This window comes from Labeo rohita, unplaced genomic scaffold (genome assembly GCF_022985175.1).
Source record: "Labeo rohita strain BAU-BD-2019 unplaced genomic scaffold, IGBB_LRoh.1.0 scaffold_153, whole genome shotgun sequence".
In the NCBI taxonomy this organism is placed as follows: Eukaryota; Metazoa; Chordata; class Actinopteri; order Cypriniformes; family Cyprinidae; genus Labeo; species Labeo rohita.
The window spans coordinates 8542-80630 of NW_026127703.1; the positions used below are offsets into that span (position 1 = coordinate 8542).

General features: G+C 37.4%; 2 protein-coding genes across 2 annotated transcripts in view; both read right to left on the minus strand.

The window, feature by feature from the left end:
- Positions 1-11174: 11174 nt before the first annotated feature.
- LOC127158510 (NACHT, LRR and PYD domains-containing protein 3-like) lies at positions 11175-53316 on the minus strand. The gene is given in 11 exon segments (XM_051101598.1): positions 11175-15973; positions 16356-16402; positions 24343-24513; positions 33249-33280; positions 33282-33423; positions 38326-40206; positions 40805-40918; positions 41270-41383; positions 41746-41859; positions 52691-52869; positions 53180-53316. Coding segments are annotated over 10 exon segments (3285 nt in total). The 5' UTR covers positions 52822-52869; positions 53180-53316; the 3' UTR covers positions 11175-15434.
- A 4516-nt stretch (positions 53317-57832) lies between these two features.
- LOC127158511 (NLR family CARD domain-containing protein 3) overlaps positions 57833-72089 on the minus strand; it is a 21290-nt gene continuing 7033 nt past the window's right edge. Inside the window, exons 4-8 of the mRNA XM_051101599.1 lie at positions 71592-72089; positions 71105-71278; positions 67579-67752; positions 61800-61846; positions 57833-61720 (exon numbers count right to left, since the gene is read on the minus strand). The exon at positions 71592-72089 is cut by the window's right edge and continues 1383 nt beyond it. Coding sequence (XP_050957556.1) covers positions 61194-61720; positions 61800-61846; positions 67579-67752; positions 71105-71278; positions 71592-72089 — 1420 coding nt within the window. The 3' untranslated portion in view covers positions 57833-61193. The remainder of the gene's footprint in view (positions 61721-61799; positions 61847-67578; positions 67753-71104; positions 71279-71591) is intronic.

The following is a 72089-nucleotide window of genomic DNA, read 5'->3' on the forward strand; positions in this document are numbered from 1 at the left end:
CTCTAAATTTACGTCCACACCATGTGGTGCTCTCTAGCGCCCCACTCAATATTTAGTTTAACAATGTTATAAAGGGTTAGGTTTCTCTTTCCAATTAACCTTACATTGGGTTAGTCAATTAATTCTCTTGTGCTTTGTTCCCACCTTCTGAATTATGTTGCATTGATAAGGAGTTCTCACAAACTAAGACTGCTTTGTTGTGTTATCTTACAATCGACATATAGTAAATGTAAATTGAAGTGTTGCCTATGCAACCAGTTAAAACTTGAAGTGGCTATGAGGTCTTAAAATGTATGGAAATGGTCAAATAAACACACCAATCCAGTAATACAGACCCTGTTTTTTTTCCACTCTCTTCTCTCTGGATCGCTTCCAACTCCTCCTGAGGGCCCTCCAATTTGCTGACAATGCTACAGCAACCTTAGAGATTCTTTGAATAAAATTATAAGTGTTTTCAACTCTCTGATGGCTACTTTTGGGCAGATGTGTGTTCCTCACAGGGACTTGCCTCATTAGCCTCATTAGGGAACCCATGGCAGGAGCTGACAGCCCAAACCAGTTGACTAACTCAACTGTTTTGACATTGTATAATGACTGCGGCAGATACTTCCGCAAGAACTCCAGGCATGCATCGCCATCACCAACATCAGGAGGATGTGAACAAGGAAAGGATTGTACTCCAGGTAAAATGACTTAACTGGAATGCTCTGGAAGACGAGCTGCTGCTTGAGACAGCTGACAAGGAATGGTGAGATGACATACTAAAGAAAGATCACTTGAAAGTATTACATCTATCCTTGCCCCATTAATCATCTGATGCCCTGAAGAAACATCTTCAGTTAATCCACTGGAAGCTGCTGCAAGCCACAGCATCATCAGGATGCTATGTCCTCTCAGAATCTCCTGTTCAACATCTACCTGGAGAATCCCCTTCAGAATGTGTAACGCGTTCCAAAAGAATGACAACTTTAGTCTCACACTTCAGCACCTGCTAAACTGAAAGCCAAGATCTGGAGAAGGGAAGAAGATGAACAACATCAGAGTCATAAAGAACAACAACAACTTCAGAGTCACACTTCTAGCCCTGTTAAGCCAAAAACCAATTGAGCTGGACAAGAGGAGAAGATGAAATCCTTCTACAGGAGGCCAATCAGATCTGGATCCCTGAGATGCTTGAAAAAGATCTAGCCAAGATACTCTGTGATCGGAGAAGTGGCTGTACAGCAGAAGTCTGCAGAAACTTGGATGGACTCATTTAAACCTATTACTGATTCCATCAGGGACCAAGTACCCAGGTACTGGGTGAAGGTCTATGCGACACAGATGGGAATTAGCGAAGGGTGACCTGAAATGGGGGATAATTGCCCTATTAACTCCAATGGAGGTCACAGAGACACTGCACATGATGCGTCAATCAGCCACTTATGTGGACAACTGGTACACCAGTCCTTCTCTTTTCCATTACCTGCTGAGAGCCAAACCTGGGGCTTGTGAAACCATGAGGGCCAACAGGAAGGGCATGCCATGCTTTTGTGTCCAGTGGGGAGGCAGACTTCAAGTTGCAAAAAAATGCTGGTAGTGAAGTGGCATGACAAACGCGATGTACACATGCTGACAACGGTGCACTCAGCAGAGATGTTGCCCTTTGGAAAGACCGCCAATGCAGGCTACAACACATTTATGATTATTTGACATTGAAAGAAAACAACATGATGTTTATTGTGATTTGAACATTTACAGAGAACTTAAAATTAGAAAAAAACTGAAATGTGTCCTCCTGGCCAGGCGTCATCATGGAAACTTGATGCGTCATCATGGAAACTAAAATGTAATACATTGCAACGTTCTATGGCCATTAAAAAGCTCACTCCAGGGAGACAGTTCAGATATTCTAAGCTTACCAGTGAATAGGTTAATCAACACTTGGATATTGGCACCAATTACAGGAAAGGCTGCTTTTATAATCTCTGGTTGTTGACCAGATCACACAGTTCCATTAAAGAGACATGCTGAAAATAATGAAAGAAAAAAAAAACAGACTAGCCAGCGAATTGAAAGACAGATCTGAGAGCTGTGGAGTGAAAGATGAACGAATGGCTACCAATTGAAAATGTGCACCATCCGGTAGTGTTGTAACTGAGCACATGGTGATTAACATGTATGTTCTCGTGTATGTGCAAATGAATGAGACAGACCAATTGATTGAATTTGAAATGACTTATTTGTACGATTGACACTAATGTTTGATTTGGCTTTGTTGTTGCAAGGCTGGGTTTCCCCCCCCCCCCCCCCCCTTTCTCTTCCTTTACTGAGAACTGTGATCCTGAATATTGTCCTTGCTGAATATTCGTATTCCGGTTTGGACTGGTGAGCCATCCCATCATTTCGTGCCTGGAAACAGAACGGAAGAGAGTGAAATCTGCCAATCTGGTAGGACCAAATCATTTAGTTTTTCCAAGTTTTGCTACCTAGGTTTTCCCTGAATCAAACCATTTTTTCTTTCTTCGTGGACTGAATTTTTCAATTTTGATGAATATTGCCTTATCTTTTGAAACTGAACTGGACTTTGACACTTTTGACTTTGCATCTGGAACTGAATTGACCTTGAGACTTTGAATTCAAACTGAAACTTGATATTGAGAATTTGAACTTAAATTTAAAAATCTTTTGGACCTGAGACACTGATTTTGAGTATCTGAAATTTAATTCCAGAACCTTATTTGAAATTTGAAACTGAATCTGAATCTGAATCTGAACATTGATTGTGTTTTTTTTTTTAATTTTGATATCCTTTTGTTATTTTGGGTTTTTACTTTTTAATTTATTTGCTGTTGAAATATGTTTTGGTTTAGTTTGGTTTAGTTATGGTTTAGCAATTCCAAAGGAGCAACAAACCAGTTAAAAGCATAACCAGTGATTCCATGTCCTCTTCGCATGTTGCTTTTCGTCTCAAGGGCTTTTCAAAGTGGTGCAATGGATTACAAAACTCACGGTTCAGATCACTCACGGTTTTTGAGTCACAGATCGGACCATTTTTCGGATCAGCAAAAAATGGGAGGGGTTAAATGTAATTTGCTTTCCATTTATTACAAGAACAGTATGGCAAGAAACTTTTGGTTTTATCAAAAGTAACTTAAATAAAATAAAATACAAAAATAAAATCAAGAAATAACCAGCTGAATAATAAATTTTAAAATAAAATTATTACAGCACGGTCATTTTCAAGTCGAAAAATCTCAATTTCAACATTTTAAACAATAGGGCCCTACAATCTTTTTTCCTTTTTCTTTTTCTTTTTCTTTCAGAAATTCTTGTTTTAATTTTTCTGATAATCAAATACAGGCATTAAACATTTATTTATTTTTAATGAAATGAATATTAAACCCTTTTATTTGCTTCCAAACAAACATTTTTTTTTCTGTCATTTTTGTTATTATTATAATTTCTGCATTTAATTGTTTTATTTAAAATTATTGCCAGAAATAGGAATATTTAAACACTGACATTATACTGTACAAAAGTAATACAAGGCTAATATATTTCTGTTACATGTTAAACATGGCTTTTATTTTGACAGGTTACCGGTTAGTTTTTGTGTGTATACACTATGATATGATGCTAATTTTCTCAAATGAACCGGTAAAATTTACATGAAGTGACACTTACAGCAGTTCTGGAGATTAAGTTGATGCGTTTATGTCGTCATATAATGAGACGCAGAGGCCGACAATAACGCAAGCGTCACCTGTGCTTCACTATTTGTGTAGTAAACAAAGCTGTGTCTCCGCCATTCATTCATACAGAGCCAAGCGGAACATGGAGGATTCATATTTAAACCGTCTTTTTGTGTTTTCACGAGTTCACCTGCCCATCCAGTCCTGATGGGCAATGGTAAACAAACTTGGCTTACTTTCTTTAATGGAGGCTCGAACTCGAGTTTGACCCCCCAAAAAGTGCTTAGAAGAGACAGCGAGCTGGGCAATCAACTGAGAATAGTTTGTGATACGAGTAGAGAAAACCTTTATTGATTCTATCCCTTTCCCCCAAGAATGTGCAGAATACAGTTCCCTGTTGCTGCGTTGGGGAAATACAAGGCAGGTGAAGGGCTGACAAACGAGATCGCTCCTGTAGAAGAGGGGTGGGAAAGCACTGCTGCAGAAATCTCTGCTCTTGCATAATTGGAAGAAAATTTATATATGAAGATTAGTCAGAGCGCTGCAAGAGTGCTGCGCAAAATCACTGCTGCGGCAGTGAGAAATGGATTTTAGCATGACGTCAGCTGCAAGGGAAGTGGGAGAGGTTATTGCTGCAGAGGTGAAAAAGTGTTTTAGTATATCTGCTTTTAGACCACTGGAAGAAATCACTGCTGCAGCAGTGAGAAATGGAGGTTAATATGACGTCTGCTGCAAGAGAGGAGGGGATGTCATTGCTGCAGAGGTGAGAAATTGTTTTAAGTATGGAAACTCCTCCGAGACCAGTGGAAGAAATACTGACCTCTAGACAAGATAGGAGACGTCATTGCAGAGGAGGGGAGTAGGAGAGTTTGGTATCGTATCTTCTCTGAGAATGGTGGGAGAAATCACTGCTGCGGCAGTGATTTCAGGTCAAATCAAGTGCCCCCCTACATTTTAACAGAGCTTTAAACAATAGAAATGCCTGAAGTGACTTGCGGGATTGACAGTAAAGTAACAGAATTACTGATGCCAATTTGTCAAGGAGATGAATTCAAGTTCTGCTGTAAATCAGCTGAAGCAAAAAATAATGACTATTTGGTTCAGTTCTGATCAGTGATTACTTAATTGCATGTAATGACTGTGCAGTTTTATCAAGTTTAGTTTAGCTATGAGCAGCTCTACTGAAGACAGTAAAAGCAAGTGCTGTAATTGTTGATGGGTTAGAAATCGCTGATGTGGGAGTAAAATTGGAAATTTGGCAGGGGGGAATTCACTGCTGTGGCAGTGAAGTAATGAGTGATTTGTTAAGGTAAATCACTGCAGTGTCACTATAAGATAACGGAGCTGATTTAAGAATGGAGGGAAACGTCACTGCAGCGGCAGAGACGTACTGAAGATTTTCTGGAAGACAGACCCGATGAGAGGGAAGCGAGGGTCCAAGACGTACAGTTGCCTGAAGAAATCGCAAGGTGGATGGCTCACGGTGCTGTTGAAATCATTTTAAGTTTAAGTGCGACTTTAGAAAGCTCAGCTGGCCAGCAATGCGACAATGCCAAGACAGGGTTTCTTTGAGCATGACAAGCTATTTTCACAAATAGATGACTCGGCCTGAAGGTCAGAAGCGGGTAATCGTCTGCGCTCAGTCAGTTTGTCTTTCCTTCGCTGTCTGTTTGGGCTTGTTAAAAATAAATCTTCGTAACCTCTGTAGAAATCAGCATGGTACACATTATCATTAACTGTATTATCATTATGTATAGGCGTAGAACAAGAAGGGCATGACCTTACAGAAAAAGGAAAAAACATGTGAATATAGCGGTTGCTGTGGTTTTTGCAATCCTCTGTGGTTGGTTCGTCAATAACGTGGTATTGCGATGATTGCAACAGCCCAATGGGAATCCTGCTGTTGCTGAGAAATGGCAAATGAGAATCCAGATGACTGGGTAGAAATTTTTGGATGTATTAAAAGGAGGAATGTGTATGGGTTATTAATTAATTAATAGCAGGGCACTGCTGACCAAAGTTTAGATTAACTGTATTAGTTCGGCAGAACTTGATCTGCATTTGTTGAGACAATAGATTACGGTGCACTCCATGGAATTGTCCCAATGGAAGGAAATGCTTAGGAGGCCATTCTTTGACCAAGGGTAGTGGACACGAGGAGCCCAGGAAGAAATCTCTACTGAGGCAGATAAGTAACAAAATGTAATCATGAAGCTGCTGTAAAACGGAGTAATGAAGAAATGTAATGTGCTAGTGAAACGGGTGAGACATCAAGTACTGATGATACAGCCGTTTAAAGTATCCTAATTCATAAGCCAAAGTATGTAGCATCACAGCACATGGCTGACCTTTAGTTAGCCTGAACTGAGCTGACCATCTCCAGAAACATGCAAAAGAAGATGGTTTACACACATGACAGAGAACTGAGGTAGCGCTGATTCTACTTGCTGATTTACTAAGGGATGAAAGCAACTGAGACATTCACAAGCAAATATTCGTACAGTGGTTTGGTAAAATTTTTAAATATCTTGCTGTGGGCTTGACACGAAAATGTAAATTCTCAAATTTGTTTGAAGAAGTCTGCCAGAAAAGGCAGCCGTGAGGAATAATCACTTTGAAACGGAAGTATCTGGTGACCTGCTAAATTGTATTTTGCGTATGTGAAGTAAGCTTGGAGCCATTTGTGTTCACAATGCATGGTTTAAAGAACCATATTGATGGCTGAAACTGAATCGTACTCGGACCACCTCCAAGATGGGCTTGGTTTACAAAGTTCTGCAATATTTTTAGTGCTGACTATATAGGCCCGATCCAGTGCAACATGTTAGAAAAGGTTAGAAAACACCCAGACGGGAAGAGGTTCCACAGCAGCAGTATGGGTTGGGGCTGCTATGTGAGAGGCTGTAAAGATCTTGCAGAGGCAGCCTCACGCTAGGACACCTGTGAAAGAATGGTTGTAGAAAGAAAGGAAATAGATATGCAAAGGAGCAGCCAGAGCGGTTCTTTTGCGGAGGCAGCTTCACGCTAGGGCACTTCTGGAAGAAAGGTTCTAGGAAGAAAAGAATGAGAGATGTACCAAGAAGCAGCCAGAGCGATTCCTTGTTGCGGAGGCAGTCTAACGCTAAGGGCCACCTTGGAGACATCTGAGGAGGAAGAAAATGGAGGCGAGCGAAGATGAGTGTGTTTTGGGTGAAGCAAGGTAAACTAGCCGGGTCAAAGTCGTGGACAGGGAGTGCCCAGTCACTCTTAGCACTAGCTTTAAACATTGCTAACATAATGAAGGGCTTTCATGGGATGAAAAGGGGAATTACCACTTTAGTTGTTGGGGATCTGAAAAAAACATGATAATGGATAGTCAGGATAAACAATATTAATCACTAAATTTGATTTAATTGGATATCAAAGAGTTTACAAAAACGCCATGTACATTAATGCAAATGGTAAACCCAGTATTCTTTGTGCAACGTTTTAGATTATAACTTCACAAAACATTACATTATAAATTATTGATTTAGATTATAACTTCACAAAACACAAAATATAAGGTATAATAATCGCAATTTTAAAGCAGTTCGTCTCAAATCAAATGAGCCTATTCACAATATAAAGCGATGTACAGATCTTAAGCAATGTTTGTAGAGTGGATGACGTGCTATTTGACTAAAGCTGAGACTTCCGGGATCCAGTTAGGCCGCGATGAAGATTCAAAATTAAAAACATAAATTTGAAAAACAACAGTCATCCGACCAGAGGGAGCTCAATCTATGATGCAGTGAGTGGGGATTATATGTGGAAACTAATCGGAAGCTGTTTAACAGCTGGAGCGCGTAGAATAGGACCGCACGACACTGAGCTATTACACGCTCACGATTTGTAAGTTATGCAACAAGATTATACATTCAGGAATACCGCTTAAGAATGAGATCATTATAAACACTTTCGGGATGTAAAGTGAAATCGCTCGGAGCAGTGAGTGGGCCGGAAGGAGCGACGGATAAGGTAAACAGAGCTGAATTTCTGATTGTTTTCGTGGGAAATGAATGCTTGATGCGGCGAGCGTGCCTCAAACATTCAACTGTATGCGTTCCTATTTTAAGAGCGGTAGATTTTACGGATGAAAACGGTTTAGCTGTAATTTGGATAACGTTAGGAACTGTAGCGGCTGTAGTGCGCAGATGCCTAACTTACGATACCCGGGCGGGAGAAGCGCATTTGACGGAGGCGGCTGGGCAAATCTGCGGGACATCGGTGACGAGCTCCCTTGTTGGAAGCTTAAGGTGGAGCCAGATTAAGCGTGACTTTGCAGAGCATTGTTAGTTGGAGAAGTGCGGGAGTTCATCGGGCTGGGAGGCTGTTCACGGGACAGGGCGGGGTCGTATGCCGGAAGAACTGAGGCTGGAACGGTGCAATGAGAGCTGCTTATATAGGCTCGTAATGATAATTGACAGGACTGAATGATTAGGCTCCTCCCGAACCTACGTTTGGAACTTCATTTAATATTCACAGACACTAGTCCATATCGCGATTCAAATTAAGTGAGAGACCTGCTTTTGATTTATTAATCCAAAAATTGATGAATTCTGTGGCATCCCGTGCTATAGAGTAAATCCGTTTTCATGAAGGGACCCCGCAATCCCGTCCGCGTTTTAGCGGAGGACAAATTGTAGACGCGTGACCACGTAATGTAACGTTAGGGAGAGAAATGGCATGCCATTGTGTAAATAAGGCTATTTCATTTGTTTAATAAAAGAACAAGGTATAGACCTGTTCTATAGGAAAGGTAACCTTAAATGACGTCTGTTGTGATCTGGCGCTATATAGAAAATTATGTTTACTTGACCTTCAAGGGGGGCGGGGGCTGCCGTTGGTGGGGCGGGCCGCCCCCCTAATATAATGGCAGGGGAACACTGTAATCTACAAGTTTTAAAAATTAGTTAATCCGCGGGTCACATGTGTTCCGAACCGTGGGTCGTGATCCAACCGCGATCTGTTGCACACCTAGCTTTTCAGGAAGAATCTCTCACCCAAGCCATGAACCACATTTTGACACCTGCCGTGCGAGTTTCTATTGAATGATCAGTCTGTCTCTGATTTGCACAAGACTGAGAAGATCCTTGACAGTGTGCTGCCTCCAGCTTCAGACGTTGTCAAGCACATCAGCCCATATGCTCTGCCATTAGAGTGTTTGAAGCTGTTGGATTTGGTTTATGGCTCAGTGGAGGATGGAGATTGATTTTTTTTTTTTTTTTTTTTTGTGAAGTTCATTGGTGCCCTGCAGAATCAACCTACCTTCCACCTACCTTCACCGTCTTCATGTGATGCTGAGCGCTGTGATTTGACAAGGTGGTGTTGCTGAAGCTGAAAGGAACTGTTGTCTCCTCAAGAAATGTTGCAGAGGTTGCTGGGACAACAGCTTAATCACTGATCTACAACTAGAAGGAAAGAAAGCCACACCCCCGTCTTACGCTGAATTTGTGGTGCTCATCCGCAGCGTGGAAGACAAGCAATCTCTTAAAGAAGAAAGGATGAGGAAGCACCTTGGACTGAACAGACATGCTCCTGTTCCACTTCAGTTACGGACAGCAACTAACCAACAGTTTGTGTACTGCAGCCATGTACCTGATGAGTCCTGAGAAGAAGTGCCAATGCAAAGCAGAAATCAGTCAAGTCGAAAAAAGTCTGAAGAAGGAAGCTGCCAAACTTCAAGACAAGATCACCGTGATGAAAACAGCCTGTTTTCAAAGAAAGGAGCAGCCCTACTGTAGATGAGAAGTTTCCAGCTATGAGTTTTAGGTCAATTGCACACGAGACCTCGTTCTGGTTATTGCTTCCATTGCGGAGACATTTTGCTGTTAACTGCGAGAATGATCCGAACCCTCGCAATATTGAAGAGAAGCATTGTGAGTTAGAAGAGCGACAGGCCAAATGGGACCCCCAGAATGCTTTCAATGCTTTTTATTATTTTCAACAATTTCACTATTTCACTTCAGTAGAAATGAAATATAGGCTACAGTGATGGCAGCACATTAAGAGTCCTACTTTTTACTGTACAGTAGGATTTTATTTGAGTATTTGAGGTGGGCATACTTATTTTGTCAACATAACTGTTACAGATAAAAGGTTTGGAAACTTAAAAGTAATAATTCAATGTTTATTAAATGATTATCTGGTAACACTTTACAATAAGGTGTCATTTGTTAACATTAGTTAATGTATTAACTAACATGAACAAACTATGAACAAAACATTTATTACACTATTTATTCATCTTTGTTAATGTTAGTTAATAGAAATACAGTTGTTCATTGTTAATTCATGTGAGTTCACAGATTTTTATAATGCATTAGTAAATGCTGAAATTCACATTAACTAAGATTAGTAAATAGTAATGAACCTTATTGTAAAGTGTTACCGATTATCATTTCATGACACATATTCCAGTGTACTAAACAGCCATGCTCATGACACGGTGAAAAATATCAATTCTGTGATTTAAAGAAATTGTAGATCACAAAAAACCCTCCATCATATTATTTAAAACACTGCACAGTATTTATTTGTTCCCACGATTTAACTAAAAACTGAAGTACTAGTCAAATGTTTGGTCTTATATGAAAAACATATGGATATTTTAAACCAAAGGAACATATTAGAATTAGGGCTGTAATGATAATCGCACGATGTCGTGAGGCGCGTTTAGTCAATGAAGCCGGTACTTTGATTAGTAGTAAAGCTCCATCACGTGCGTTCAGCTGGAGCGGCAAGTAATACACAGAGCCGTAAAGCACTGACAAGCTACGCCAAAATCGCGATTCGATTTTGCACGCGATTTTGGCGTAGCTTGTCAGTGATGTACGGCTGATGTATCGTTACAGCCCTAATTAGAATCCTCATGTTTAGGCTAAACTAAAGCAACTGATTAATAAAACATTTTCTGTAAGTCATATTCAACACAATACAACAATACAACCTAAGAGTTTTGTCATTTCATTAGATCTTTATTAGGCTATATATCCATTTAAATTCTCTTTTGTGAAACTGATATTTGCAGATTGGCTGAACTCAGAATCTGTGCAGCAAATATAAAGCTTTTCTCTGAATGACTGCAGAGAACAAACACCTGATTCACAACAAATGGATTTTAGCTTTGCGGTGTCCAAAACTCAGGGATTAATTTGTGCTGGAATAAGCCGGATCCGAATCCTGTACCTCTGAAATCTTATCCGGCACCTCATTTGGCAGATCCCCCCTCCGCACAGACCAATGAAAGATGTTTGTGCCAAGGTTGTTAAATTTGCTTTTATTTTAATGTTTTCAATTTTGCTATAAAATTCAGTTTCGTTTTAATTTGTGTCATGAATAATTATAATGAGTAATTTAGTAATATTCATTGTGTATACACTGTATAATGTTACACCATAATTATTTTTGTTTTAGATAAAGCATGTGTTTTACATTAAACAACAAATAGCCTCCAGCAGTATGACTGAATTTTCTCTTGTTTAATTCCAGTTGGAGAAGGTTGAGGTTTGGGACAGTTCAGCTCCATTGTAGGGGCTCAAAGCTGTGAATCACTGTCTTTCACATAAAACTCAACATGTGGCTGTCTCACATACAAGAAAAATATACCTACAGAAATCCTGAAATGTCTACTTTTAAACCAACCAATTTAAAATGAAATCAAACACTCCATGATTATGTAACCTGAATGAAGGTTGCATTTCTCTCTAAAGGCACGCCTTGTAGGCTACTGTGGAGATGAGAGTCAGCACAGTGAATTTTGTCTTGCAGCCGACAAGACATTCCTTTTATTAATAAATAATTATGAATGTAAAGAAAAGGGAGACATTTTAATTATTAAGCTATTTTTACCGGTGCTTTGTGACAAACTTTATGCATGCGCTTAAACATGGAATATACTAAAGCTCATTATGGATTAGTCAAAGCTTTTTCGCTTTTAGAACTGTCACGTCCATAAAGGAGAACTGTCACAGCTGCATTGATTTTTTTTTTTTTTCCTCTGAAACACAAAAACAAATATTTAAACAAAATTGATATTTTGGGTTTTGTAATTAGCCAACCCTTCTCCATTCTACAGATAGGCTATTGTTTCTTTTGGTTTGTGCATTGTAAATAACAGAAAGTCTAAAAAATATGTTGTCTCTCAAAAACCTGTCCTTGTCATGTCCGTTAACGCATGTGTATTTTCCTCATCTAAAATATAGAATAGGTTCATAGACTGATACTTTTCTGATGTCTGGACTCTACTTTTATTAATTTTTCCAGTATTTATAGTCAGGTCCATATATATTTGGACACTGATACAATTTTTTATTATTTTAGCTGTTGACCAAAACATATTCAAGGTACAGTTATAAAAGAAAAGTTAAGGAATTACAGGTCAAAAAAGCTCTGAATGCAAGTAAAACTTGGCTCATGAAGATCAGCTGTGACTTGACTTGACTCAGGAAACACAGCTGTAACTTGACTTGACACATGAACGACAGCTGTAACTTGACACAGGAACAACAGCTGTAACTTGACTTGACACATGAACAACAGCTGTAACTTGACTTGACACAGGAACAACAGCTGTAACTTGACTTGACACATGAAAGACAGCTGTAACTTGACTTGACACATGAACAACAGCTGTAACTTGACTTGACACAGGAACAACAGCTGTAAGTTGACTTGACAGGAACAACAGCTGTAACTTGACTTGGGAAGAGCAGCTATGATGTTACTTGACTCAGGAACAAAAGCTGTAACTTGACTTGACGCAGGAACAACAGCTGTAACCTGACTTGACTCAGGAACAACAGGAATTACAGGTCAAAAAAGCTCTGAATGCAAGTAAAACATGGCTCATGAAGATCAGCTGACTTGGCTTGGCTCATGAAGATCAGCTGTGGCTTGACTTGACACAGGAACAACAGCTGTAACTTGACTTGACAGGAACAACAGCTGTAACTTGACTTGACACATAAACGACAGCTGTAACTTGACTTGACACATAAACGACAGCTGTAACTTGACTCAGGAACAACAGCTGTAACTTGACTCAGGAACAACAGCTGTAACTTGACTTGACTTAGGAAGAGCAGCTATGATGTTACTTGACTCAGGAACAAAAGCTGTAACTTGACTTGACGCAGGAACAACAGCTGTAACTTGACTTGACACAGGAACAACAGCTGTAACCTGACTTGACTCAGGAACAACAGGAATTACAGGTCAAAAAAGCTCTGAATGCAAGTAAAACATGGCTCATGAAGATCAGCTGACTTGGCTTGGCTCATGAAGATCAGCTGTGGCTTGACTTGACACATGAACAACAGCTGTAACTTGACTTGACAGGAACAACAGCTGTAACTTGACTTGACAGGAACAACAGCTGTAACTTGACTTGACACATAAACGACAGCTGTAACTTGACTCAGGAACAACAGCTGTAACTTGACTTGACTTAGGAAGAGCAGCTATGATGTTACTTGACTCAGGAACAACAGATGTCACGTGACTCAGGTATGGCAGCATGACATGACGGAGCGTTGTTGTCGCCACCATTTTATTAACGGGCTCCGCTGTCGTAGTCATTATGTGAGCGCACTCCGGCGCGGCCGCCATTTCACAAGCGGGTTTACACACCAGAGTAACGATTGGCATACTAGATTGTCCCGGGGCTTGCAGTTGACTAAACGTAGCAGCCGCCATTTTAGTCACAGATGTGGTATTGCGTTCCCCCTCCACGACACCCACGGTAAACAATGAGCCCACAAACAACAAAGCATAATCCATAAATTGCATGAGTGATGAACACGGAACCTTTGCAAATAAGTTTTGACAGCTGATTAATGCCCTCGCAGAAAAAGTCAATCAAAACACAGTCAGGCAAATAAGGAAAGTATGTCCAAATTCTTTTGAATATAGCCCTATATCATGCAAAAAAGGGTGATCCGATAGACATGCGAGAAATCCAGGGCAGGCTGAAGGCAGACAAGACGATATAACTAGGCTAGGAAACAAGGCTAAGAATACAAGGCAAGAACAAGAATAAACTAGACATTGGATAACTAGGAGATGGCTCCGTAAAGTTGCTAATACATTGAAAGTGCTAAATGCAATACAATACTCGGCCACTCGCAAGAGGAAGTCCGAGGCTTATATACAGTGTCTGATTGGGTGCGTGTAATCAGCGCAATGGATGATGAGGAACGTAGTCCGGGGTGTGGTGCAACAGTCTGAGTAATATGAAATGTCATTAAGATGCACAGGCGACCTCTGGTGGCGGGCAGACCGGACAGGATTCATGACACTTATACTTTAAAATAAATTACCTGTGTAAATCCAGTGGTCAAAATGTAAATATACAGTAGTCAACATTTGAAGTGGATCAAAACGTTTCATCAAAGTTGTCCTAAAACCAAAACAATACCCGTTCTTGTCCTAGGACGACTTTAATTAACTTTTCTGATCCACTTCAAATGTTGACTACTGTAGACACCTGGCACATGTCTGGGTCCATTTATGCAGTTCTACAAGACATACTACACATATATAAGTAACAGGTGTTTTTAGAAAAAAAAAACAAATTATTATAGAGAATCTATAAATTATGAATACTGCAATTCTATGAATAATATGTAATCATGTTATCAATTAGAAATAGGGCTGCTCAATTAATTGTATGCAATTGTCATGCACATTTTGTCAGTTAGTAAAGCTGGTTCTGTAATCAGTAGTGAACGTCCATCACATGCTTTCACGTGCTACGCAAAACTGCATTCATAATCGCAGATGATATATTCGCATGATTATGAAATTGTTGTGCGATATTGAAGCTTCTCAGTGAACTACAGCTCTGTGTAGTAAATGCAGCTCCTTCTGAAAGCACAGGAAAATACAGTACCACGTTTTTACTCTGAACTCACTTTATCACGTTAGTCGAGTATTTGAAATTAATCCTTCTGTGAGATAACGTGACTTCTTACACAGAATAAGGCACGCACCATTTCATAGTATTCTAAGCAGTGATAAAGGCTAGAGTCGATTAGTAATTGCATTATTACTTATTCATTACTTAATGAAAATTATAATAATAATAATTATAGAGTCTCAGATAAATCATATTGTCATAGTTCTGTGTTTATTAGTCACATTGAATCAGTGAAGGCAGTTAAATGTTCTGTTTCTTCAGTTACTGCAAAAGGGATTTCCTGGATTTCTTCTCTGTATTTGGAGTTTCCATGTGAGAGAATCCTCTGGCCTTCAGATGGAGATTTACTACTGATCAAAGAACCGTGCTTCACTGACAAGATGCACTTGACTATCACATTATTATATCGCATTTGCCTAATCGCGATTGTGATTTCATTGTGATTTATCGTGCAGCCCTAATTATAAAGTAATTGAAGAGTTCAGATGCAAAACCAGCTAAAAGCCATCTCAGTCAAAAATGAGATAATGATACTAAGTAAATGCTCCTGACACATATTATACGTCCATCAAATACTTTTACTTCAAACTCGCTAAATTCCAGCCTTAGTCCAATCAGAAGTACCAGTACTTATATAGAAACCTATACAAAGTAGCCAGAAAGAAACGCTCTTTTTAAAGAAAAACGTCAGATGGATTTAGCTGGTTTTGCATCTGAACTCTTCAATTGTAGTCTGAGTATTTTAAAAGCCAATATAATCAAATTACAACTACTTATTTTTGGAATGTGATTATGTGATCCAGACTACATATAATTAGTAACTACTCAGCAGGCTGTTTAATTTGACACAGAGTCAGTGAGGAATCAAACACCCCAAACCCAGCATAGAGGGGTTCGGTGAATGTGGTGTTGAATGTGTATAAGTGTGTGAGTGTGTGTGTGTCAGAGACACGGTAGAAAGAAAGAGTGCCGGCTGACCAGTCCAGATACACTCCTACTCTAGTAGAGTATGAAGAGTGAGGAATGTCAGTTCGCTTGTTTTTGTGCCAGACAGTGAATCCATTTTTAGAGCAGTTCAGACTCCAGGAATGGTCAGTGTATCCAAACCAAGAGTTATTTCCTTCTTTCCTGCTGATTCCTTTATATGCCACTGATATATATGACCATCCACCCAATTCAACCTCCCAGTAACAGCGTCCAGTCAGACTCTCTCTACACAGAATCTGACACCACTCAACAAATCTCTCTGGATGATCAGGATACGGCTGATAGTCTTCTACACGTGTTACCTTTCTGTTTTCCTCAGACAGGATGAGTTTATGGTTTATTGTGTTCAGATCCAGAGTGAGATCATAGGCATCTAAATACAAGAAGAAAGATTAGAAGTACTTGAAGGACAGTTTTAGAGCTGTACTTGTTTAGCTATACTTGTAAGGGCCAAACGTCCTCAGTTATATAATGAAATGTCATGATACTGTAACTGACTGGTGAAGACATTTTATGTATCCCCTTTAGTTAACCTGTTAACCAGAATGGAGAAAATGAATCAGCTGGGTTTCTGGATTTTCTCTGGATTTTGAACTGACTGTTTAAATGCATTTTAATTTTATTCAAATCTAGTGTTTTGCACATTTCTGTGATGTTATGTTTAGGGGTAAGAGTTGGGTTAGGCATTAGAAAATATGAACCTGATATAAAACCAGTGAGTGTGTGTTTGTGTTGATAAGAGAGAAAATACCTACATTTTCTCAAACCTGGTGTGATTCTGAAATGTTCTCCATGATCCAAACTACAATAAATAAACAAATAAATATCAGTCAATCAAAAAAAGCAACATACATACAATTTATAAAGTACACTTTAGCTGATTACAACACAAATGCGGATATACAGTAGTCAACATTTGAAGTGGATCAAAACCTTTCATCAAAATTGTCCTAAAACCAAAACAATACCCGTTCTTGTCTTAGGACAACTTAGATTAACTTTTTTGATCCACTTCAAATGTTGACTACTGCGGAGTCTTGGTCAAAATACTGCAAGCATTCCTCTTCTCATAGCATCCTAGAGGCAGCTTTTAAAACAATGACTGCCATTAAAAGTCTTATTTTAATGAACCACTGTTTATTTAAAGCTAATTTATATTCAGTAAGAACTGTAATTATGAAAACAAATCAAAAAGCAGGAAATATTAGATTTAGATTTCCAAACATTTCTTTTCACTCCACTCTAAGATGATATTGTCCACAGAGAGATCTGATATGAATATTAATAAGTCCATCTGGGAATACATGAAAAGAAAAGGAATGGACCCACTGACAGTGATGGCCGCTTCAGTCTGAAGCTCCCCAACCTGGTGTCGATAAACCATTTAAGTTATAGTTTTGGCACAACTTTCTTACATTTATCTTCTGTGTTCATTAGCTATTCTGTGATGTCTAAACGGCTTTTGCAGTCCTCTCCGGAGAAAAAACAACAGAAAGATCCTGGCAAAGAAGCGTTGTGTGCCATGGTGGCCGATGAGCTAAACTCGGCAACTCTGCATTGTTTGAGAAATGTTTAAGGATGAGTTTCAACTGATCACTGAAAGAAGTGATTTTCTGGAGAATGAGACTGGAGATGAGACTGATCGGTAATAATTTCGATAACATGCAGACAGCAGTTGGGAAAGTTAAGCTAACCATGGACATGCTTCAAGACAAAATGGCAGGACTGAAAGATAAAAGTTGCCAGTGCAACATTCATTTTGTCAGTCTCGCAGAAGGGGAAGAGGGCAGTGATCCTTTGGAATTCATGCAAACTTAGTTACCCCTGTGGATCCCTTCACTTAAAAACAGATGGATAGAGATAGATGGCAGACAGCAACAGAAAGGGCCTGCAAACTTTGATCTTTAAATTGCTCCACTTCCAGGACAGAAATGCTATCTTCAAGGGAGCACAAGCCTTGGGTCAAATACTGCACAAGGGCAGCTTGCTTCTCTTCTTTCCCAACTAAAGTAACCTAATCGCCATGAAAAGACATGGGATGAATCTGTCTGTTAAATAACACTCACAATTCGGGAGGCCCCTCTTCCTTCATGCTCTATCCTGCCACAATCAAGGTGACGCATCATGGATCAACCACTCATCTCCAATCGCTAAATGAAGTGGAAGCTTATGTTGACCAGCAACAGGCACTCACCACATGACTGCCCTTCTGAAGCACATCCTCCTGGTTAACATTCCTGCGGGCATGCTAAGCACATCTTACCAGCAAACATACACTCATTCACATCCTTCTCTTCACTCTCTGAGGTAGAAGCCTCCAAACTCATGCTTTCTAATCATCCTACTACTTGTCTGCTTGATCCTATTCCATCTCATCTCTAATCTCCTAGAGGTGTTTTTCCCTCTACATTTAAACAAACTTGTATAACTTAGGGTATAAACCTACCCTTAACCCATCTTTATTAGAGAATTACAGACCGGTTTTTCATTCTTCCTTTCATTGTAAAAACGCTTGAACGAGATGTGTTCAACCAAGTCTGTGTCTTTCTGACACAGAACAACCTTCCGGACAGCAATCAGTTTGGTTTCAGAAGTAGACATTTAACTGAGACTGCCTTGCTCTCTGTTGTTGAAGCCCTAAGACTGGCAAGGGCAGATTCCAGATCTTCAATACTTATCTTGCTGGATCTGTCTGCTGCTTTTGACACGGTTAACCACCAGATCCTCCTGTCAACCCTATTGGCAAAGGGCATCTCAGGAACTGCACTCCAGTGGTTTGAATCTTACCTCTCAGACAGGTCTTTCAAGGTATCTTGGAGAGGTAAGGTATCCAAGTCGCAACATCTAGCTACTGGGGTACCTCAGGGCTCAGTTCTTGGACCACTTCTCTTCTCTGCCTACATGGCATCACTAGGTTCTGTCATTCAGAAACATGGCTTTTCATTTCACTGCTATGCTGATGACACTCAACTCTCCCTCTCATTCCATCCTGATGATTTGACAATAGCTGCTCGGATCTCAGCTTGTCGAACAGACGTTTTTTGCTGGATGAAGGACCATCACCTTCAGCTCAACATTGCCAAGACAGAACTGCTTGTGGTTCCATCAAACCCATCGTTTCATCACAATTTTACCATCCAGTTAGGCACATCAACCGTAACTCCTTCAAAAACAGCCAGAAACCTTGGAGTTGTGATTGATGATCAGCTGACTTTCTCAGACCACCTCGCTAAAACTGCCCAGTCCTGAAGATTAGCTTTACTCAACATCAGGAAGATCAGGCCCTTTCTTTCAGAACATGCTTCACAACTCCTTGTTCAAGCTCTTGTTCTCTCCAGGCTGGGCTGTTGCAATGCTGTTTTGGCAGGTCTTCCAGCCAGTTCTGTCAATCCTTTAAAATTAATCCAATTTTTAATGAGCCAAAAACAATGCATGTCACACCTCTCTTCATCTGTTTGCACTGGCTACCTAGAGCTGCTCGCATAAAGTTCAAGGCATTAATGTTTGCATACAAAACCACCACTGGCTCTGCACCCCTTTACCTAAATTCATTACTTCAGACTTAAGTGCCCTCAAGAAGCTTGCATTAAGTGAACGGCGCATTATTGTGCCATCCCAAAGAGGCACAAAATCACTTTTACCGACTTTTACCCTCCTAGTGGAATGACCTGCGCAACTCAATACAAACAGTTGAGTCTCCTTAGCCATCTTCAAGAATAGGCTAAAAACACATCTCTTCCATCTTTATTTGCCCTGCTAACTCTAGCACTCTCTATTCTAATTCTATTCTTTAAAAAATAAATAAATAATTACTTTCCCTTTTATACTCTATTAATTTTCTTACTGCTTAAAAAAAAAAAACGAGCACTAGCTCTCTGTTCTTTTTGTATTCTATCTATTTGTTTTTTCCTCTTTATTTATTATACAATTAATAAAAAGCAAAAAAAGAACACTAACACTAGCTAGCCTCTAACACTGTTTCCTTTTTATTTATTGTATAATTTAAAAAACCCTTTCTACGCGTACTGTGTTAGGCTAACTGAGACTTGTAATAGCACTTGCATGTTATTGCTCTTTGGTTATTGCTTCCATTGTCCTCTTTTGTAAGTCACTTTGGATAAAAGCGTCTGTTAAATGTAAATGTAAGATGGGCAAACATCCCTTAGAATGTTCCAGTTATTATACTGTAATACCTACAGATGCGAAAATCTTTGCCAAAACTCTAGCCCAAAGACTGAACAAATGTATAGATAAAGCCATAAACTATGATCAGTCCGGTTTTCTCAAAGATCGATTTGCCTCTGATAACATCACGTGACTTCTACAAATTATTCATAGGTCCAGTTCTTATCTGGCCTCCCCCGCAGTCATTTCATTGGACATTGAGAAGACCTTTGATAGAATTAAGTTGAGTTTTCTTTGGGCGGTTCTTGATCATAGATATGTGTAAAAAAAAAACTAATAATAATAAAATAAAACAATGAAAAAGAAAAAAATCCCTGCTTTCTCTCTTTTTTATGTGCGTTCATAAACTGTATTAATTTGTAAGTGTAATATTTGGCAGTTGGCATTAGAAGTTAAATTACTCATAATAGTGGCATATGAGAAGTTTAATACCACAGGGAAAAAATGTAAAATATGTCTTATTTTTTTTAAGCTGTTGCATATAAAAAAACACAAGGTGGCTGAATTTGCATGCTATTTAGATAACTGAAGCATTACTTCTCTCAAATGAATTAGTTTTTTAGCACCCCCTCTGAACTGTTAAGCCCCCCTAGCACCCCCAACAAAAAATCCTGCAAGTACAGAGGATTTTACCTGGATTTTCTTACTTTATAACTTTATATTTAAGACTGAGGTCAGCCTTAAAGGCCTACGTCATTTCATTGGGCCACCGATGTGTTCCCACATTCTCTGTGGGGGTGGTTAGAAACTAAACCACTAAAAGGAGTATTGGTGTCCAAGGTTTATCATTCAAAAATACTATTTTGAAGTTTTGAAGGGCTGAATATTTGCTATGCTTATATGACTTTTATCTGACTTTATTTTTTCTATCCCACCCTCCTCCGTCCTCCTTTTTACAAGTAGACATCTTCGTGGCATCTGTTTGTATATAGTTTATTTGAACTGTAATATATACAGTTGTGCTCAAAATTATTCATATTCATTATTCAATATTCATAATCATAGCAAATGAATATTACATTTTTGAATGAAAAATCAAATGGATAAACAATGCAGACTTACTTTCACAGCCTTCTTTGGTCATATTTACCAAGGGTATGAATAATTTTAAGCACAACTGTGTGCGTGTGTGTGTAATCTCTAGAATCTCTAATTACACTTAAATCTTGGCGATAAGGGAGCACAGGTATGGGACAAAGCACAGGGAGATGTTGACCAGCTATCTCTCCACTGTGGCTGCATCACCCCTCAAGGCTCCGGTAGTGCCAAAGAAACTTCATAGAATGACATCATCTTTGGTGGGCAAAACTTATTTGGCGGCTGGTCAGGCTGGTGTGTGCCTGCATACCAAGGGTATCCTTCAGGTGTACCAGGCAGACCTTCGGATGAGTGTAAGGGCATTGGGAAACAAGCCAGTCTTTCTGGGCCACCTAGAAGATGGCCTGTGCCTTCGGCCACTCCATGGCAGCAATGGTGTAGAAGGCAATAAAGAAAATAGACAAATACTTCCATTTGGATGCCTGCTGTCTCCTCCAGCAGTCAGAACAGTGATTCAGAAGGTCTCTGGAGATTAATGGCCAGGACTCTCTTCGGGCCCCCAGGCATTGTCTGTCGGGCTCGTCTGTTTGGTGTATTCCACGTGTCGGCTCTCGTCGGGCTCATGTCCGCAGGAGTTTTCCCAATTCAACATGCTGAATCAGCGTCGAGGAAAGTGAGAACTCTGATAGGGTGCCTAGTTTAGGAGAAGGTGGTATCAAATCTAATCAAGCTTGGCCAAACCATTACTGTGAAACAGTTACAAAAACTCTTGGGACTCATGCCAGCTGTGTCCAAACTGATTCCTTTTGGCCTTCGGTACATGAGACCATTACAGTGGTGGCTCAAGGCCAAGGGGTTTTCTCCAAGAGGCAACCTGTTAAACGTGATCAAGGTTACGCTCAGATGTCTTCCTCCATTGGTGATGTGGAATAAACCATGGTTTCTGTCCCAAGGATCTGTGCTGGAGACCTCTTGTTGTTGCGAGATGCTTACGACAGATGCCTCCCTCAAAAGGCTGAAGTGTAGTCCTGGATGTCCACTTGAATCAGGGTTTGTGGAGTGGTCACAATCTCTCATGGCATATAAATCGCATGCCTGCAGATTATGGCTGTATTTCTAGCACTGAGGTACTTCCACAAAGATCTCAGACAACACTTTGATAGTTGTATACATGAATCAGGGGGGCTGAGGCGGTGGAATCCATTTAGAAGATTTGGGCGGGCAGAAGTAGATTTGTTTGCATCTCAAGAAATGTCACACTGTCCACTCTGATTTTCCCTCATGCATCTAGCTCCATTGGGGTTGGATGACATGGTGCAGATGCGGCCGTGATGCATTTCCCCCAATTTTTTTTCTTCCGGAAGTTCTAGAGAGGGTTTGCTGGGACAGGGTCAGTCTACTCCTAGTAGCCTTGACAGCCCTCCTTGGAAGATTTCCATCAGAAGGGATCTTCTATCACAGGCTGGGGGGCTATTTTTTTCAGCTATATCACAATGCTTTGGGAGTCAAGATTTTCTCTGTGATTACAGAATAAACACAATCCTTAGAAACCTCCACCGACTGTGTCTTAGAGGCATCATCAACCAAATCTCATTGACAACATTGATGGTTCCAGGGTTAATGACGAAACTGTCAGGATAGGTAGCTGAATTCAGTCCCAATAAAATAATTTGACATAATAATGTGAATCTGTTAACCTTTTCATACCTGTCAGAAAAATTCAGGCTTCCGAAAACACACTTTTTTAGGTACTTGCAGACTCGTGAATTTATAAGGAATACTTTCTCTAACTTTCCCCATACACCCCTTAAACAAGAGATTGACCAAATCCTTGAAATAAAAATCTCTAAAGGTACTGTTTCTAACATATATAAAACCATATTTTCATTTATTATAGCTGACTCTTCATCTTTGTCTAGAATAAGGTTGGACTGGCAATCAGATCTTAATCATGTTTTTTCAGACGATGAATGGTCAAAAGTTTTACGCCGTGTACACACTTCTTCAATATGTGCTCGCCACTCGTTGATACAGTTTAAACTACTGCACAGAGTCTATTGGACAAAAGTTAGACTGTCAAAAATAAACCCAGAAATGGATCCTACTTGTGACCGATGTCGACAAGCCCCAGCTACCCTCTACCATACCTTCTGGTTGTGTCCGGAGTTAATTCCATTTTGGTCATCAATTTTTAAATCAATCTCTGACATTTTTTTGTTAAAACTTGAACCAAGCCCTGTTTGAACCAGGCACTGTTTGGTCTTAACCTGACAAATGTATCGCTGTCATCTTTGCAATCAAATGCATTGGCCTTCTGCTTAATAATTGCCAAAAGAATTATATTATTGACCCATCTCCTCCCAACTATTTTCATTGGATGTACGATCTGTTGCAGTTTATCCAAATAGAAAAAATTAGATATACAATCAAGGGCAAAGCAGAAGACTTTTATTCAATTTGGCAACCCTTCTTGCTGTATTTTAAAAAATAACAATAACAGCCTTTTGCATTCTCTCTCTCATGTAACCCGTTTTCACATACTGGAACTTGTCTATGCATGTCTGTTCTCTTGTCCTGAATGTTTAAAACTTGTCTAAGAGGGTAATAGGAAAAGAAAATGTCTGAAATAAGGACTTATACAGGTGCTACTTGTTAATTTAATATACCGATTATTGTTCCAATATCTTGCTTGTTTTGTTGTTATTTATTTTTTTTTATTTATTTATTTATTTTTTTTACTATTTATCTATTTTATTTTATTTTTTCTTTCTTTTGTGGTTTTTATTGTATTTATATTGGTTTGAAAATAGTTCAGAGAGTAAGAAATATGTCCTAATTGACATGCAATATCTTTGTTTTGTTAGACTATGGAAACATTGTATGAGCTTTTGTTTTTTCATATGTAACAGCTCTCTGACTGAAAAGTGCCAATAAAAAGAGTTAAACTAATAATGTGAATCTGTGAAAATATCTTGGAACTCTTCAGTTGATCCCACAAACTCTGATCGCTGTCATTAGTTTGATCTGACAGTTCTCAACCAATGATTCACCGGAGCTCTACAAGGACCGCCTCTCTCATTTCCATGTTGCACATGGAAAAGTTAAAAAATAAATAAATAAATACATGTGGGACTAAGTAAATCTAAAAGAAAAAATAAATACATGAATAAATTTAAAAATCAATAAATAAATGAATTAATTAAATATAAAACACAAATGAAGGAATAAGTAAATAAAAGTTAAAAATAATAAAAATAAATACAGAAAATAACATAAAGGAAAAGTAAAAATTCAGGATTAAATTTTGTTACAAATAAAATATATTTGTTTTAGCAAGTCATTTATTTCTTTATTTATTTTCCTATTATATATATATATATATATATATATATATATATGATTATTTATTTGTTTGTTTTTTATTTAGTTCATAATTTATGCAGGTTTAGTCCTCGATAGCTGACAGCTGTGTTCAGTTTATTTTGTTATTGAGTAAAATCCCCTTGCTGCCCCACATACTTCAGTTTGTCCAGTCTGTAGTTTGGATTCTTGAGTTTTTTAGAGAGCTTCACTCCTGATTCTCCTGGGTGATTGTAGCTCAGATCTAGCTCTCTCAGGTGTGAGGGGTTTGAACTCAGAGCCGAAGACACATAACCACAGCCAACCTCCGTCACCATACAGCCAGACAACCTACATACACACAGAAACACAGAAAAAAAAGGCTTATAAATAAGGAACACTTATTTTTTTTATCAGTTATTATTAGCTATTGTTGTTTATTAACTAACCATGTGTCAAAGAGTCCTCTTAAGTAATTGCTGTGGCAACAGTGTCTGCTTCTTAACATGAAAGTTTATCTATGGACTTATTTTATTATGTGACCTTTATTATGACTTATTTATTATTAAAATCAGAGTTTATGTAAGATTTTGTAATGTGGGCTACCAATAAAAGATCAAAATGATCTATACTTCATTTGTAAATTATTTAAGATCTGACTTGGAAGCCTTGACTATGTGTGGCATTCTTCCTAAAAGCTTTTAATTTAACACAAACATGTAGACCGTATAACAGACAAATATGTATAATGCCATTAATTTTAAAAGAAGAAATGCAGAAATGCAACTCTGTGCATTTGCATTTAGTAATACTGGAGTTAGATTCACACATGAGAGAGAAATAGGTGCTTTCCCTTCCTTTTACAACTTATAAACAACATATTATTTAAACCTAAAAACTAGACAATATATCCAATATACTGATCCATATTTCTTCTAATTTCTTATGTACACTTAAGACACAACCGACTGTGTTTACTTGAATACTACGCTTAATTTTATTTCTTTATTGCTCCTTAATCAGCATGTCAAAAATTAAGCAGTTCTGCAAAACTGTAAACTGTATACCTAGTCCAACTCAAGAGGATGTCAACAGATGAGGTTTATTAAAATTACACTGTTATGACAGTTTCCCTTGGATTTTCCCAGCAAAACTGCCCTGAATCCTTCACATAATAATTAGTCTGCAGGGCTCATCTCAATTTTTTTTTAAAGGTTCGCTAACTACCTAGCAGGTTAACATCACTTGTCAGCTAGCAAGCAAAGTTCTAGATCAGCTTTTTCTTCTGTCCTATAATAACATTCAGTGAGCACTGTCTGATAGTAGTACATGCTTAGCCAGTTTGCACTGAGCACCAAAACAGCTTCTTTAATTGTTTTTGCTTCCAGTTGGAACCATGTACAAGTTAAAGGGATAGTTCACCCTCATGTTGTTTCACACCTGTATGACCTTCGTTCCTCTTCCGAACACAAATGAGGATCTTTATGATGAAATCCAAGTTTATTCACTAGAGCATCACAACAGTGTGTTGTGTTCACACAATAGAAGGCTCAATTCAGTGCACATGAGTGTTCACTAGAGTACCATGACAAATACAGGACTGATGAGATGATTATTGGTGCCCCTCTGCTCAAGATTTTTACACCTCCAGAGTGAGGAAAAGGGCTAAGAAAATCAGTTTAGACCCCTCACACCCAGCCCTGCAATGTTTGGATAATATTTTCGTAAATAGTGGTAAATAATTTATTTATTTATTTATTTTTTTGCATGAACAAAGCACATTGCTTCACAAAATTGGAGTACTTTATGATGTACTTAATGACTTAGCTTACTTGATGTCTTTTATACTGTTCTCGACCTTGAATGTGTAAGTTGCTCTCGGATTTCATATAAATACATTAATTTATTTTCCGAAGATAAATGAAGGACTTACAGGAGTGGAATGACACAAGGGTGAGTAACAACCTGTCTTTGTCTATGGATCCAACGATGTCATATAATTCACTTGCATCTAGCCAAAAACTGTGATAGGCTATAGTTGGTAGGACTGTTGACAGAGGTGAAGTAAGATATTGTATTATCTGAGAATAAAATTACCTACTAGATTAAGTATTTTAAGTATTTCAAATACATAATACTGTCTCTCAAAGTATCTAATTACAAATTACATTAGATATTTCTTCAGCAAAATTCAAATTACAAAATACCCGAAAGTAATTAAACATGTATTTTAAATACATTAATTAAAATACTGCCCATCTCTGATTAAACATCCAAGTTACTAAAAGTTTAAACAAAGAAATTATATACACTGATCAGGCATAACATTATGACCACCTTCGTAATTGACTAGGTGTACAAGATGGTAATTTTGCTTAATACTTTATTTCAATAGGTGTTGTTTAAATTAATAGCTACTCCTGGAAAGAATATATTCATTCTCTATCTATTTCTATTGTTGTTTCATTTTCATTTGTAGTTTTGATTGCACTTATTCAAATTAGCGTACTCGCCACCAGCTACGGGGAAGCTTTTATTATTTGTATTGCTCCGTTCAAGCACGCACTTAAGTGCAAAGTGTCTCGCATGTTAGTTTTCTCTAGACTTTAGTTTGCTATAGACTGCCTTGCTATAAACTTTCGTCTTAAGTGCTATCTCACTGGTAGGTCTTTCAGGGTGGCCTGGGGAGGGGAGGTATCCAAAGCACATCAACTGGTCACTGGGGTTCCTCAGGGATCAGTTCTTGAAACCTTTCTTTTTTTCCATATACACTACATCACTGGGACCCATCATACAGGCACATGGCTTCTCCAACCATTGCTATGCTGATGACACACAGCTCCATCTTTCATTTCAACCAGATGATCCAACGGTAGCTGCACGGATCTCAGGCTGCCTGGCAGACATCTTGGCATGGATGAAAGAACATCATCTGCAGCTCAACCTGGCAGAGACTGAGCTCCTTGTCTTCCCTGCCACTACAACTCTACAGCACAACTTCACCATCCAGTTAGGTTCATCAACAATTACCTCATCAATTTCAGCCAGAAATCTTGGTGTAATCTTTGATGACCAGTTGATTTAAAAGATCACATAGCTAAAACTGCTCGATCTTGCAAGTTTGCATTGCACAACATCAGAAAATCAGACCCTTTCTAACGGAGCAGGCTGCACAACTTCTTGTCCAGGCCCTGGTCATTTCTAGGCTGGACTACTGCAATGCTCTTTTAGCTGGTCTTCCATTATGCACAATCAAACCTCCACAAATGATTCAGAATGCTGCAGGACGACTGGTCTTCAACGAGCCCAAAAGGGCCCATGTCACACCTCTCTTTATCTCCCTGCACTGGCTGCCGGTTGTGGCTCGCATCAAGTTCAAGACACTGATGCTTGCATATAGAACAGCCATAGGCTCAGCACCTGCCTACCTCCACTCACTGCTACGAATCTATACTCTCTCCAGAAGTCTGAGATCCACTAGTGAGTGACGCCTCATTGCACCATCACAGAGAAGTGCATAATCACTTTCCAGAACATTTTCTTTCAAAGTTCCTGGATGGTAGAATGATCTTCCCACCCCTATCTGGATTGCAGACTCCCTGACAATGTTCAAGCGACTGCTGAAAACTCATCTCTTTGACACTATTTGAAAAATCCTTTGTCGTTCTCTTTTTCTATTCTTCCCTTTTTAGCTTGTACTTACCTGAACAATGCCTGATATATGGTATTATAATCACTTCCTATGAACGAATGTAAATTTAATTATAGTATTTGCATTTATTAAAAGATTGGTGTGAGCATCTCCCCTTGTGCTTTTATAAATATCTATTTATAAAATTTATTTGTGAAAATGAGCATCTGTTGCAAAAATTGTCTGTCTGGTGTCTATAAGCAGTGCATTCAGTATATTTTTAAAATTGTTTGCATTTATGAAACAAATCTTTAAATTAGTCATAACTATATTATATATTTTTGCAGCCTACATTTTCATCTTATCTAACAAAGATAACTATATGTAAATGTAAAATAGCCTATGAAAATGTGTGAAAATGGGTCTCGGTTACGTATGGCAACCCTCGTTCCCTGATGGAGGGAATGTATGACACTAGGGGTCACTCTTGGGAGCCCAAACACCTCTGACATCATTGAGAAAAGGGCAATAAAATTGGGTGTGTAAAAAAAAAAATAAATAAATAAAAGAATAAAGAATAAAAGAATAAAACTCGAGTATAAAAAGGCCAGCGTGGCATCTGCTCACTCGTTCTGCTCTGAGGAGTTCAGAAGCATCTCAATCCACTCAGAGGCAATCCGGAGTTGTGGCATGAAGAACACAATATCTCTGTTCCCTCCATCAGGAAACAAGGGTTACCATTCGTAACCAAGACGTTCCATTTCTTTGTTCACAACATTGTGTTGAATGTACGACACTAGGGGTCCCTATACTAAGCGCTACAGCTGTCGGACTGCATCACAAGTATACAGGGGTGCAGATATTAACAAACCAACGTGTTGAAATAAATGCACCTCACCTCTTTGTGACCTTCCAGTGCCCAAGAACTTGACCTGCTCTCTCACCAGAGAGCTGTCATAAGGCAGAGGTCCTTAGCCAGAGCCTTTCCTCGTAGTAAAGAAACAATAGAGGGAAAAAAACGGCTGAGAATCTTGCCAAGAGCGATGGGACAGTGGCTGTTCCCCCCCGGAGATCCACTATGGAGATCACATCCTACCCGAAAGGGGAGGTAACATGTGAATAACCAGGACTCACAGAGGGAGTGCTACATAGGGAGGATTCTGAGATGGGCTCCACGTAAGGAGAGACTACCGGAACTCAGAACCTATAGACAGAGCCTGTCTCAGGGGAAGGACAGGAGAGGGAACAGAGATCAACTGACTGAAGGGGGTAAATGGATCTTACTGTAGGCCTGAAGGATAACAGACATATCCCAAGAGGGGATAACACAGATTCAATCTCCATGGGCTCTTTCCTTGGGAAGAACACCAGTTCATAAAAGTGTGCCATTTCAGGACGTACAACCGCCTAGTGTAGAGGGCTTTGGCCTGCAGAGGGTTACTTACCACTGCGGGTGGAAAGGCTCTGGAGTCCTCTTGGTCGCCTTCAGGGACCATAGATGGAGGTTTCAGAGATCTGGGCATGGGTGACAGTTTTTGCCCTTCCCTTGAGGAAGGAGGTCCCTCTTCAGAGGAATCCGTCAGGGAGGAATCGATGACAGGAGCACGAGTTCTGAGAACTAAGCCCTGTTGGGCCAGTATGGGGCCACTAGCAGGAGCTGTTCCATGTCCTCCCAGGCTTTGCACAGAGTATGTGCAAAAAGGCTTACTGGGGAAAAGGCATATTTGCATGGACCCCTGGGCCAGCTGTGTGCCAGTGCATCTGTACCGAGGGAAGCCTCGGTAAGGCCGTACCATAACTGGCAGTGAGTGGATTCCGGTGAGGCAACAGAACTATCTATGCCTGGTTGAATAGACTCCAATGAGCATGCCCGTTGCATACGGCGCCCCAGCCTGTCTTGAAGGCATCTGTCGATACACCAATGCATCTGGACACTTGTTTTAGGGGAGCCCCCTGCCCATAGAAACAAAATGTCTTCCCAAGAACTGATGGTTTTGTGACACAGAGGTGTGATGTTCACATGCTGTGTACCTTGGCACCATGCCCATCTCGGGACTTGGGTATGAAGTCAGTGCTGCAGCGGTTTTGTGTGCCATATGTCCAAGGATGCTTCTAAAGGGTCTTCAGAGGAGCCACTGTTCTGAGTTTGAGTATTCTCACACACTCCAGCACTTACTGTGTATGATCTTGAAGAGGTGTGCAGTCACAGTGACCAAGAAAACTCCAGTTCCAAACTGAGAAAAGGGATACTCCGCACTGAGGAGAGTTACTTATTTTCTAGTTGACCTAAAGTCCCAATCGGGCTAGGTGGTTGAGAACCACGTCCCTGTGAGCACGAACTAACTCCTGCGAGTGTGCTGGAATCAGCCAGTCGACAAGACAGTTGAGAATGTGTATACTCTCTTTCCTGAGAGGGGCGATGTTCGTAAAGCCGCGAGGGAACAGGGACAGCCCAAAGGGAAAGACCTTGTACTGAATGTCTGCCCTTCAAATGCAGTCCATTGGAACAGCCTGTGTCTTGGAAGGATTGAAACATGAAATACGAATCCTTAGGGCCCGATTCAAAACTATTAAGTCTCGGATTAGTCTATTCACCATCCTTCTTGGGTACCATGAAGTGAGGGCTGAAACAACCCCCCTCTCAGCTGAGGGGATAGGCTTTATCACACCCTTTGCCAGGAGGGTTGTGACTTCCACTTGAAGGGCTGCAGTTTTCATGCTGAACCCACTTTGTAAGAGAATGCCACTAAACTCGGGCGGACACCTCGGGAACTGAATCGTACCAGGAGTGGGGATGTCATGGCTGAATAAAGCGAAAGGCACCATGCCTGCAGATGAGAAGCCCCTAACCCACGGCTGAGGCAAAATATATTGATGGCCTCTGCCTGCTTCTTCACCACGAAGAACTGCCGTGCCATTTTTCGGGACTTTGAGAGAGCTGACTTCCTAGAGTCCCACATTTCCACCAGAATTAAGCAACAGGTGACCACCATAGTGAACACTGCCCTTTTCAGAGCCTGCGCCGTGACCTCCATTGTTCAGGGAGCGTAGTCGGTAACTGAACGCAGTTTCTGCAGCAACTCTGGGTCGGAACCACCCTTGTGTAGAACTCGTAATCACCTTGGCCTGGTACACCCGTAGGATGGCCATGGCATGCAGGGTGGATGCAGCATGTACACAAGCTGTGTAAGCCCTTACCCAAAGAAAACTCACAGGCTCTGGACGGGAGCCTGGGGCGATCTAGTCAAGCGATGGCATTTTTTGGGCAAAGTGCACCATAATCTCCCTTTCCGTGTGGGGAACCTCCACATGGTCCCTTGCTAGACCCCCATTGAGGGTGGTGAAGGAAGAGGAGTTGGTATATCACGTTCTGGCCTAAAACAGAGCCTTCTGTGATTACTTCAACTTCTCACGCACTTCCGGGAAAACAGGCACTGGGAACAAGCATGACGGTCGTTACCCAGATGCCTATTGTCCAGCCATGAAGACTCAGGACTAGGTGGGAAACCCCACTCCAGTCCAGTCTCCTTGGCTGTCTGTTAAGCATGGCCACCATTTCAACATCCTCCTCCAACTGAGAAACGCCCCCCGCAAAGGCATGCTCAGTCGAGGCCTTAGCTTTAGATGCTGTCGCTGCCCAGCTCCTCTTTAGAAGCTCCAAATAGGAAATCAAGCCGTGCTGAGACAGACTATCAAACTCATCCGGACTATCAAACTCACACGTTCTCGCAAGCAGAACATGAACCATTAACGAGCGCTGCTCCAGTGTGAGCATGGCCCAAAGCTGAACATAACAATCGTGTCGATCATTCGGGGAGAGGTAAACCAGAAGAGCACAAAAGGAAATGCATGTTTATCAACATACAATACCAACCATGCCAGCCCTTTTAGAGAAATTGCTCTTTTAGGAGGAAGATTTGCTCTTCAAAACCGCAGTTGAAGCACCCAGAGGAACTCTCACAACACTTATCTGTGTTTGAAAAGAAAGAGACCACTGCCTGTGCCATAGATCCAACGATGAAGGAGTGAATGGTGCAGCTTCTCACAAAGAGACGTTCCGCTCCGAAACGCATTTGGCTCCGAAAATTAGAAAGAGTGAGCAGATGCCACACTGGCCTATTTATTTCCGGATGTCCGGGGCATGGCCAGCTATGCAAATTCTGCAAACCCAATTTCATTGGCCTTTTCTCAATGATGTCAGTGGCTCCCAAAAGTGACCCCTAGTGTTGTACATTTGACACAAATGTAAAACAAATGGAACAAATTGGAACAAAATTGAGAAACGGATATTTATGAAAATTTATTTGTCTCACAAGGTAAATGTATTGCAGTTAAAAAAAGTTAATGTAATAGAAACATCTTTGATAAGTTGTTTGTACATATACGTAATTTGTAAGAGAAAAAAACTGTGTATGTGCACACACTATGAGTTTGAGTCGACTTTAATTTCATGAACAGTACAGATTACTGTATTTCCTTCATTTCACCGGATCCAAACATATGTAAGTTTCAAATGCCACTGGCTCAACAAACATAAACAGTATAGTAATAATAGTAACGTAGACCCTAGTTGCAATTTGGAGGCCAGGTCAACACCTAAACTCACTGTTGTCCTCCTCAAACCATTCCTGGACCATTTTTGCTTTGTGGAAGGGCACATTATCCTGCTGAAAAAGACCACAGACACCAGGGAATAACGTTTCCATGAAAGGGTGTACGTGATCTACAACAATGCTTAGGTTCATAGTACGTGTCAAAGTAACATCCATATGGATGGCAGAACCCAAGCTTTTCCTGTAAAATAATGCCCAAAGCATCACACTGGGTTCCCCAGTAAGTGACCTACACACTCTTGGTCATCCATGTGATATTAAAGAAATCGTGATTTATCAGACCAGGCCACCTTCCATTGCTCTGTGGTCCATTTCTGATGCTCACGTGCCCACTGTTGGCACTTTCAGCAGTGGACAGGGGTCAGCATGGGAACCCTAACTGGTCTTCAGCTATGCAGGCTCGTAAACAACAAACTGCAATGCACTGTGTATTCTGACACCTTTCCATTAGAACCAGCATTAACTTTTTGAGCAATCTGGGCTACAGTAGCTCATTGGGTGGATCAGGCCACACTGGTCTGCCTTTGCTCCCTACGTGCATCAGTGAGCCATGATCTTGTCGCCGGCTCACCACTGTTCCTTGCTTGGGCCACACCATCTAGCCATCACAATGTGGCCCTTTTCAAACTCTCTCAAATCCTTATGCTTGCTTATTTTTCCTGCTTCTATAACACATCAACTTTGAGTACAAAATGTTCACTTGCTGGCTAATATATCTCCCACCCACTAACAGGTGCCATGATAAAGAGATAATCAGTGTTACTCACTTCACCTGTCATAATGTTATGCCTGATTGGTGTATGTTTATGTTATTAACCTTGAAAAATGACTTTCTTAAATACCTCAGGATCTCCAGCTGACAGTCTGGACTCTTCCAGTCCATCAGAAAGCAGTTTCACTCCTGAATCCTGCAGGTCATTGTTACTCAGGTCCAGCTCTCTCAGAACAGAGTTTGATGATTGTAGAACTGATGACAAACTCTGACAGCACAGAGCATTGATATTACAGCCAGCAAGACTGAAAGAGAACAGAACACACAAGAATTAAAATTAAAACCTCATTTAACAACTGATATTTGAATAATATCAAGTTTTTGTCTTGTAAAAAAAAGGTTAAGACATTATACAAATGGTACTAGAATAGTCTTTTGCCACCAAAAGTAATTTGCCACCGCAAATATCACACCCTGACGGCCAAGTTAAGCTTTATTCAGTGAAGTCCACCATAACCACCTGTAACTTAAAATCTATTTATTCATTACTGTTTTTTAAATCTTTCCACTGTCATTATTATTCATGCCCCCCTTAAAAGTACATTTGTACCATGTACACATAGGTCTCCCTGGTTTACTTCTCCACTCTTTGACTTGAAAACTGCTGGTCATTGCCTTGAACGTTTTTAAAGAAAAAACGATTTGACTGTGCACCTTACTGCTCACAAAGACCATGCTCAGTTAAACAAATACTGCACACTCTAGCTACTACTCTACCCTTATTAGTAATGCATCCTCTTGACCCAAAACACTATCTTCTGTAGTTAGTGTACTCACCTCCCAAACCTGACATAAGTCACTCGGTAGAGCTCTGTGAGTCATTCTTACACTTCTTTCAACATAAAATAAATATCATATATAATCTCTACTCTCCTATGCCCTCTTCTTTCCTCTCACAGGACCCCTCCACTCTCACACCTGGCACTTTCATAGACTTTGAGCCTCCAAACCCAGTTTATTTCTCTAAGCAAATCAAAAAGTCAAACTCATCTTCCGGTCATCTTGATCCTGCCCCTGCTGTCTTACTTAAAAACTGTGTATCAGTGATTTGCTGATTCCAAATCCCAACTACTTATTACTAGTGCTGTCCTTTAGGAATTAAAATTACAGCTCTCACTCCTGTCCTATAGAAACCTGACTGTCTGCATTACATCTCTATGTTATGTACTGCTCTAAGACACAAAAGGTTGAGGATCCAGATGCAACCTTTTATTGAAGGTTAATCCAAAATTATAATCCATAAAACAGACAATTGTCCAAAACACCATAATCCAGACAGTAAAACACCAGGGCAGAAAAGATAGGAAAACAGGGAAACCCAAGATAACAGGGAGAAGATCAAAACCAAGACGTGAGAACAAATATACAAGAGCTCAGAAATGCAGTGTAACATTAAACATACAAAACTTTTCAATGACTAACAGAATACACCACACTTTACCACAATTTAACCACACTTTACATGCATAAAAAATAACTCAAAGGGATATTTCATTAATTTGTTCAGTTGTTTTGGTTGAAACATAAGGATGTATTTATTAATTTATCCTTTAATTAGTGCTTTGTAGTCATTGTAGTTCCTTTGTTTTCATTAAATCATGGCTACTTATTTGTTTTCTCATTAGGGGCCAAGCATCATTGGCATTCTTATTATTCTTTTACTTCCGTTTCTTCTTCTTGTAAATCTATGGCAGCCCATAGAAATGCTTGCGGGAAATTTGGCAGTGATAGAGAACAGTCTGATCATTAACCATAGTAAGTGGAGTCTCTAACTCAAACTCTCTAGTGCCACCACTTTAAAAATCATAAGGTCAATTTTTTCGTTATTTAAAAAATAAAAATAAAATAAACTACATTTTCTAACTCATCCTAGATGAGTAGAATGATTTTCACCAAATTTGGCTCAGATCATTATCAGACCATGCTGGCAAACCATACCCAATTTTCCATGTCAGCCATTTTGGACATTGGCCATTTTTGATTTTGAAATAAAATGCTATATTTTATGAATGCATCAATATATCATTACAAAATGTTTCAGGGCAGTGCCAACTTGTGGTCAAAAGTTAAAATGAAATTTCAAAAAATGGTAATAACGGTTATAAAAGCTGGCTGAATCTTTTAACCCTCTGGGGTCGAAAAACGCGCCGGCGCGGTTTGTGGCCGTTTTTTTCATAACGCCAAAAAGAACTTCAATTTCTCCGTCATTTTTGATCGTACAGATAAGAGCAGTACATCAATCGAATCTGTAAGGAATTCACTTTTATTTGTGTACACTCATAACAACTTCAATTTCTCCGTCATTTTTGATCGTACAGATAAGAGCAGTACATCAATCGAATCTGTAAGGAATTCACTTTTATTTGTGTACACTCATAACAACAACAACACTCTGTGGTTTTGTGAAATAAAGCAAACAAACAGGGTATGTAATCTGCTGCGTTGTTGTCTGTGATCCTCATTAAGAAATGTGTCACTAAAATGAACTAAAACTCAGCGAATACTCCACACAGAGACATGAACGATATAGCTATAGAAAGCCTGATATGTCTACTTTTAAATGGAGTAAGTCTCATCGAAAACAAATATCATGTGTTGAAGTAATCTGTATGAAACCAACTCCATGTCCAGTCTTTCTCGTCAGACCTAATTATTTTTAATTTGTTCACGCCCACGAGCTGTTTTCGGTTTGTTATTATAATCAGCCACGTGGAGGCGCAAGCGGCGAACCGCCCACATCAACGGAAACAAAGCGGGAGATTCACTTCATTGTTCATGTCCGCTACTTGAGTCTTGTTACTGAAGAAGACGCGCTGTGAGGAGAAATATTTATATTTCCCTCAGAGGAAGAACGCGATGCGACGCACGACGAGATCCACTGAAAGAGTAAGTCTTTCTTTTATTAGCCTACTTACGTTAAAGTGAAACCTTATGAAGTATGTTTCATTTCATTGCATCGAAATGTTTGACGACGCCAGGATGTTTTTAATGTTCTATAAAATAAATATGATGCGATATAAAAGTAATAGTGTTTACACTGTAACACTGAATGACAGAGTCTAAGATTGTTTAGACCAAACTACTGTCATATACTCGGTTCACGAATAGATGTTTATGACGTGCTTAACAATAGTAAATTAGTTTCCCAGACATGAAATGGTTTTGTATTGTATACTACATACAAAGCATGCTTGTGTTTATGATTATAAATTCATATTTATTTATTTATTTATTTATTTATTTATCGTATAACAATAGGATAATATTGGTTTATTATTAATACTTTGTTCATGAATAGGTGTTTAACGTGCTAAACAATAATAATTAGTTTCTCAGATGTAAAATGCCATTTTTTTAAAGACAGTATAAAGCATATGTGAGTCTATGACTACAAAATCATACTATATGTATATATTACAGATACTCCTGATATTAACATGCTCACAGTTGTTGTTTTTTTTTTCTTTTTTGTCTAGTGATCTGATTCCTGCACCACAGATGAAGGCTACATGAAGAGTGCTATACCAACATTAAATGTTCAACTACACTGTTTTTTTTATTGTAAGACAATGTCCTGGACTACTGATGATGAGTTTTGTTTCTTAACTCCATGGAAAGAAGCAGCAATCACTTAAATATCAGGTATAATTTACTTGTTTCACTTGTTGAACAGAATCCAGAAAAAAGTTTTCAGGAATGACACAAGGTCTGTTCACGCCTCTATGGTTAGATCAGTGTAGTCAGTAATGTGCTTTTGACCTTCATTATGTATGTTTTGATGATACTGTGTTGTAAATAAAATACAAATAGTCTAAAACTCCATTCTTTGAATCTTTCATTGTTTCTACCTGACAGTCACAGTCTCATTGATGGGCCATTAGAGGAGGGCCTTTTGTCTCTCAGGTGTAGATCACTCAATATTCATGGTCGTTGTCACTCCCTCGCATATTCCCTTTCAGTCACAAAACATGTCTTAGAAAATTTAAATCAATATATTGTTTTCTGTAAACGCGTGAATGAGATGATTTTCACGTCTTTATGTAGAAAAAACTCTAGACAACCACATCCAGTTCTCAAAAGTCTTGTGGACTAATGTTCTGTATGTGTTTCATGGTCTTATTTCAGTGACTTAAAGATTTCAGTTTTTCACTAACCACGCATAAACGTTGTTTTCTCAAAAACACAAACATGTATTTTAATGTTGCTTGCATATTATTGTAGCCCAGTTTGTGCTGATTAGAATGTAATCAGACTTTAGCCATTAATATGTTTTTAAGATACTGAAAAAAGCACAAATGTCGGGGCATGTCAAAACTTCTCCAGGGCCCCAAAACACCCTCAGACCCCAGAGGGTTAAAAGCTTAAATGCTGGCTGAAGGTTTTTTTTTTAGATTATGTGTTGGTCAGAGGTTTACTGATTTTGAATGGATCCATATAGTAGGAACAGTCAGGTCCAGTGAGGACTTGAGCTTATTTGTATTGAATACGTTTAATTATCAATTGATTGATTGTGGCACTATACATTGTGAATTAGGACTTAATTTTTTTTTAAGTCCAGAACTTAAATCTCAAAAGGTCAAATTCAATTACTTTGAGCACTTTAAGCAACTTGTACAAACCCTTTTATTTGTCTGAATTTCACAAAATTCGAGTCAAATCATCTTTAGACTATGTTGAGAAAAGTTATGGATTTTGTGTTCATAGACAAAACCATTTTTGTATAACGCTGCAACACATTTGAGCCATGATGCCAAATAGACTCTGGGGCTGTTTCTCTGCAAAGCTTTGACATACTGACACCAGACTTTGTGTTTGTCATTGTTACCTCTTACAGAATACAGCACATCATTTTGATAACAGCGCCACCTATTGGTCAAAAGTGATAACCCATTTAATCATATTAATAGTGGTTGTATTTAAGATATTTTAAATAATCTTAAATGGCTTCAATTACTCATTGTTCTGATGCTTGCTGCCTTGCTTGCCTAGTGCTTGGCCCCTCAATTGCTGCTTGCAGCTATATTTTTAACTGACATCCTACTGTGAAAATAAGTAAAATACACTCAAGATGTATTAGTTAACACAACAACAAAAACAGTAATTCAATTCAGAAGTGACTCTTCACTGTAACATGATTAAACACTTACAGCGCTTTTGTGCAGTTGATCACAGCTGGTACCAGTCTTCTTCTACCCTCATCTGATGTGTTGTATTTTTTGAGGTCCAGCTCATCCAGCACCTCCTCTGACATTTGAAGCATGTAGGCGATTGTTGAGCAGTGAGCAGGAGAGAGTTTCTTCTCTGTGTATTTATCTGATTTCACAAACTCCTGAATCTCTCTGGACAGAGTCTGATCTTTCACTTCCAGCAGACAGAGGAACAGATTGATGGACCTTTCAGTGGTGAGTCCATGTCCATCTTTGATCTTCTTTTTAATGAACTCTGTGGTTCTTCTTATGTTCTCTGAACTGTTCTTTGTCTGTGACAGTAGATCCTGTAAGAGTCTCTGATTGGACTCCAGTGAGATGCCCAGCAGGAACCGCAAGAACAGATCAAGCTGTCCATTTTTGTTCATTACAGCCTTATCAGTCACTCTTTTATGGAGATAATCCAGTGAATCAAAACATGCTTCTGTAGTGCTGTCTATGTGGTAGTAAAACACATAGAAAGCAGCGAGAAACTCCTGAACACTCAGATGGATGAAGCTGTAGACTTTCCTCTGATAAATCACAGATTCCTCCTTAAAGATCTCAGTGCAAATCCCAGAATACACTGAGGCGTCAGTGACATCTATGCCACTTTCAGTCAGGTCCTCCTCATAGAACATCACATTGCCCTTCATCAGCTGTTTGAAAGCCACTTCAGCAAGTTTCACAATCACATCTCTGTTGGATTGCAGGAGTTTCTCTGGATCTCTCTCTTCATACTTCTGGTTCCTCATGTTGATATGAATCAGCAGGAAGTGGATGTACATTTCAGTCAGAGTTTGAGGGATTTCTACACTCAGATCTTCTTTCAGGAGTTTCTGAAGCACAGTGGATGAGATCCAGCAAAAGACGGGGATGTGGCACATGATGTGGAGGCTTCTTGCTCTTCTGATGTGTGAGATGATTCTGCTGGCTTGATGTTGGTCACTGGCTCTCTTCCTGAAATACTCCTCCTTCTGAGGCTCACTGAATCCTTGAATTTCTGTCAGACGGTTGATGTATTTTGAGGGGATCTGATTGACTGCTGCTGGTCTGGAGGTGATCCAGATGAGAGCAGAAGGAAGCAACTCTCCTTTCATGAGGTTTGATATCAACATCCCCACTGATGAAGACTTGTTCACATCACAAACTTTCTGAGCATCTGAAAACATCAGTGTAATTCTGCTTTCATCCAGACCATCAAAGATGAACACAACTTTACACTCCTCATAAATCTTTGAGTCCAAATCTTGAAGTTCAGGATGAAAGTCCAGCAGAAGTCTGTGAAGACTGTACTGATGATCTCGGATCAAGTTCAGCTCTCGAAATGGAAGTACAAAGATGAAATCTACATCCTGATTGGCGCTTCCATCAGCCCAGTCCAGAATGAACTTCTGCACAGAGACGGTTTTTCCAATTCCAGCGATGCCTTTAGTAAGAACAGTCTTGATTTGATCCTTCTCCTCACATCCTGGTTCAGGTGAGGCTTTAAAGATGTCATTGCAGCGGATTGGAGTGTTTTGGGAGTGTTGTGTTCTGGTTGTTTTCTCCATCTGTAAAACCTCATGTTCTTCATTCACTCCTTCACTCTCTCCCTCAGTGATGTAGAGCTGTGTGTAGATCCTGTTCAGGAGGGTTTCATTCTCTTGGAGTTTGTTTCCCTCAAACAGTCTCTCATATTTGATTATTATGCTGGTTTTATGCTGGTCTTTGACTCTATGCAGGTCTGCAGTCTTCAGTGTGTGTGACCGCAAGACTGCTTCAGTTCTTTCTTGCCTAATGTGGGTCTGAGAGTGGGATGTAGAGGGCACAGACTTGTTCAGCTCACACATCTTCCTCCTGCTAAAATGAAAAATAAAAGAGCAGCAAATGACTGATTATAATGACTGCTGAAGACCAGCAGATCGATATTGATTACTATTGATTAGATGCTATTTTTCCACCCCTGTGCAGTAAATGTGCTAAAAATATGCAGGACAGGTAGTATTATTCCATCTAATTTCTTATATAAATTATTATTCATCTGAGATGCACTACAGTAAATTCAGAAGTAAATGCTTATGCTAACGGTGGGTCAGATGTCACTGCATCATTGAATTCATCACTGTTTCTCTACACAGACACACAGCTGGGTATTTTGGGTATATCCTTCCAAACCTGATTTCTGCCCCATGATGATACTGATCTGGTATTAGTATCTGCTGTTTGTCCTTTTTTTGTCCTAGCACTAAATCTACTAAACGCTGACATTACTGAATAGCTTGAATGTGGTGTGAATTTCACTAATATGAAAAACAAAGTCTTTGGTTATTTTTATAAAAAATTATAGGGTGCTCAAGTGTTCAGGTTGGGTTGGGAATTTTATGTAATAGTGAGGACCAGTGAATAAGCCATTTTTATTAAACAATCTGATAAATGCCACAAATTTCTAATGTTTTACCTGGAATCAGAGGTCACTGTTGCCTCACTGAGTGCAGGGGGACCCATCATAGATGCATTACTCTTCATTGACACACCACTGGGTTCTGGAGACTCTGATCTCAGTCTCTTCCACCTGTTGATAGTGACAATGGACAAAACAGCATATTATCTCATATTATCTGCTGTTTGCTATCGATCTCTTCTCAATCGTACTATCAATCTCTTATCAATCACTGACTCTGTACTGACTACTGCATAGCTTTCCTACACTACACTTCTACATTTATTTAGAAGACACATTTATCCAGAACAAATGAATGTTTCAAGATTCTGACAGTGAAGGTTTAGGCAAGTGATTATTGTGCCTCTCTGTAAAGCCACTAAATGAGGTACTGTTTACCTACTGACTACAGACTTCTGGTATTCAATGTAAGTACATTTAAATAAAAGAATTTGACAAGTGTAAAAATGGCAAGTGTTTTACCTGGGATCAGAGGTCATTGTTGCCTCACTGAGTGCAGGGGGACCCATCATAGATGCATTACTCTTCATTGACACACCACTGGGTTCTGGAGACTCTGATCTCAGTCTCTTCCACCTGTTGATAGTGACAATGGACAAAACAGTATATTATCTCATATTATCTGCTGTTTGCTATCAATCTCTTCTCAATCGTACTATCAATCTCTTATCAATCACTTCTCAACCACTGACTCTGTACTGACTACTGCATAGCTTTCCTACACTATACTTCTACATTTATTTAGAAGACACATTTATCCAGAACAAATGAATGTTTCAAGATTCTGACAGTGAAGGTTTAGGCAAGTGATTATTGTGCCTCTCTGTAAAGCCACTAAATGAGGTACTGTTTACCTACTGACTACAGACTTCTGGTATTCAATGTAAGTACATTTAAATAAAAGAATTTGACAAGTGTAAAAATGGCAAGTGTTTTACCTGGGATCAGAGGTCATTGTTGCCTCACTGAGTGCAGGGGGACCCATCATAGATGCATTACTCTTCATTGACACACCACTGGGTTCTGGAGACTCTGATCTCAGTCTCTTCCACCTGTTGATAGTGACAATGGACAAAACAGTATCAGGAATTTGCCAGTAATGCGCAAACACACAAAGGAATTTGTTGTGGTTTCCATGAGCTCTGAATGTTTCAAGTAATAGGTATATATGACTACAGACTTCTGGTATTCAATGCATACATATATAAAATACGCTGCCATACACAAACATAAAACAAAATGATCCTAAAATTATTTTGTGTGATGTAATCCAGAACTTTTGTATCTGTGTGATACTTTCCCAGACAGCAAAACGCTCTCAGACCTCTTCTAGTTCATTTCTATATCTACTGTACTTCTCATTATTTCATTTAAAATTGATACCAAATCTAAATTTTTACTTTAATTTCATTTATATAGATTATAATACATAAATAACATGACTTAAGACTGCGGGTTTCAAACTTTTTGAACCAGGGACCCCTTATAGGGGAGAGGATTTTTGAAGGACCCCCTCATACTTATAACAGTGTTTAATGCTATTTAATGTGGATGCAAATAATAAACATAATATAAGTGTTTTATTTGTGCAAATGGTCCCATTGTATTTGTACTTTTTAATACTACAACATAATATAATTAAAGGGTCCTATTATGCTCTTTTACAAAGTCTTGATTTTGTTTTGGGGGTGTACTAGAACATGCTCTCATGCTTGGTGGTTCGAAAAACGCATAATTTTTCACATAATTTACATTATTACAATACCATTCTCCCCAGTGTGGCACAAATGGCTCGATTAGTTTGGGTTTAATGAAGGCCCGCCTTCTGAAAAAAGGAAATATGTTTTGATTGGTTAACTGTCCCGCTGCGTTGTGATTGGCAAACAGCTTAGACAGTGTTTCAGAACCGCCACGCCCCTTGTCAAAACAGTTAGGGCAAGCTGGATTAAAGTGATTCTTATGTTTTAAATATGGATATTTTTCTTACAAAATGCATCAATTCGCTACAGGAGGCCTTTATTGACCCCCCAGAGCCGTGTGTGGCACTTTTTTATTATGGATGGATGCACATTATTGGACTTGTTTTGGACTGATGAAGACAAACACCCGTCTATGCCATTCTAAAGCTTGGGAGTGCCAGGATAATTTTTAATATAACTCTGATTGCATTCATCTGAAAGAAGGCAGTCATATACACCTAGGATGCATGGAGGGTGAGAAAATAATACGCTACAGTAGTGTAGCTATCATTAGCCTGCGAGATTGCCGGTAAATGACATTATCGTGATAATTTATTTCATTATTTTACATACTTGGTTTCACTAGGTAGGGTGACCACCTGTCCCACTTTACGTTGTACAGCACAGCATTTTTACCCCTTGTCCCGCATGTCGCATTTTGAGAAAATGTCCTGCATTTTCACAGTCATTTTTTACCCCTTGCATTATTTTACCAGTTTAAAAAAGCTTTTTATTTATTGTTTTTGCTGCATAGTTTCTGCACAAAGAATTTGTAGACATCATTAACCCTCTGGGGTCGAAAAACGTGCCGGCACAGTTTGTGGCATGTATTAATGATAACGCCGAAAAGAGCGTAAAATTCTCCGTCATTTTAGATTGTACAGATACAACCAATACATCATTCGTATCTGTAGAGAGTCTACTTTTATTTGTATACACTCATAATAACAACAAATCCACATACTTTTATAAAATAGAGAAAACAGACAGGGTGCCCTCTCTGCCTTCTCTGTCTCTGTCATCTCTCTTCACAGACACATAAATGAAACAACCTAAATCTCAGTGATTACGTGACCCACAAACATAATAAATATATGTATAGAAAGCTTGAAATATGTACTTTTAAATAAACAAATTCAATTCGACAACAGATATTCTCTGATTAAGTAATTAGTATGAAAGTCAGAAGAGGTACAATTTCTCCTCTATCACCTCATTATAGTTAATGTGATCCCGCCTCACACTGAGCGCACTGTTCATTTGGAAATTATCTAAGGGTGAGCCAGGTAATCATGTACACGCCCCCAAAAAGCTGGCATAAAACGTCAAGCTTCATCATAGAATTTACTTACTTACTTATCTAGCACCATCCATGGAAATGGTCGAGCACACACAGAAAAAAACAATATTCTCCATTCATTTTAACCAATTAAAAAAAAAGTGATGCAGCTTTCAGGTGCAAGTATCTTCTTATTTTAATAGTTCGCTTGAGACAGTTTCTATAGCGTGATACACTTCTATAGCGCATTATTGTAATGCGAGAGTGCATCAAAATGCGCAAGCACAAATCTCTTCTCTCGCAGGTGGATTCTCTTAACTGTCATATAAAAATGATGCGCTTTCTCTCGCTTGCATGTGTGCACTCTTAAACATAAATCAGCGCATATGACAACGGATGTAATCAGTATTTACACAGCATAACAGAAAATGTATCTATCTCACACGTGTCCTGTATTGTCCCACAAAATCACATCTATGTCCCGCAACAGATCTATTGCCAGGTGGTCACTCTATTTCATTGTCCGAAACCAGCTCCAGCATAAGACTAAAAGCAGCCTAACATTAACATTATCAGTGAACACCATTACTGATTGGCCTAGCCTAACTGCAAGTTTATGCATTTTAAAAAACACTTGTGTTATAAGTGAAGCTATCTACACTGTATGATAAATAAATCTCTTACCACACACTGCACACGTCTGCAGCGGGTTACGGCTCCGACGTGGCCCCTGGAGTAGAATGCGTCCTTGGCATGTGTTTCGACCCCCCATAATGCACACATCTGCGGTGCTGCATCGCTAAAGTTAGGCTAATGCCCCAGCTCATCCCTACCCACCCCCCAACCATTGCCAACCATAATCCCACCAAGCACCATTTCTCCCTTTGATTTTAAACTCCTTGATGTCAGTTTGAATGACAGCCAACCATCTGCCCGTGTGTGTGGTCAATTTTGGCGTGCAGTTTTCTATTGCTCTTGGTGAAGCAAAGCTTGACAGCACCATCAAAACAAATATGAAGAAGAGATAGCGGGATTTTCTTCTGGAACTAGCAAGGCAAGTGCAGAATAAGCTCCTAGGAAATATCAATACCTGGAAATTCATGACATCATTCACCCCATCAGTGATGCTATCACAGAACAAAACACAGTTGGTCACAGTATACATGCTGAAAATGTACATTGTTGATCTCAGGGCCCTGGATGCACAGTATCAGGCAATCAACTTCCAGGAGTGGAGAACAAAGGATTACTGTCAAGCAGAACAGTTCTGAACTGAAGTTCTGAACTACAAAGACAGCAGTGGGGAGCATTGCTCAAAGCCACGTCAGGGTCTGGGCAGACATATGCACTTTTCCTGTCAAATTGGTGTAGCCATGATGATGATGATGATGATGATGATAATAATAACCATCATATTAGGGATGTGCATTTCGGTTAATTTTCCTGACAGATATCATAGACTGGAAAATTGCTTAACTGTTATCAGACAAGATTCGAATGTTATGTAAAAACTAAATTAGATGAAAAAAAAATACATATATGAATGTCTGTGTAATGCCACGCCAGCAGAGGGAGCCCTTGCTCATGGACTGTCTGTTACCGCTCCCTCTGCTGCTTCTTTGGTGACTTCCTGTTTGGCAGCCATATAAAGAGGGCCATGCCAAACAGGAGGTTGCGAAGTATTGTTTTGCCTGTGTGGACTCTACCAAGCGTTTTCCTTGTTTCATAGTCGTTTTCCATGGTCATTGTTTCATTGTTCTAGTTTTGCCTTGTTCCTTGCCATAGTTTTTGCCTTGTTTCATTGCCTGGTTTAATTTGTTACTTTTGGACTGTCCTCTTGGATTTTGACCTTTTGCATGTTTTTTGGATTACGCTCTTGTCTCGCCCTGGATGTTACTGTTTGCTGGCGTCTGACCCTGCCTGTCTTGACTACAATCTGTATAATAAAGCTTGCACTTGGATCTACTCACGCTTCCAAAGAGTCCCGTTATAGTCTGAAACCCATGAATAATGTCAGAAATTTGCAAATATCACTATAAACAGAACATGAGTTGTGACATCATCATGCATCTGCCACACTTTTGTGAATGGTTTAGCAGAATAAAATGGTATATAATTAAATAAATAAGCTCACACAAAATATGTTTCACCTAAATAAAACGAAAGAAAAAAAAACTTGACAAGTAAGCTATGCTGTCTCTCCTTTTTTAACAAACGTTTCAACAGTTTTATAAGGAATTCCTTTCATGTTGGATCCAGTTCTCCATGTAAATAAAAATGGCTTAAACCTCATTGTATATATTGACATATATGTAATTTCTAATCAAGTAAAAGAAGTATGTGGGAAAGCTTTTACAAAATTATTCACAGATGTTATCCTGTAAATGTAGCTGTTAGCAGATATATTCATAGTGTTTGTGATAAATTTATCTTTTGTAACATATCTGTTGAAGATATTGAACATTTATTTTTCTATTGCCCTTTTTTATTTCATTTTGGGTTGAATTTAAAATAGACATAACAATAAATAAATAAATAAATAAATAAATATAAACAAAGCCCTTAATTTAGAACCTCATGATATTTTACTTTGGCTTCAAAACCCATCTTTTTCTGATAAAAAGATTTACATTATTAAGCTGTTAATTATCTTAGCAAAGTTTTATTTTGTGTGATGGAACTAAATTTTAAAAAAAAAGTAAGCTATGCCGTGTTTTGGTTTGTTTCTGTGATTCGCTAAGTTAAAAAGAATCAAGACCGCTAAAGAGGCATCCTGTTTTTCTTTATGCTACAAATTAAACCACAGTATTTTATTTTACTGTGAGTGTACACAAATAAAGTAAACTGTTTACAGTTTCACTTTTTACTCACGTTTTCAAATTCAGCCTCAAATTTTTTTTCTTGCCACTCGCCATTCTCAATCAATGTTTTTTGATGCTGACTGATGCTCTTTTATATGCTAATTATATTAATTAGGGGGTGTTTACAAAGTGGAGATTTGACACCAGTCAGCCGTGCACAATTTTAAGATCATTTGTAATTTATAAAGGTCACATCTGGAAAAGAGGTGTACACGCGTGTTTTTGTCCGCATGTTCGTTTTCTCTGAATCTCACTTAATGCATTTTTGAGAAATGATCTTACGATCTTATATGCAACTTTTTATAAATAAGGCCCCAGGACCTTATCCAAGTCACAAAATTTTTGTATATTAAATTTGGAGTCGTCCTTAATAACCCCATTAACAAGCAGAATCACTGAAGGAAAGAAGAGAACAGAAAAAAGAGACAGACAGAAACACAACAACTGACTTTAGCCACAGCCTTAAATGAAATCAACTGAAGATAAAATACATTCATTCTCCTCTGCTGAGATCTTCAGAGATTTAAACAACTCCACAAACAGCATTAACAGCTTCACTTGTTACTGACCAGATTGACCCGCATTATAAACCCTGAGTTGCAACTTTAGTTTAAAAATAAAAAAAAAATTAACTTTAAATGGTGAACAACGCTGACACACACAGAGATCAGCAATCAGCATATGAATCTCCACAATGGTGACAAATTATTAGCTAATCTGAGCTTTCTGATCATTCTGGACATCACAAAAGGCTACTAAAAGACAAAAAAAAACCAAAAAAGACAAAATAAATACATGAATCAAAGTTAAAATAATAGGACAGTTCAGCTGCATAATTTATTCATGCTGTGATGATCTAGTTCTGCAGTTTTATACAAATAATGTGTTTGACAAACACAGCATCATAGCAGCCAGACACACATATTGTAAAAAGAGTTATGAGCCCAATTATTGGAAACATTAATCACTATTAAGGTGGCTTAAAATGAAACAAACGTTAGATTTAAACCCCTGTTAATTTTCAATAAAGAACTTCTGTAGACATCTGACAGAAATAAAGTAAATCTGGTTAGTAATAAGTGAAGCTGGTAATGCTGTTTGTGGAGTTGTTTAATCCTCCTCTGCTGAGATGAGGCTATGGCTTATTTGTTGTGTTTCTTTCTGTCTCTTTTTTTCTGTTTTGTTCAGTAATTCTGCTTGTTAACTGGCTTATTAAGGCTGAGATGACTCCAAATTTAATATACACTGATTTAGTGACTCAGATAAGGTCCAGTTGTGGTTTATTTCTTTGCTCTTGGCTGACATGTGGCATTACTATGGCCTGCTTGTGGCCCGGATTTGGCAAACAGGAGTGGTCCAAGTGCCATCATTCCACACTGCATGTGGGCCTGATCATCATTTCACATGTGCCAGATGTGGGCCAGATCTGGGCTGACACTATGTTGCTATCTGGGCTGCAGGCTCATTTATTGATAATGCACATCTTGCTGGAGTTCTGTAGTGGACTAGGCTCCCCCCTAACTTCAGAAACAGTTTCCTTTACAATAAATAATAGATAATAATTAACACTGATGATAATCGATAATGAAATAATACTGGGCTTGTTTTTGAAGCTGCGGTTGCTTATTTGTCTCGTGAGAGTTGGCAGCAGAGCTGAGGCTGTTAACTTTAGCCGTGGAACTTGCTAACTAGTACATAATTAAGAAAGGCAATTTGCAAAGATTGATAAAAAAAAACCTTATACGCACTTATTGAATTAAACTGGATCACGAATGATTCTCATGAACATAAGCTATGTTTCCATCACTTTTTTTAATGCGCATTTTTAAGTATCGCATCAGAAGCGAGGGATGGAAACACCAACATCAAATTTAGAATAAAAATCCTTTAATTCACAAAAAAGTTTTTAAGCTCGCTTGAGGTGGTTTTAGACTTGTGCGAGTAATTTATTATATATGAAAATCCAGATTCAGTGGCTTCTTCCTACTTTTTTTAGTGATTTAGTGCCAGTTTATCAGGAAGTGATGATTTTGTTCTCTTTGAGTCATTGGATGGAAATGGTGATTGTTCGCAAATTTTTTATGCGATTATTCCAATTTTCTGCATAAGTTAAATTCACAACTTTGGATGGAAACCCGGCTATAGATGCATTTAGGTAGATCAGGGCCACATTCCCTTCAAAAACAAAAGTAATTAAGAATGGCTTGATCTGAGAAAGGGGTTATTATTTATAGAGAATTTTAACAAACATTGGGTGGATTTTTATCATAACAGGGTGGTTGTGTGCACACGCTGCCAACACACATTTATGTTCAAACAACATGTAAACATGAATTTTGCATCCGATGACCCCTTTAAATATACAGGTGTCAAAATATATTTTTTAAATATATATGTATATATGGCCAAAAAGAATGTTTTTTGTATGTTTTTCAAAATATATTTTAAATGTAGAAATATAATTTCAAAAATATGCAAAAAAAAAAAAAACATTATTAGTATAACATATTTTAGCAAATCTATTTCTTGGACATTTTTGTGTATATATAATTTTTACAATATATTTAAAATGTAGAAATATATTTTTAAAAATACACAGTTAAAAAAAAAACTATTTTTATAGAAAATAACTGAATTTCCCCCCAGTCATGTTAAATTTTATGCAAAACGCTGTAACATTACTAACAATATCTGTAAAATATACAATTCAGCTATTTTAAGTATTATTTTATTATCAACGTATTACACTAATTCTCATTTTTTGCACAGGAAAATTACTGTTAAATTACATTGAAATGTATGTAATAATACTAAAAAATAATACTAATAATAATTTATGAAATCACCACCAGATGGTGCAAATGACACAATTTCTCACACTTTACACAGAAATTTTTTTAAAACAGTCAAACGACTGGCAGCAACCGCTGCCTAACAAAACTGTAAGTAAAATATCTTAACCTAAACACTCTTATTTTACAGGTATTTTGTTAATTATTTTGTATAAATAAATAAATACAAAAATAAATAAATCTTATATTAAAAATAATAAAACTTATATATATATATATATATATATATAACAATTTTATTATTATCTTGTTTTGTTATTATGTTATGGCAGAAATATTGTACCAATTTGAGGATTTTTTTTTTTAAAGTCAATATAAAGAAAATACATTGAGCCAGTTCTTAAGACTCGGTTGTGTCTGTTCTAAGAAAAAGGATTCTGAGGCTAAAGCCCAGAACCTGTATATGGATTTTAAATCACAGGGATATCCTAATAAGTGGCTTTTTAAACCCATACAGCCAAAAAATATATGTTCCAATATTTTTCAAAATATATTTACATAAATATATTTTCTACTGATGTATTTTTGTATATTTTTAATAATATATTTCTATATTTAAAATATATTTTACGTAAATATATTTCTACCAATATATTTTTGGCCACATATAAATATATTTTAAAAATATATTTTGACCTCTGTATATTTCAGTCCAAAAACGTATTTTCTTGCCACAGAAATACATTTAGAAATATATTTTGGTATACGATGGTTGATGCAAAATATATTTACTATTTTGAAAATATATTTCAATAAGCTTCACTGTTTGCATATATATTTACCATATATTTCAAATATATTTTGGCCACACAAAAATATATTTTTTTGCCTTATGAGACTGCACTTGAGAAAGTCTGTAGTTTACATAAACAGGAGGAAAGCAACTTGATTACAAATAAAAGAAATAAGAGTTTTCATGCATCTTTAAATCCACATATAGTCCATTGAGTAATGACATTAGGAGGATTATTAACAGTCATTAGCACATTATCCAAAGTAATCGTCAGTTATTTAATGTATTCACTGATCAACCACTCTTTGTTTGTTCCAAGATTTCTGCACAGCAAAAAGCCCAGAGTTAAATTAATTCTCCTGGGAGTTTATTTGACTCCACACTGAAGAGTGTTAAAAGTAACACTGAAGAGAGTCAAATTAACACTGAAGCAGAGTTAAAGTTAATGAGATAATTAGTCATTAATTAAGTGATGATTGATCATTATTGAAGACACCTGATGTTAACAAGCAGAATCACCAAAAGAGAAAATCACAATTTTTAAGCAACCATTATAGTGGTCAGTGTTTGCATTAGTTGGGCTCTTGACTCTTACATTTTTAACATCAGTTTTTGTTTGGCTCCTGTAACAGAGTTAAAATAGCCAGACAAACCAAGAGCACAAGTCACCATGTGGTGATGATTATGTTTTAACATAATCGTTATTTGATCTGAGTCATTGAATTCATTTAAAGTTTAATATCTGAGTTATGTTTCCTTTAATGATTATCTTGAATGTTTATATATTAGATTTCTTACAAGCTGTTGTGATCCAAAATCATCTGAAAAGTGTTTTGTTCAGGCACACACAGACATCAAGAACCAGCGTATGAATCTCAACAACGGTGACAAACGGCATATTCAGATAAACAGATCAACTCTGAACATCACAAAACAAGCTACTAAAAAGTCACATAAAAACAGCAAAAACAAAATAGTAAGAATAAAAGAAATTAAATTACAAAGACAATTCAGCTCATAATTTATTCATGCTGCAATGCATGATGGGAGCCATGGATGAGTTCTGATTGGCTACAACATGCTTTTTTGATGGTCACCGTTGCTGTGATTCTCATGCTGATTCTTCACGTCTGTGTGTTTTATTTAATCCAACTTTTTTTTTTTTTGAGCAAAATAGGTTTTAAAAACATCTGTCTGATTACAGATATTATGTTGTTTACAGAGTTGATGTAATCTGTAAAGAAAACTCATACAGAAAAAAGAAAAGTCATACAGGTCACTACATGAAGACTATGCCAAAACATAATCAAGGACACCTGATCACATTTCCTTTGGTTTGTCTGGCTATTTTAACTCTGTTACAGCAGCCAAACAAAACCTAAAGTTAAAAGTGTAAGTGTCAAGAGCCCAACTAATGCAAACACTGACCACTATAATGGTTGCTTAAAAATTGTGATTTTCTCCTTTGGTGATTCTGCTTGTTAACATCAGGTGTCTTCAATAATGATCAATCATCACTTCATTAATCACTAATTATCTCATTAACTTTAACTCTGCTTTAGTGTTAATTTGACACTCTTCAGTGTTACTTTTAACACTCTTGAGTGTGGAGCCAAATAAACTCCCAGGAGAGTTCATTTAACTCTGGGCTTTTTGCTGTGTAGTTTGCAGGATAAGCTTGTTCATGCGGACTCCTACATGTCTTCTCTGACTACTCCTGTCAATGCCCAGGGTAATGTTCCATGCTACAGTTGCACTTCCTGCATTAAGTATGTCAAATGTAAATCATTTATACATCCTCAAAACACTAAAAACATATAAGATTAGACAATTGATAACTTACAAGAGTACATATGTGACCCTGGACTACAAAACCAGTTTTAAGCCGCTGGGGTATATTAGTAAGCAATAGCCAAAAATACATCTGATGGGTCAAATTTATCAAATTTTTTTTTTTAATGCCAAAAATCATTAGGAAATTAAGTAAAGATCATGTTCCATTAAGATATTTAATAAAATTTGTACTGTAAATATATCAAAACTTAATTTTTGATTAGTATTGATTTGATTTGATTTGATTAGCATTATTAAGAACTTCATTTGGACAACTTTAAAGGTGATTTTCTCAATATTTTGATTTTTTTGCACCCTCAGATTCCATATATTCAAATAGTTGTATCTCAGTCAAATATTGTCCTATTATAACAATGGAAAGCTTATTTATTCAGCTTTCAGGTGATGTATAAATCTCTATTTCAAAAAATTGACCCTAATGGTTTTGTGGTCCAAGGTCACATATGTGATTCAGTTTCAGTTTTCACTTCATGAATTCAGTTTTGTTATTTCAGTAAAAAATATTATGGTACATCACTACTTTGAAATGAGGATCTGGCAAATGCATTAATGACTAGTATCTTACCTGGGGTCAGTCACTATTGCATCAGTAAATGCAAAAGGTGAGTTCTTCATGGGTTGTTCACAGCTCGATTCAGAAGATGGAGATCTCATTTTAGAGCCAGTGTCTTTCTCTCTCTCCTCACGAAAACTCATTTTGGAGGTGAACTGAACTGCAGTGGCTAGCAGCGGCTAGCAGCTCTGCTGTTTATCAGACATGTATCACAGTTAAAAGTGGCAGTTATTTTAGTAAGGGCACAACAGTACAACTAAGTTATCTCACGTTTATAAAGCAGAATCAACAATTATAAATACTGTTCATCAGTATTGTTTCTGATTACTCTACATAAAATAACACATTTGATTAGCTGTTAAAATGTTTAATGTTCATTAGCTGAAAAAAAAAAATTCTGAAAGTGATAGTATCATTCCTCTGTTCTTAAGCAACAACAAAACAAATAGCAGCTCATTTTTATGACTACATGGTGACATGTAGAATATGTTCTGAACTTACCAAAAATATACGGCTTCTAAAATATCCAGTGTAAACATTTGCCCTGAAATGGCATCACTTATCCTTTCGCTTTCAAAGGAATGACAGTTTTTTTTTTCAAGCTAGTTTCAACCCTACTCAGTATCAAATACGTTTACAGTTTCACTTTCACCGGTTTGTTTGATGAGGACATTTCCAGGTCCTGTTTCAATGCAGTATTTGAAGCCTCCAGCTCCCCCTGCAGGAAAACTGAGAAAACTATTTGTTTCTTATAAACCTGTGTCATGAGAATGAGAACTTAACACATGAACAACCTAAAAAAAAAACACACATGAGTGATGTCATGCTCATACATACACGTGTATACATACACATGTGCCTTTGATTCTTCATGTGTGTCATACATCTCAGTGACAAGGGGCCGTATTACAGAGAGATCTTAACTTTAAAACTCTTAACTTTAGGATAACCCCACTAGTGTCCTAACTTCAAAATTTCTTGAAACCCACCTTTAAAAAACACGAGCACTTTTCAAGAATAGCATTAACATTTATTACTATTACACAAGATAAAGAAAAGCTATGTTTTATGGTGGAGACTTAATAACCACACTTTTACTGAAAGTAACAATAAAATTGGACAGAAAAGATGTGCATATTAATATACTATTTTTATTCAGTTATATGCAACAGACAGATCAAACTGCTTTGTTTGTTTTTTTTGTTTTTTGACTAACCCAAATAATTTTTGTTTTTTGACTAACCCAAATAATGTGTAGTTGTGTAAGTTGTGTAACTTCCGTTTGGGTACTCTCCTGTTACAGTCTCCAAAGAAATCCATGTTAAAATGGCGTAAAAAAAGATCTACTTAATTAAACTGCAACTTTTCAACATAACTAAACATAAAAATGTGCACAGAATTAAGCTGTGCTGTTGTTGGCTGCCACAGTAATAAACTTAAGGAATTCCTGTAAAGTGCTTGTTTTGTGTACCAGCAAATCTGTCCATGCTCGGCTTTGTATTCCATTGCATAAACAATAATGTGTGTGAAATAAAAAAACAACCTGTCAAAATAAAGTGTGCTCCTATCATTTCGTGGACAAAATCCTGTGAACTTTGCCCCAATCGGGAGCTGTATATATATGCCCTTATCTGTTTCTCATCATCCCTTTATATTTCCACTCATTAAACTATGACAGGTGTGTTACTACAAAAAGAAGGCTATATATGTGACACTGTAAGGTGATGAAACTATGGCACCATACGCTTTTTAAAACCCTTTTCATGTGTGTAATGTGACATTGTCGGCTGGGAAAATACGCTTATTTGACTAGAAACACCAGACAAGAAATGTAAACCATTGTTCCAAGAATGTGGATAATATCTTTAATGTGCTTAACAGCTCTTCTACTCCTATTAGGATAACTTCAGATATCACAGATATGTTTTTTTTTGTTTTTGTTTTGGTACAGTCAAAGCGTGATACAAAACCCACCAGTGGCGGCTACTGGTCTGTCAAATAGGGGAAGCTCATTTTCGGCCTACATCGTAAAATTGTCTATTTATTTATTCACAAGAATGTGCCTTATTGTCATAAGTAAGTCACAATGCAAACAATCGTAAAAAAAAAAAGCTTTAGTTTTATTATGCAAAATATGATGTATTTTTTCTTTTAGTCAGATGCTACTATATAGTATAAATATTTTGCAATTTAAATAAGGTTATTATGGAGATTTATTTAATTATTTATTTCTAAAGTATTTTAATAGAAATATAAGGTTTCATTATGGTATGTTAAAATTTTTCAAGATTACTATATATTATAGTCATCCTCCATGTTAATATTTAATGTAGTAATCTATATATATATATTGATTACTACATTAAATATTAACATGAATGAATGAATGAACGATCTAAAAAAAATATTAAACTCTGTAGAAGTGAAACAAGGAATGTGGTGTATAATTGTGTGAAATGTATGATGAAAATCAAGCAATTTCGCCAAGCAAATATAAAGAAATAGGTTGCAGCAGTTTTATTTCGACTGAACTTGAGAAATCCGCGATGGGACTGAGCGCGAATAGCTTCAGCGATTCCTTATAGTACAAAATCGCTGTCAGTCAAAAGGAGATGCAATCTTTCGACAGACCCTCCAATCATCACGCAGAAGCTCGGAGTCCAGGCCAGCCCACTCCTCATTTGCTCCTCATTCACCCCCAGAGACGCTGAGCGTCCGTGGGCGGGACATAATCGCAGCGTTTATCCAATGACCGTCTAGTTTCAAAGCACTGAAAAAAAACGTTCAAAGCAGCCGCATTGAAGTCAATGGACGCTGGGCTTCAACGGGGAAATGCACTGTGACGCTACGGGAATGTATGAGAAGAAAATCAAGTCAGCCGACCTGCTATATCTAACTGATTCTGAACGAACTCGTCTTTGAGATGAACGTTTTCTAACGCATTTTTAGTCAATAAAATGTTAATACAATAGTACATAATTTGACCATTAATTTTGTGACATTATAGGGGAAGCTGAGCTTCCCTTGCAGTCTTAAAGAAATCGCCACTGAAACCCACAGTGGGGACAATGTGCTGGTCAAATGCTGAAGTTACAGCTGTAATAAAGCATTTTAAAGCTCATATAGCCAAAGGAAAACTGGCCACAATGACTGAGTGCCAGCAGTATAAAACTTCTGAGGATCCTGTTCTGTAATGCTGTATGAAAAAGAGAGAGACCACTCTGACTTTTATTCAAATGTTTTGTAAGCAGAAAGTGCAAGCTAATCTGCTACCTCAAGCTAGTGATGGGCGCTTTGTAAGCACTGCTTCGTAAGGCTTCGAAACTTTTGTGAATCATTTGTTTTGAAACAGTGGCTTCGAAACCATAGTAACCACAAAATTAACCATGGTTTTACTAAAAAAAACATGGTTTTACTACAAGAACTATGGTTTAGCTGTGTTTTTCGTAGTAAAACCATAGTAACCACAGAATTAACCATGGTTTTACTAAAGAAACTATGTTTTAACTATAGTTTTTGTAGTAAAACCATAGTAACCACAAAATTAACCATGGTTTAACTATGTTTTATGGTTTTAACCATGTTTTAAACTGCCAAAGTCACTTGATTTCAGTAAATGAGGCTTCATTATGGCATAGCTGTTTTGAAACATTTTGCAATTTGAATGGTTTGCCATTGGGGGGGCGATGATCGTTGTAAACCCATGAATCAGGCAAGTTCATTGAGTTTAGAATAGCTGTATGGTTTTTTGATCTCTGATTGGTTTAATCAATTTGCATACATTTTAATGAGACATTTGTGTAATTAAAAGGATGAGAAGTAGATAATAGTCTCTTACTCGCCTCCATATGAGCTCTCCAAAAAAACAAACCCTGCAAATTAATATAAAATATTTTAAAAACCACATAGTATTGTGGTTATACTATAGTGAATAATTTTGCAAAGCAATTGGTTCAATTGACTCAAAGCTTCAGAAAGGTTAATTTTTCCCACCACTACCTCAAGCTTTTGCAATGTATAAGTATTTGCAATTAAACACAATCACAAATGCTTAAAAGCAAACTTTTTGAAAGATATAAAAGGGTCAAGAGCCTAAACACTGATCACAATGGTGGCATAATTTTCTGACCAATAAAACATCAACCTTAAAATTCTGTTAATGTTAATGAGCTGTTAACGTTAATGAGTTTCCGTAGAAGTCATACTGGTTAGTAGTGAGGGAAGCTGGTAATGCTGTTTGTGGAGCTGTTTAATCCTCCTCTGCTGAGATCTTCAGACATTTAATGTCTTCTTTTATTTTAGTTGATTTCATCTAAGGCTATGGCTGATGTCATTTGTAGTTCTTCTGTTTCTCTGTTCTTCAGTGATTCTGCTTGTTATCAGCAGGTGGTCATCACTACTAAACAATCATTATTTAATTACTCACTTAAATATCATATTAACTTCAGCACTCCTTCAGTGTTATTTCAACACGATTTGGACCAAATGTACTCTGAGCAGAGTTAACTTGCTTATGCGCACCTACACTGTAAAAAAATAAAGAACACAATTTGTTGAGTGAACTTAAAATAATTTGTTACCCTGCTGCCTTAAAATTTTTAAGTTCAGTCCACTAAAATAAGTTTAGTCAACTTGAAATGTTAAGTTGTACTAAGTAACAACTTAGATATTTGTGTTTGCTAAACTTAACAGATGGGTAAGTAACCCAGCTGCTTTGAGTTGATTTAACTCAAATATCTAAGCTGTCACTTAGTATAATTTAACATTTCAAGTTGAATAAACTTTTTTTGAGTTGACTGAACTTAAAATTTTAAGGCAGCCAGGTTACAAATTATTTTAAGTTGACTCAACAAATTGTTTTTTACAGTGTAAGCACCTCTTATGTGCATCCCTGCATATAATGTCTTATTATTGTAATTGAATTAATGTAATTAAGAGAGGTGTGCCCTGTTCAGCAGCAGAGACTCCAACAACACATGCATTCAGGACATGAGAGAAAAACTAAAGGAGGAGAACAATGAAAACTGACTGAGAGATGAGAGGACAAACAGAAACACATAAAATGTGTTTTATCCTTTATTGAGAAAATATGGCACATAGATTAAAATGTGAATGTATGTACACACATATACACACATTCACAGAATGAGTTAAGCAGATTTCTAGGACCTAGCATGCTTTGCTTCTGACTGTTAATGGAGAGTAAAAAAATAAATTAAGTGTTATTTCATGTGTTTTTTTACTCAATATTAATATAAGGGGAGATCTGTTAGTGTTTAATGTTTTATTAATTTGAAATGCAAAAGGGTTTCTGGCAAGTTTGTGTGGTTACCATTGTGCAGAAGAGTAGAGCCTGTGTTTAGGATGATGACTGGCCAAGTGCCATTAATGTATTTAAAAACAACTAGCTGTTTGCTTTTCAGCACAGGTCAGTCTGTTCACTAAGCCCTTTATAATGAGCAGGTGTGGTTATGCTATTATAAGCCAGCTATATTTTAAAATATGAAACATGTATATTATATGTACAGGGTTGTTAAACAAAAGAAATATATTTTTCCATGTGTGTGTGTGTATATGCACTAGTGATGGGAAAATGAACCATTCCAAAGCGTCGAATCAACTGAACCAATTGCTTCGCAAAATGATTCACTGTTTCAAAGCATTCAAAACACCACACGCTAATGCCGCCTGCTGGTAAGAGTTAGTTAACTGCTACTAATCCTTTTAATTATACAAATGCCTCGTTTAAAATGTCTACAAATTGATGAAACTAATCCGAGATCAGGTAAAAACTATAGACGCTGGTTCAGTGATTCACCTCTGGGGGGGCGATCTTAGTGAACTCGCATTATTCACGGGTTTACAGAGATTGCCCCCCAATGGCAAACCATTGAAATTTTTGAAACCATTGAAATAATTATTAAATGTATTATTGAATATAAATTAACATACAATCCGAAATAGAAACAAAGATATTGTCCTCGCATGTGCACATGCAATTCAACAGCCAGCCAAGCTCCATCCATAAACAGTGGTGGCGTTTCACAAAAGCATAGCATATGGCATAAGGGGATAGAAAGAGAAAAACTTTTTTTTTGGTCTTTTTTTCTCCAATAGTTCATCAGAGTTGGTATTGTTGCTTTATCAAACCCTTGCACTTAATATTTTGAAAATAAATGAAAATCAAACTCAAATGGAGTTAATGTTTTTGAACAGCGAATGACAGAATGTTTTGTCTGTCATTAGAACAGCTGTATCAAGTGGATAATATTAGTTTTTCTTGTCGTTTCGTACATTTGGCCAAAATCTCATGATATAAACAATGAAGCGCTATATGCACAGCATATCTGAAACGTACAATAGTAAATTGGCTACAAATAGACGGCAAACGCTAAGACTCTCCTCTGCTCTTTAAACACACAAAATCATTAGCGTTTACAGACATAGTGTTTGAGTAAAGAAAGCGCTGTACTTATTGAAACATCAGCTATTTATTTATTGCAAACAAGCGGAGAGCTGTCTCCAACGCTTCTGAATGAATGCAGGGTGAAATTACAAGGTTTCACTGACAGTTTGAGGATCCAATGGTGTTACGGGGTTTAGTGACATGGTCTTTTGAATACTTTTCAATGGTAAATATTTGTAAAACCCTGATGTAAAAAATTGTAAAAATAGCACTGATTTAAAATAATAATAATTAAATATATTAGAGATATGAATGTTGGATAATTTTCTATGGCACACCTGACTGGGCTAGGGTATGGCGACTGCTCTGAGACTTATATCTCAAAAAGGGCTCAAAAATTATTGATGTAATATATGAAGAGTTCAGATGCAAAACCAGCTAAAAGCCATCTCGGTCAAAAATGAGATAATGATACTGAGTGAATGCTCCTGACACATATTATACGTCCATCAAATACTTTTGCTTCAAACTCGCTAAATTCCAGCCTCAGCCCAATCAGAAGTACCAGTACTTACACAGAAACCTATACAAAGTAGCCAGAAACAAATGCTCTTTTTAAAGAAATACGTCAGATGGATTTAGAGGCTTTTGCATCTGAATTCTTCCTATTTCCTTAAATGAGAATATCAGAAAAGTCAGATCAGAAATCAGAATCAGAATCCCAAAAATCAGAACAAATAGAGATATTGACTCGTACAGACAAGTTGTCTTCTCAAAGAAGAATGAAATCAACACATTGAGTGCCATGTCAAATAAAGGCTAGGCTAACAGCTAGAGGCTATTACTTAAATTACATCAAATCAAAGCTTCAAAAGAACTTATCACACATATGTGTACATATATGTATATGTAATCGAGCAGTACCTTACAGATGATGCTTATACAAACACAAAACAAAGGATGGCATCCAAAGATCGAGGAGAAACTGACTGCATGAAAAATGTGCTCCACTCTGAACTCACTTCGAATAGAACTGCCACTAGGTGGCGCCAAACCTATACAAGTAACAAACTCGGAGCAGAACATTATTGTGTGTATAATGACAATAAAAGGCATTCAGTCATTCATTCAATATGTGAAAGCAACAACATATATACTATAATTACACAATATATTATTCTGTACATTTTGTAATATACCTTTATATCTTTTATATGTATCATTCATATATGTGACCTTGGACCACAAAACCAGTCATAAGTGTAAACTATAAAATAGCTGAATAAATAAGCTTTCCATTGACGTATGGTTTGTTAGGATCTGACAATATTTGGCCGAGATACAGCTATTTGAAAATCTGGAATCTAATAGTTTCAAAAAGTTGTCTAAATGAAGTTCATAGCAATGCATATTATTAATTAAAAATTAAGTTTGGATATATTTACGGTAGAAAATTTACAAAATATCTTGATGGAACATGATCTTTACTTAATATTCCAGTGATTTTTGGCATAAAAGAAAAATTGATAAATTTGACCCATCCAATGTGTTTTTGGCTACTGCTACAAATATACCCGTGCAACATAAGACTGGTTTTGTGGTCCAGGGTCACATATTAGAAAATATATTTTCTTTGCAATAAGGGGTGATTTACAATGTGCAAAGATTTATTGAAGAAAACCAGTAACCCAGTATTACACAGTAAAGCTGATACATTAAAGTTAGAATAAAACATGGACATCTTGTTAATACACTGAATGGCACTGTTTTCACTGGCGTACAACACTGTTCAGAAAGTTTCAAATTCAAATTCATCTTTAAATTCAAAGCCTATTGTTATATTTTTACTTGGGCACTATTAATATCCCTGCACACTATATGTACAAATTATTTCATGCAGTTTTATTAATTGATAGATATTATGAAAATATTATGTACATGGATGCCATGAGAAAACAAATTACAGTTTATATTGTAAATTCATAAGAAGGTCACTGTCCCTGGTCTCAGAATTTTACCTTTACGTCTTGCATTGGCAAGTTTATATCAAGAACTTTTGAAAATGGGCCTCCACATGTGTGTGGTGTGTGGTTCCTCGCAGGAATGTTGTTAAATCTGACATAGAAACACTGAAGAATCAGAATAAATCTTAAACCCAGCATAGAGGGGTTCAGTGAATGTGGTGTTGAATGTGTATAAGTGTGTGAGTGTGTGTGTGTCAGAGACACTGTAGAAGGACAGAGTGCCAGCCGACCAGTCCAGATACACTCCTACTCTATTAGAGGATGAAGAGCGAGGAATGTCAGTGCTTTTATTATTGTGCCATACAGTGTAAGTCGTATCACAATAGTAAAGATTCCAGGACTTTTCATTGAGTCCAAACCAACAACCAATACCTCCCTTCCTGTTGATTCCTTTATATGCCACTGCTACATGACCCAAGCCGCTCCATTCAGCCTCCCAGTAACAGCGTCCAGTCAGACTCTCTCGACACAGAACCTGCTCAAAGCGTTCAAATCTCTCTGAATGATCAGGATATGGCTGATTCTCTTTCACATATGTTGTTTTTTTGTTCCCATCAGAAAGGATGAGTTGAGTGTGTGCTGTGTTTGGATCCAGTGTGAGATCACAGGCATCTGGACACAGAAAGGCATATCAAAACATCTACAACATTATTAAAAACTGATAGGTGCATTTGTGTGTGCGAGGACTCACATTTTCGTAGACCTGGTGTGATCCTAAAATGTCCTCCATGGTCCAAACTGAACATATATATAAACAAAAAATGTTAATGGAATTCATTACTTTTCAAATGGTTTTACTGTTGTGTAAAACAAAATTTCCCAAAGAGGTTTGTGAACTGATGAAAAATCACAATGCGCATACTCTCCAAAATGGTGCTAGGGTGACGCGGAGAAGAACAATAGTTGAATAAAATTGTTGTTTTTGTTTTCTTTGCACACAAATGGTATTCTCTTAGCTTCATAAATTTACAGATAAACCCCTGATGTCACATGGACTATTTTAACAATATTCGTACTAAATTTCTGTACCGTAGTAGTTCCCCTTCAAAGGAACTTTGAGCTGCGTCCCGATCTAGGGGACACTTTGGGAAATGCTGCCAATATGACTAGTGTCTGAAGAGTGTGTAAAACAACTCCAATCCTATTGGCCCACGTGGACAGTGACATTATAGGCGGGTACCTGAAAGTATAAAAGGGCACCTGCTGAACACCCCATACAGCAAAAAAACATGTATTTTCAAATATATTTCAAAATATATGAAGAATGACCAAAAAATATATTTGTTAAATATATTTCATTTCAAATATATTTTCTACTAATTTATTTTTTGGCCATTTTTGGAATACGCTTAAAAAATTATGGTAAAAAAATAAATAAAATAAAATAAAATATCCTAATTTAAATAATATTCAAAAAATAAAATATAAATAAAAACTTTTGCGGAAATGTTAATTTAATGTTTTACAAAATGAATACTGCTTGAATTATTCTGATGAGATACCTTAACTTTAAAACAAAATAGTAAAAAAAAAAAAAAAAGGTCATATGACAATCAGAGGATTATTAAACAACTCCATAAACAACACTACCAGCTTCACACATTACTGACCAGATTAACCTGATTTCTTTCATACAAAAGTTCTTATTGAGAGTTAACAGGTTTAGATTTTTACTGAAAATTATACAGTCTGTAACTGTATTTCTGAAGCACATTTGTTATGGCAAAATTGCAGAAGAAACTCTCATTGGAAGAAGTTGTAATCATGTAGTGGTTGTTTCATAATCTGGTCTCTGATTATTTAATATTTGTTATTGATTTTACACAGCTGTGATGTTTTGAAAGATTTTATAAAGTCATTATGTAGAAAACAGTCTGGCAGGATATTTGAGGCACACACAGACATCAAGAATCAGCATATGAATATCAACAATGGTGACAAAATATTCAGATATACAGATCAACTCTGAACATCACAAAATAACCTATAGATTCCCAAAAAAAGCTGTTTAAAGATTGTCACCACTGTTGAGATACATGTGCTGATTCTGAAGTCAATATCAACATCAATATATATTTTTTTTCTTTAACTTAAAATCTGAACCTCATATTGGTACAATATTTCTACCACAAAAATGCAGCCTTCAACTTTATACAGCATTAATAGCTAACAAAGCTAGCCTCTTAATGAGTTATTCTTAACTGCTACTTGCTGATGCCTACAGCACCAGCAATAAATAGCCAACATCATCTGACATCATTTTTCCTTTGTACTTGTCATTTTAACAAACATGCTTTAGAAACAACTTAACTTTAGAGTTAAAGAACCCAGAAAAAAATAACACTTTAATCAAGGTATAAGAGCCCAACTAAAGCAAACACTGATCTCTATCATGGTGACATCTTAACTGTTTTCAGTAAAACATCAACATCTGAAACTCGGTTAATTTCTTAAAATGAGTCCAAAAATGAGTAACTTTTGTATGAAATAATGTTTGACTGGTTTGTAGTAAATGAAGATGCTCAGATCTAGAGAGATCTGATAGTTTATTATTCTATTGCTGCAAGTCCTTTGAGTTTGATTTATTTATTCATTTATTTATTTATAAAGTAAAGGTGTTTGATCATAATAGTTCACGAAATATCTGTAAAATAACAGTGTTTGTTAAAGTTTAAATACTATTTTTGCACTTTATTTAAGTTAGGATATTTTACTTGAATTTTACAGTTTTTGTTAGACAGTTGTTGCTGCAAGTCATGTGCTCTTTATTGTTTTGTTGTTGTTTTAATAGTGTGAGAAATGGTGCCATTTGCACCATCTGGTGGTGATTTCATCTATTATTGTCACCTTTATTTCTGAAATTTACATACATTTCTATTAAATTTAAGAAAAAAAGAAACACTATGAATAATACTGTATTTATCTGTATAAAAATGAGAATTATAATGATAAAACACTTAAAATAATAGCTACAGATTTTAGTAATTTTACAGTGTTTTGCATAAAATTTAAAATGACTGGAGAAATGACTGTTTATTATGAAAATATATTAATATATTTAAAATATGTATTTTTGAAAATATATTTATACATTCAAAATATATTGTAAAAATAATATATATACAAAATGGCCAAGAAATATATTTACATAAATATAAACAACAAACAAATGTGTCTTTTCATTTCAGTTAAATTTAATTTAAAGTAGGGCTGTCAAAATTAACGTATTATTCATAATTCATTTTAACGGCACTAATTTTATTAAAGCACAATTAATGCAGCAGGCATTTTCTGATGAAAATGTGCGATTTAATTACGATTAATCATGAGTTAACTAATGACAATCATGCGATTAATCGAAATTCGATATTTTTGTTGATATGGTTATCACTGTCAATCATCTCAAGTTTCGTCAGTGACAATTTCGCATATTCGCTCTTGGATTTAAATGCGGGTGCATGAAAAATAAAGGTTTTGTTTGAAAATAGATTGTATGGAAGCGAGTGCCACATGCTCCTTTTAAAATCACTGATGTCAATTATTTAAGTATAATTAAGGAAGCTAACTGCACTATAGTTTGCTTATTTACAATAGACCTCATTCATGAAACATGAGCAGAACAAATTTGTGTGTAAATCATTAGTAAAGCCATTCTAACATAAACTTTCAAATTCATGAAAATTTTCGTATTTTCAAAATGTTGGTATGAAAGAAATGTACATCTGCTCCTTACCATGGGTAAATATGTGCGCAAAACACTCTGTGTTCTTTTTGACAAACTGATGACACTGAATTTTGAAGCACTGCCATAATAATTACAAGTTCATTTGCCCTTAACCCCCTTTTTTTTTTTTTTAGCTGACTTGATAACTGTAAAAAGCAGCCGTCATCACTCAATTTACTCGTCCGTAAATAGTGGAGGTGCAGGACAAGTACCAACCAACCATCCTACTTAATGACTGCCTACAACAATGGAGAAGTCAATATTACAGGTTACTGCTTTTATACATTTAGTAAAATCCTTAAAAATGAGATACTAGTAATACGATGCTGCTGGGAATATACCAAATCATAGGAACTAAGGCATCTCAGCTGTAAAAATGTTTTGCCACCAAAGCGTTTTCAAGTGCCACCAACTGGCCATTTAAGAAGAGCACCTGACATTTTTTCAGATGGCTAAAAACTCTTTGGTGGACACGTTACTGAATATTTATTGTTAGGCATACGGCCTTTTAGTCTTTTTTGCATTTACGCAACATACTGGAGCCAAACCTGAGGAAGTAGAACAGAATATTCCACTATGCAATTTGCGTAGCTGTAATTCATTTACGAAGCATTTGTAAATATAACTAAAAAAAAATTGTTTGTAACAAATATAAAGAAATGTGAGAATGTGGACATTTAGTATATAAATCCATTAAACAGGCTACCACTTTTATTGTTCCAATGCAAAGTAAACCTTTTCTTTATTTCAAGATAGATTCATATTATAGAAATAATCTAAAATATGGTATAGTACTGCACAGCAAAAATCCCTCAGAGAACATTTAAAGTCTCACTCTAAATAAAATAACACTTAAGCAGAGGTATAATTAATCAGATAATTAAGAGATTAATTAAAGAAGTCCTCTTCCAGAACAAAAAATTACAAATAATTTACCCTCTTGTCATCCAAGATGTTCATGTGTTTCTTCAGTTGATAATAAATTGTTTCTCAAGTTTGAACTTCCAAAATGCAGTTTAATACAGCTTCAAATGGCTCTAAATGCTTATCTAGCAAAACGAACGGTTATTTTTTTAAACAAAATAACAATGTATTTACTTTTTAACCTCAAACACTCATCTTGTCTTGTCTTTTACACATAGTCTGTGTAATCCTGATCAATACAGTTAGGGTATGTCGAAAAACTCCAGTCTCGTTTTCTTCTTCAATGTCAAATTGTCCTACATCACTGTTTTTGCCTTTTATTGTAAAGGGGTTTGATCTTCTCTGTATGTTCACTTTGTAAACACTTGGTCGGTACTTCTGCAGCGATGTAGGATGATTTTGAAGTTGGGAAAGAAAACGAGATGGGAGTTTTTCGGTCAAGTGTTTTGACTGGAAAAAACAGAGTTCACCCAGACTTAGACAAGATGAGCATTTGAGATTAAAAGGTATGTAAATTGTCAATTTATTTAGAAAATGACAGATTGTTTTGCTAGATTAGACTCTTCTTCCTCAGCTAGGATCATTTAGAGCCATTTGAAGCTGCTCTAAAACTGCATTTTGGAAGCTCAAACTCACGGCCACCATAGAAGTCCACTATATGGAGAGAAATCCTGCAATATTTTCCTCAAAAACCATACTTTCTTTACAACCGAAGAAAGAAAGACATGAACATCATGGATGGCAAGGGGGTGAGTACATTATCTGAACATTTTTGTTCTGAAAGTGAATCTCTCCTTGAACAAAAGGTGATGAACACAGAAACAGAAAAGTGCTACTTCGAAAAAATAAAAGGTTAAATGAATCCATATAAACAGAGTGATTGAGTGAATTCAGAAATCTACAAGTAACAAGTAATAAAGTAATAAGACATAAGAATCCAAGATGGTGCCTGTGTCGACATGCCATCTACTGCTCTCCTGCCTTATAGTCTGGTTGCTTGCTTTGTACTCAAATGCTCTCTGATCTTGTTTTCCTACATTTATTGTGGTTTTGAGTGCTTACACATTCGAGCAGTTCAGAAAATCAAAAACTATAACTATAAAATAAAAAAAAAAAAAAAAAAATATATATATATATATATATATATATATATATATATATACAGGGGTTGGACAGTGAAACTAAAACACCTGGGTTTAGACCACAATTAGTATGGTGTTTGGCCAATACAGCATTATTTCATCTTGGGAATGACAAATACAAGTCCTGCACAGTAGCCAGAAGGATTTTGAGCCATTCCTTTCGCAGAACAGTGGCCAGGTCACTATGTGATGTTGGTGTATGAAAACATTTCCTGACTCGCTCCTCCAAAACACCCCAAAGTGGCTCAATAATATTCAGATCTGGTGACTGTGCAGGTCATGGGAGATGTTTAACTTTACTTTCATGTTCATCAAATCACTCTTGTCACCAGCCTTGCTGTGTGTATTGGTGCATTATCATCCTAATACATGGCACCACCTTCAGGGTACAATGTTTGAGCTATTGGGTGCACATAGTCAACCTTTACACTCTGCTCTTATTGGTGGAATGTGCGATCAGTAAAGACTGGCCACCAGGCTGCATAAATATAGCCATGAAACCTCCAACACTATATTGGCCAGTGTTTCAGTTTCATTGTCCAACCCCTGTATATATACACATTTTAAATAATTGAAGTTGTTTACTTTCACTGAGTTGTGAAATGGGAAAGCTGAAAAATTTAACTCCATCTGCGACACGTTTTCCACACTGAAAATAATATTATAACCACTCAACTTACTTAAGTATCTGCAGTTTATAATTTGGATCCTCCAGTTTGTGGTTGAGCAGCTGGTCTCCTGATTGTCCTGGGTGATTGTAGCTCAGATCAAGCTCTCTCAAGTGTGAGGGGTTTGAACTCAGAGCTGAAGACAAATAACCACAGCCTTCCTTTGTCACCATACAGCCAGACAACCTACAGAAAGAGCAAAGGTCTTAAATATCATTCATGTTTTTGTTTTGAAGTTATATAGCCACTGGTCACTGTTTATTCAGTTTGTGACTGAATTACATACATTTCAATTGTGGGCAAATTCATACTGAGTGGCAATTAAGGGAAGAGTTGCCATGGCGACTTCAGTCAACAAAGAAGGCTGCTTGACTAAAGGGTAAACTCTTGTCTCTCTTTTTCTTTATTACAAAAAAGGTTAGTAAAATGATCAAATGTCAAGGAAAAAACTATAATTACATTACTTACATTGAAATGGTGAAGTTTATGAGTAACTATACATAAAAGAAGCATTTTAATATATTTATTGATGGGTTGTTTTAATGTTGAAGTTATCAACTGTCAGTGTGTGTGTGTACAAAAATACAATATAACGGATACTGTTATTAGGGCTGTTCGATTCCGAAAATTTTGGAATCGAGTCCGATTCCGATTCCTGGTTCTGGAATCGATGGGATTCGATTCCAAGAATTGATTCCTCATCGATTCTTCTTCGATTCTTGTTTTTTTAGATTGGAGGAACCTAATTTCGCCATCACTGTAGGATATAAAAGTCTTAGAAAGTAACCTTTTCATAATATGAAGCTTTGTTTTTATAAATTATGATACATTTCTGTATTTAAATTATTTTTATCTGCGTTGCCCATGAAATTAGTCATAGCCCACAGCAGTGTACATGCGTTTATTGCATGAATGAAACAAGACGTGTACGGTTCAGCTGAATGATGTTACTTCAACCGTATGCGTTGCACAGAATTAACAAACTGTACACTGAAACAAAATAACCAGAACATTAACAACAACATTGCTATAAGAGCTTGTGGTTTATCTGTCAGTCAGACGCTCACTCTCCGCCACTTATCTGTGCTCTCGGTGCTTTCAAAATGATCACAGGCTGATAGAAAGGTTAAAAATAGCATTTGATTTAAGATGGAAATAGGATCAAGACCCGATCACGTCATGATCTATTCTTTTGTGCAGCGCTCATGTGGACAACATAAGCCAGTTCCACCGTAAAATAACTTCTGAATCATTTTTGAACTGGTTCATTAAAACGATCTATCCAAAAGAACCTTTTGTGGAAACGAATCAGACTTCTAATCACTATTAGCGCGCAAAGCTGCATCTTCAAACTCAGATATGCTCAGTACCGACTCCTTTCATTCAGTTTATTTTCGTGAATCGACGTTCAGCGACGTTTGATGACAGCAGCCAAGATATGCAGCCTTCGTATGATGCAGCCGTTCATTTGAGAGGCGCCCATATAAGCTTTGTTTGAACTGAAAACGGCTCTGAATGGGGAGTCGATTCCCCCGACGGAATCGATTCCAACCTTTGGAATCGACTCTCGATTCCCAACGCCTCGGAATCGAGGAATCGATTATTTTTGGAATCGATTCCCAGGCCTAACTGTTATTACTCACCTGTGTTACTTACCTGTGTTACCTGAATTCAGACTGCTATGCGAGTTGTGTGAAACATTGATAGACGTTTGTTACCTTGTTTAACTGTTTATTTGTTGCCACTGAGTGCTTGTATGTACTGATACATTTTTCTTAATGTGGAATACTGTGGGTTAAAGTTCCATGAATTTGTTTTGATTAAAGTCAACAAAGAAGGCTGCTTGACTAAAGGCAAACTCTTGTCTCTCTCTTTCTTTATTACAAAAAAGACATTTCTCATCTGTTGAGTAGACTTCCAGGGCAGGGTCTGCAACACAAGTCTGCGGCACATTAACAGCTCTGACGCGGCCACCGGAGCTGATCACAGCCACTCTAGTCAATGTCAAAATGGCATTTATTGTTTGAATTTCCTGGGGGAAAAAATGCTGTACTTGTTTGGTACACATGCGTACTGAATCAAAAGACCCATACCGAAAAATTTTGGTACGAATATGTGTACCGTCACACCCCTAGGCTAGCTTGAATGAACTCTAACTCTATTGATCCTGAGTGTGACAAGTGTCATTCTGGTTCAACTACTCTAATCCATATGCTCTGGTCCTACCCTGCACTGTCTTCTTTTTGGAGGCAAATTTTTGTCTCATTGTCAGCCATTGCCTACTTGTCTAGTTACTGGTTTATTTGGGGTTCTCCCACCTGGCCACTCTTTACCTTCTCATTTTTCAGACTTTGTAGCCTTTTTAACCCTTTTGGCTAGGCGTTTAGTTCTTCTTAACTAGAAGAGCCCTTACCCCCCGTCTCACACCCACTGGTTAAGAGATGTTCTTTAAGAAATTAGAGAAAATTAGGTACTAGGTATTAGGTAAATTAGGTGTTAGGTATGTCAAAGCTCTGCAGAGATTAAGTCTCAGAGTCATTTTGCCATCTCGGCTCAAATTGTTCTAAAAAAACAGTTTCGTCTATCGACACAATATTGATAACTACAAGTTGTGCCTTCGCAACTTTGGTGCTTGGCCCCTAATAAGAGCACCACCGTATACAATAAAAATCAACAGCATGATCTATTCATGCTGCATTGCATGCTGGGAACCTTCAGAGTACATATGCACTGTAAATATATGCAATATATTTCTGAGAGTGCATGTATATACAAGAAGTCCTGCTGTGAAATTACTGTGAAAGTAATGCAATTATTAACCTTGAATATACTGTAATTTCACACTAATATTTTTAACAGTGTGTATCTGCATTCAGACACTGGGTTTCTCAGTGCTGTCAAAATAGTGTTGTTGATGCTTACTGGCCAAACAGATAAAACGTATTGGCCAATGTTTAATGCCAAGAAAAAAAGCCAAATATCATCTGATATAGCACCTTTGTGATGTATTGGTCGACCACTGTATTGTTAAAGCCAAATTTTGGTGAGGTATTCCATGAATTAGGAAAAGAATTCTTATATTGAGATCCACCAGTCAGAACAATCACTACATCAATGCCTATGTTCCATGATTCAAGAAGTGTTCCTTTTTATAGAACATACCAGCAACAATACAAATAATCCAATATCATATGTCATACCAATATGTAATTTAATGTATGTAGTAATTTAATGTATTTTTCATATTTTACTTTATTATTTATATCAACCCAGACTGGGGATTGTTCAGATTAGACCCCTCATGTCCTGCATGTTCTATGTTTGATTTATGGATTTCCAGAAATCAGTCTCCAACATGGGAACACAATTCAAATTATGCGTTTGTATCTTACTGAAAGCAAATTAATGTTAACAATAGGAACAATGGTGAGGTTAAGCAGTTCGCAAACAACTTGTGCTAAATGCTTTAAAAGAAAATGGAAAGTAGCCTAAACATTCAAAGTATCAGGATATTAGTACAAATATTACTACTACAAACCTCAATATCTCCAGCTGACAGTTTAAACTTTTCAGTCCATCCGAGAGTAGCCTCACTCCTGAATCCTGTAGGTCATTGTTAGTCAGGTCCAGATCTCTCAGGACACAGTTTGAAGATTGTAGAGCTGATAACAAACTCTCACAACACTGACCAGTGAGATTGCAGCCAGCAAGGCTATGGGACAAAACATAAATTAAAGTAGTAATTACTTTAACTTTGTAACCACATAGTCATAGCTAGTGTTTGCAAAAAGGTGGAATATTTCCAGTAAATCTTGGAAACTTCATGGGATTTTTTGGATTTTTGGGAAGTTTCCGGAAATTTAGTGGAAATTTTCCACCCCTTTGCAACCCTAGTCTTAGCCAAGCACTAAACTGGCACACATACCATAGTATTGTGAGTATTATATAATAGTAACAATATCAATGTGCCTTAACTACAGTGAAATTTAGATTTTTATGGGAATGTTTGAGGAGTTACCACTTACAGAGCTTTTGTGCAGTTGATCACAGCTGGTACCAGTCTTCTTCTACCCTCATCTGATGTGTTGTATTTCTTGAGGTCCAGCTCATCCAGCACCTCCTCTGACATTTGAAGCATGTAGGCGATTGTTGAGCAGTGAGCAGGAGAGAGTTTCTTCTCTGTGTAATTAACTGATTTCACAAACTCCTGAATCTCTCTAGACAGAGTCTGATCTTTTACTTCCAACAGACAGAGGAACAGATTGATGGACCTTTCAGTGGTGAGTCCATGTCCAGCTTTGATCTTCTCTTTGATGAACTCTGTGGTTCTCCTTATGCTCTCTGAGCTGTTCTTTGTCTGTGACAGTAGATCCTGTAAGAGTCTCTGATTGGAGTCCAGTGAGATGCCCAACAGGAACCGCAAGAACAGATCCAGCTGTCCATTTTCGTTCATTACAGCCTTATCAGCCACTCTTTCATGGAGATTTTCCAGGGAATCAAAACATTGTTCAGTAGTGCTCTCT